This window comes from Esox lucius, chromosome 3 (assembly GCF_011004845.1).
Source record: "Esox lucius isolate fEsoLuc1 chromosome 3, fEsoLuc1.pri, whole genome shotgun sequence".
NCBI classification, from domain to species: Eukaryota; Metazoa; Chordata; class Actinopteri; order Esociformes; family Esocidae; genus Esox; species Esox lucius.
The window spans coordinates 3,762,961-3,835,049 of record NC_047571.1 but is presented as its reverse complement, the minus strand read 5'-3'; the positions used below and the strand labels follow the sequence as shown (position 1 = coordinate 3,835,049).

General features: G+C 41.1%; 1 protein-coding gene across 3 annotated transcripts; it reads right to left on the bottom strand.

Annotated features, from left to right (window-relative positions):
• Positions 1–28,153: 28,153 nt before the first annotated feature.
• Positions 28,154–60,084, bottom strand: ca8 (carbonic anhydrase VIII). Of its 3 annotated transcripts, XM_010883649.3 has the most exons (10): positions 59,709–60,084; positions 59,473–59,493; positions 57,602–57,793; positions 53,148–53,272; positions 52,156–52,251; positions 51,625–51,687; positions 50,644–50,692; positions 45,734–45,846; positions 31,296–31,482; positions 28,154–30,008 (listed from the first exon to the last, which is right to left on the bottom strand). In XM_010883649.3, exons 1-9 carry the CDS (start codon positions 59,779–59,781, stop codon positions 31,348–31,350), a joined length of 867 nt encoding a protein of 288 aa, XP_010881951.1. In that variant the 5' UTR covers positions 59,782–60,084; the 3' UTR covers positions 28,154–30,008; positions 31,296–31,347. The 3 variants fall into 3 exon arrangements, with proteins under 3 accessions (XP_010881951.1, XP_010881960.1, XP_019901177.1); XM_010883658.3 differs by lacking the exon at positions 59,473–59,493; XM_020045618.2 differs by lacking the exons at positions 28,154–30,008; positions 31,296–31,482 and adding an exon at positions 43,728–45,369.
• Positions 60,085–72,089: the final 12,005 nt, after the last annotated feature.

Here is a 72,089-nt window from a genome sequence, read left to right as displayed (position 1 = left end):
CAGGCAATACAAAGACAAATGAGTTAGCTAAAGCAGAAACCGACTGGCGCCAGGCTCCAGCCTAGCTGCTGTTGGTCAGAAAAAAATATGACAGCTCAGCCAAAATCGGACCTCTTACCTTTGTTTATCTTTCAGTTGTTTTTACATTGAAAACTGAGAGAGCCTTTTCACGTGAAATAATTTACATTATTTCATACAAGTCTGAGGTCTCTTATGTAACAAAGTCTGTCTGCGAGAGATAAGAGGTCTTTACACAAATGGATGGTTCTGTGCCCTCACTCACTCACAACCAAACCAAGATTCCAAATGGGTGGCTCAGTCTCACACCAACCAGGAAGTGAATTTTGGTTTTATCAACTCTTTTCCCATTTCAGTGTTTCACCAGAAGTAACCATCAATATCCATGGGTGTACTTGAGCAACATCCAGGGTTTTGAATGGGACATTGTGCTGCTTCCCCCTCCCCAGAGCGTGGGCTCAATAACGGGCCATTTTCTGGGTCCCTGCCCTCACACAATCACACATCAGCTCCAATCTGTCCCTACGATGCTCCGCTGCACCCCAGGAATGGCCCACACCACTCAGGCCTCAGTGGCTTCAGGCTAACTCTAGTTTACAGTATGGCAAAATACTTCTGTGCAAGGAATGGCAAGGCCAGTATCCACCTCATAGATACCTAGGGTATGTATCCAGTTAATCCACACACACCTTGCTTACACATACATAGACGACACACAAACAGACCAACTATGAACATTTTTGTTACATATAGATCCTAGTTGTGGCCAAACAATATTCCTAAATAGCTACATCTATTAGATGCCAGATATAGGTATGGTTCCAATTAGTTTGGATTAATTAATGTATCCAATAACCCACTCAAGAGATTTCTTGATCGCAATAATTACAGACATTTATTTTACCCACAAAATTCCAGCTGGTTGTCGCACAGTTCCATGGTTGGATAATGAAGGAGTTGTCTGTGTTCATGAGGATTAACATGACTGGAGGCACCTAGTGACTGACTAATCTACAAATCACATTACATCATAAATAACAACTCATTACCATTTACATATCAGACAGTCAGTCAAAATTTATCCATGACACATTGCGGTTTGGAGCCCCTCAAGCACCACCACTGATTGGTTTCCCAGTTATTCCAACAGAGTTTAAGATGGTAGTATGTAAACTAAAAACCAGCATTGGTCCAGTAAAACGTTAATAACAAAAAAGACATTGCAATGAAAACTCAAGTTCAAAATGGTTTTACGTGGTTCAAAAATATAGTCACCCATCTGTAGCAATTAGTGATTAGCAAAAAGTTTATAAAAAGGTAGCCCAGGAGGCCACAATTACAAATGAAAATATATATATTTTTTCATAACCAAAACCAAAAAACCTGAGTATGGATTGGCAATGAATACGTGTTGCTACATTATTATTTATGGCCTTGGTTAAGGCTTTGGTTACATTGGTGTAACGTTATGGCAATGTAATGGCAAGGTAGCATACCGTGGAAAGGGTCTTTACATAGTGTGTGGAGGCCTGCCCATCTGCTTGGGCTTCTGCTCCATTGTCCGAACCACTCGAGTCAAAAGGGTCACATTAGGAGGGACCTCAATAACACATTGAATGGAGACAGAACAATAGAAAAACCCATCATTGGGCAATGGCCAGTACATCTGTGTCAAACATCTCCTGCTATAGAGTTGCATCTTTTGGATGCTGTGAGAAAATGCTGAGGTGCTAGATTCAGGATTATGTGGTTAAGCTATACATTTTTACTTACGAGTTCCTCTTTTATTCTGAAAAGAACATGTGATTTTTCTAGGTCAAATATAGCTGCTTTATCTCAAAGTTAGCATATTTTATCTTTATATCTCATACTATCTTTGATGTACAGCATTTTCTTTGATGTCAAAATATCTGTTTCTTTCAAACATGAGTCTTTACAGGACTTTGGTGTAGTTGGTAATAATGTGGAACTATCTACTGTAAGTTTGAGAGTACCCATTCTCCTGACTGGCAGACAGTGACAGAGCAACTAGTAAAAAGTGAAATGCACCATACAATGATATCTGAATAGAAGCCATTTCACAGCTTCATCTGAACGTTTTGCATTCTCTTGAGGATGCATGAGTTACTTTTTTGGAGGAGTACTCTCTTTTCACCTCTGTCTCGCTTCTCTTTCACTTTTTCAGTGCTCTTGATCATAGAAGGGTGTTGCTTTTTCTATCCTCCCTCCTCTGCGAGAGTCATAGAAACGGAATAATAGAAATGTCAGACGAGATGTTCCGTCATCGCCGATATTCTCTCTCGGTCCGTGAAAGGCCACGCCTGATCAGACAGTTAGATGCCCTGTGGCCCGGAACATTCTCCCTGTCTGCCCCATTCCACCCCCTACCCCTACCCCTTTCCATATCTGTACCACAGTAGACCGCAGTAGGCTATCGCAAGATTGAATTAGAGTGCCCCCTGCTGTTTCTAAAAAAAACTGCAACTCAGATACATTCATAAAGACACCTGGCAGGTAGGAAAGTCCATTTTGCTGTGCACAAAAACAACAAATTCCATAGGAAAGTATCATTTGATATATAAATAGGAAATTTCAGCAGGATTTTTACAATCCCTAGACTACCAAGGGACACTTTTTGAGTTTGTGATCATACAAAGTTTTTATTTCAAAAAGCTTCAATGTGCCCTTTTGTTACCTATTCTATTTTCACAATACTCACTATACTGGGACACATTTACACTTTACGCCATTGCTACAGCCTTTCCCTATGAGGTACGTTATAATGTGCAGTCAGTTTTCTCAGACAAGTGCCATAAGACTGACAGTGGAGGGCGGTGCAAGACCTGTTTGGTCTCATCACATTCATACTGGATAACTATTGCTGTAAATAGTTTACTGATCATCATTTATGTTCAGTCGCTCATTTAATAACTGTATAGAATTTATGTCATATTATATGACTTAAATTTACTAATTAGGGCAGAAGTTAACCTTGTGATTACTGGACCAAGAACAGGAAAGTTGCAAGATTTAAACCCCAAACCAACAAGTTGGTGAAAAAACTACTAACCTAACTAATTTTACTCCTGGGATGATAATGTGTAAATTTGGATGGGTTGGTTTAAAAAGCGGAACTCACATTTCAGTTGGAGCTTGTGAGATAAGAGCTCCCGGTGGGAATTGGTTTTCTGTTAGATAGGTATGTGTGATAACCTCTTGTTGTTTTATGTGAATATCCACTAGGACCTGTGTAAAAAGTACATTCTGCTGTATATATAGCCTCAAGCTTTAGATGTGATGCCACTAACCACCGGTTATCTCACTGATCCGGTTTGGTTGCTTCCCGCAGGGCAATGCTGGGATACTTTTACAACAGGCCTAAATGTTGATTGGCTGTTGGCACGTTGAGCTTATGTCACATACATCATGTTGCCATAAATCTTTGGGGTTACTGAGCAACTCTCTGGTCTCCTGTGTGGAAACTGTAAAGTTGTGAAAATTCTTTGCAACGTCTGGTACACAGCTAAAATTACAACTTTAAGTAACTATTTCAGACAGTAGCCAACAGGTGATTTGAGCAGTGCCTAACAAGCACAACCAATAGAGCAAATCCTGTTGCATTTATTTATAGAAACACTATTTGATTTTAATTAAGTAGCCTATAGTAACCTTTTGTGTGGCCTACATTAAATGAAATATTTTTACATTAGAGCCTGACATTCATTATTTTGTACCTGTCCTGGAAAATAGTGACACAACACCTTAGAAAGTAAGCTACTAAGTTGCATTATAATTACTATACAGTGAAATAAACAATGTATGCTACTGTAGTAGCCATAAATAATGTAGTATCATTAAAATATAGAATATAAATTAAAAATGTTATAAAATGTACATATATGCAGAGAATAAATATAATTGATCAATATCGTGCTGGAACAGGGCATAAAACTAAACCAACCACTGCAAATGTCAAAGGATGGGAACTGTGCCAAATGGCCAATCAGCTTGCTTTAATTGGAACCAGCTACTTTTACTGGTAGCCTTGCAGCCAGGTGGAACTTAAGCAGACTCAGAAAACAAGCAGGGTGCATGATAGGAAATAAAGAAGAACACGAATACATTACAAAAAGATAGATGAAGTGATTCAGTGACGATAACTAAGAAGAACAGTGGCTTTAGAACAGTTATTTAACAACATTTTAGATAATAGTGAACAATAAATCAGGATTTTCTCCATATTGCGAATTGGAGCCACTTGAATCGTCCTTTTCCTTATGCTTCCTCCGTCTTTACATCGACGAAAGAAGGTAAATCACATAAGTATTATTTAAACTTATTTATAAAAGAAACATATGCATTAAATAATTTTCGGTGTGAAAAGTTGAACCAATATAACAAAGGTTATATGGGTATAACCTTGTTTAGAAGAAGCAGCATGGTTGTAATGTTCAGTCTACTGTACGGAATCGGTCAGGTTTTAATGTTTTGGGGGGTTTTCGTATTTTGGGGGTTTTGTTTCTTTCAAGACCAGATGTTTCAAGATGAACAACCCTGTTACACTCAGCGGTGTGATAGGACAGATTTGACAACATATACAGGTACTGGTCATAAAATTAGAATATCATCAAAAAGTTGATTTATTTCAGTAATTCCATTCAAAAAGTGAAACTTGTATAATGTATACATTCATTCCACACAGACTGATATATTTCAAGTGTTTATTTCTTTTAATTTTGATGATTATAACTGACAACTAATGAAAACCCCAAATTCAGTATCTCAGAAAATTTGAATATTGTGAAAAGGTTCAATATTGAAGACACCTGGTGCCACACTCTAATCAGCTAATTAACCCAAAACACCTGCAAAGGCCTTTAAATGGTGTCTCAGTCTAGTTCTGTAGGCAACACAGTCATGGGGAAGACCGCTGACTTTACAGCTGTCCAGAAGACGACCATTGACACCTTGCACAAGGAGGGCAAGACACAAAAGGTCATTGCTAAAGAGGCTGGCTGTTCACAGAGCTCTGTTTCCAAGCACATTAATAGAGAGGCGAAGGGAAGGAAAAGATGTGGTAGAAAAAAGTGTACAAGCAATAGGGATAACCGCACCCTGGAGAGGATTGTGAAACAAAACCCATTCAAAAATGTGGGGGAGATTCACAAAGAGTGGACTGCAGCTGGAGCCACTGCTTCAAGAACCACCACGCACAGACGTATGCAAGACTTGGGTTTCAGCTGTCGCATTCCTTGTGTCAAGCCACTCTTGACACAAGGCGTCTCGCCTGGGTTAAAGACAAAAAGGACTGGACTGTTGCTGAGTTAGGTTCTCTGATGAAAGTAAATTTTGCATTTCCTTTGGAAATCAAGGTCCCAGAGACTGGAGGAAGAGAGGAGAGGCACAGAATCCATGTTGCTTGAAGTCCAGTGTAAAGTTTCCACAGTCAGTGATGGTTTGGGGTGTCATGTCATCTGCTGGTGTTGGTCCACTGTGTTTTCTGAGGTCCAAGGTCAACGCAGCTGTCTTCCTGCTGCTGACCAACTTTATGGAGATGCAGATTTCATTTTCCAACAGGACACAGTGCCAAAGCTACCAGTACCTGGTATAAGCACCATGGTATCCCTGTTCTTAATTGGCCAGCAAACTCGCCTGACCTTAACCCTAAAGAAAATCTATGCGGTATTGTGAAGAAGAAGATGTGATACACCAGACCCAACAATGCAGAAGAGCTGAAGGCCACTATCAGAGCAACCTGGGCTCTCATAACACCTGAGCAGTGCCACAGACTGATCGACTCCATGCCATGCCGCATTGCTGCAGTAATTCAGGCAAAAGCAGCCCCAACTAAGTATTGAGTGCTGTACATGCTCATACTTTTCATGTTCATACTTTTCAGTTGGCCAACATTTCTAAAAATATATTTTTTTTATTTGTCTTAAGTAATATTCTAATTTTCCGAGATACTGAATTTGGGATTTTCATTAGTTGTCAGTTATAATCATCACAATTATAAGAAATCAAAATTTTAAATATATCAGTCTGTGTGTAATGAATGAATATAATATACAATTTTCACTTTTTGAATGGAATTACTGAAATAAATCAACTTTTTTATGATATTAAAATTTTATGACCAGCACCTATAAGTACAGAGAACAACAGAGTAGTGTCATAAATGTTCTGATACCATATTATGGCTTCCAGCTCTTTATACTCTCCCTGTCAGCGCCCAATATATTATCTCTAATGCTAGAAGATACATACAAAACAGGTCGTCATAATTAGGAAATAGGAAAACAAGATAGAACCCTATACTGCCATGGCAACCATAGTTCTGGGTCATAGTTAGCAGACCTCCTGATCTGAGCTACCCCTAGTTTCCTACAAAAAAGGAAGAATACAGAGGAGACACAGGCAGCTTTACCTTGGTGACAACTGAACAGGGTCGTCGATAAGATAGGGTTGAGGCCTGGCGCCTTGGTCGTGGCCTTAATCACTTCATTTATTACAGTTAATTTACAGAATAAAGGATAGAATAAGAATAGGGTAATAAATTGATCCTTAACATACTAAAAATCGAAACAGACCATGACATTGTCATATTTCCGAAAACAGTGTTAGCCAACATCAATGCTGTTCAGCGAGTGATACGTAAAGGGCAAACGGTGAAAAAGCCCAATCCACCCGACACACAGAAAAAGCCTCTCCAAACTACAAAAACAAACTGAGTTTGGAGACTCTCCATTACTCCCAGAGTGGAAGGATTGGATAACTAACCTGCTAAAGTCAATGCCAGAAGTGTTTTCCCAACATGACTTGGATTTTGGGCATATGGACAAAGTCAAGCACCGTATCAAACTCAATGACAAAACACTTCAAGCACAGAGCATGCCCCATACATCCTCATGACATTGATGAAGTACGACAACACCTTCAGGAACTCTTAGATTCAGGAGTTATAAGAGAATTTGAATCCCCATTCTCATCCCCCATAGTTGTGGTGAGAAAGAAAGATGGCTCTGTTAGAATATGTATCAATTACAGAAAGCTTTATCTAATTCACTAACCTCTGGTTATCCTCCACCTAGGAAAGGGGTAGGGAATCTGACAATAGTAACATGACCAACTACCACACTTGAGTTGAACTTGAGTTCTTGGCCCTAAAGTGGGCGGTAACAGAAATTTGCAGATTACCTATACAGTACAGACTTTACGGTCATAACTGACAGTAATACGTTAACATATCTTAACAACTGCAAAGCTTGATGCACAAGTTATAGGTGGCTCTCCGCCCTTTCCACATACACATTCCAGCTACAATACAGGACAGGCAAGCAATACCTTGATGACGATGCACTGTCCAGGCACCCGCGGGCTGCATGTAAAGACACAAAAAGAAAGTGAGGGGGTACGGCAATTCACATTTCACCACCTGCATGATGCTGAATTTCCAGAAACCCTTCACAGGGAGGTGGTGCAGGCAATTTGTGAATAACCTATGGTTACCAACGATGACAACAATGATACCAACTGAAGCCCCTAATCCTGCATAGGTACTAGTAGTGTTCCTTGCTCATCATTCATCTGCTGTTCCAGACAGCTTTCAGGAAGACCAAGGAAATTGATTTTCTGTTATCCCTTCTCTAACTGAGAGTGACATGAGAGAAAGGCAGAGGGCTGACCCAGTTATCGTGGTGATCATTCAGTTACAGGCTGGTCAATCACCATCTACCAGGCTCCGAGAGGAATTATCAGAACTCGCACTAGAGATACGTGAACTAAACCGACTGATGCTGCAGAATGGAGTCCTTTATCGTCGAAGTCAAGATGGTCCTAACCTCATCCATCAACTAGTGCCTCCTGCGGAGCTAATATCAGTGACACTACAGAGTCTCCACGATGATATGGGCCACATGGGAGTAGAGTGAACAGTGGATCTAGCAAGAGCCAAATTCTATTGTCCAAAAATGCTCCCAGCAGTTTAAGCTAAAATAAAGAGCAATGAACTAGTCAGCCAATAGAACTTGTCTGTATGGACTTTTCATCCTTGGAACCCAACCGTTCCAATACCAAAGAAAAATTAGTCTTAACACTAGAACCACCAAATGCCTACGCCAATTAGCGTTTGAGTTTATAACTAAAATAAAACTGCCATTTTAAAAGCTACACCCTCCTCCTTCCATGACTTTTCCTAAATAGACGTATATTACATTGTTCCACTGTCGGAATTCTAAACTGACAAACGGAAAACGATTTAGAGACTATTTACCCTGTTTTCCTACTTAATCCGCCAACAGCTCACACCACTTAGCGTTGGTAACCAAATGGCGCTAATCACCCCTCACTGAATGCCTGACATCAATGGATGAATGCGCAATACTCCCAGAAAGATGATCAGACTTTGGTTGAATTTTAATTATTTACCAATGGCTTAATTAGGCTATTATTGAAACATAATACAAACTATATAGGCTACTTATCACACTTTACCATTTTTCAATGGGAGACTCAGCTAATTGTGTAGGCTAATTCATGAAATGTACATCTACAAATGTATTATCCTAAAAAACTATTCACTAAACGAAATACCAATGATATTGTTTAGCAGTCACAACTCAATAATTCAAGAAAAATATTACAAGTTACTGGTTTTATTTTAGGAGAAAAACTAAATTGCTTACACATCCTATTGACTCTATGAATTTTCTCTGCTTATTTTACTGAAGATTAATTTCTTACAAATATATTACGCAAAACAGTTATTCACTAAACGAAATACCGAGGATATTGTATAGCAGTCACCAGTCACCAATTCAACAAAGGTATTAAAAGTTACTGATTTTATTTTAGGAGCAAGTGAAACTAAATCACACATCTAATCTTATTTCACATTATCTTAGATTTTTCTCTGCTTATTTTACTGAAGATTAAGAAATTGCATACATGTTTTTTACATACTTTTTCAGTTGTTACACTTACATGCCTACATCGGGAACCAAATCTAATGAATAGCAAGGGAATAGCAATAATGTCAATGGATGAATGGGCAATAACCCCCTCATCAAACCAGAAACACCTATTCATGTGACTGAAGTGTGATGATGAGGGTAGAAAGTGTATATAATCTGAACTCGGTGAGCAAATCTGACACAACTCTGACACATTTTACAGCGTTTAGTTCACAATGGCAACCCGACCATTTGACCCCCTGACAGCATCTCAGATGCTGCAAGATTTAGATGAGATTGTGTCAGATGAAGGACCAGAAATGGATCCCTGAATACAACGAGTTGGATGCTGGGTCTATTGAACTGCCACTCCCTGAGCCTCCTCGCAAAAAATAATATATAAACCAACCAGCAGCGTCCCCAAATACCACTGCGAGATAGGAGTCCGGAAGAGGCGGCACAATTTGGGTAAAATAAACAAATAAAAATACTATAGCCTTTGTTTAAAAAAATTATCTTTCTCTGTATTTTTTCATATGATGAAACCTTAAATTCAAAGATATTCTTGTATTTTTCAAATTCATTTACCATTTAAAACAAATTATAAAACTGTAATCCATTATTTTTTATACTTCTATATAGTTTGACTACTCAGTTGATGAACTGATGCTCTGGCTGGATAGTGATGCTGCAGAGGAGAATGTCCATGGTAATTGGGACGATTCGTATGCTAATGACGCCAAACGGCGTTTGGTTTTGGCGGTTATAGGGGGTAGAAAAGGCCTGGTGGTTCTAGTGTTATTAGATCATTTCACCAAATATGCAGTAGCTATGCCAGCTGCAAACCAAACAGCACGTGCTGTTGCAAGGAGCCTCTGGGAAAACTTTATACATACATTATGGCTTTCCAGAGTGGTTACATGGTGACCAAGGCCCTGACTTTGAGTCCAAGGCAATCAAGGAGTTGTGTGAATTCATGGGCATGAAGAAGGTCAGAAGAACCCCCAACCACCCTAGAGGAAACCTAGTAGAAAGGTTCAATCACACACTTTTTTAAATCTACAGAACACTAAGTACACAAGACAAGATGCAGACAAGATGCAAGATGCATTGTCCCTGGTCCATGCGTTATAATTGCACAAAGAATGAGGTGACCGTATTTTCTCCTTATGAATTAATGTTTGGGAAACAACCAAGGCTTCCGGTTGATCTTGCTTTTGGGTTACCTGTTTGTACTACCAAGAAATCTCATTCTCTGTATGTGCGTGACCTTACAAGTCGCCTGGATGAGTTATAAGATCACAACTTCCAATTCCCAGAAAAATCCTGATCGCAGTAACACTCTGTTCGACAAATGAGTGACATATAGGGTTCCCACTGGTCATGGAATTTCTGGAATATCATGGGATTTTAAAAAGTATATTCCAGACATGGAAAGTCGGGATTTTATAATTTTCTTTAGTCAGTCATGGAATATCAGGGAATTTTGTAGCATGTTTAAATTTTAGTTGCCATTTATCAAAATATATTTTCCATGCAGAATTCTTCTTTATCAGATTATTTCACACATTTCCTATATTGTGTATTGTTATGGTTAGGCTACTTAATTTTCCAGCAACCATTTATCCCCTTCCCGCTTGTCAACTGGCAATCACTTCAGTCAAGATATGTGGTCTCTTGTACCCGCTAACGAAGGAAAACATGACAGGAAAATGTAAATTTCAAGAGCTTTGGCTACATAATGATGACTTCAAAGACTGGGTGTTAAAAGTAGATGACAGAAAAGTCAAATGTAAAACTACTATCGATCTATCATATGTGAGAGGGAGCACTATGCAGCCACGCAAACATAAGCGTACTACCTGCATGAAGCCAACAGGGGCATCATCTCAATTGTGCATTACACAGATCAGCGATAAGATTATGACCATTTGCTTAATTTGCCACCAAAACAGCCCTGACCCGTAGAGGCATGGACTCTACTAGACCTCTGAAGGTGTGCTGTGGTATTTGGCACCAAGTCGTTAGAAACAGATCTTTTAAGTCCTATAAGTTGCGAGGTGGGGCCTCCATGGATCAGACTTTTGTCCAGCACATCCCACAGATGCTCGATTGGATTGAGATGTGGGGAATCTGGAGGCCAAGTCACCATGAACTCGTTGTGTTCCTCAAACCATTCCTGAACCATTTTTGCTTTGTGGCAGGGCAATGAAAGGGTGCAAGTGGTCTGCAAAAATTGTAAGGTAGGTGGTACGTGTCAAAATAACAACCACATGAATGTCAGAACCAAGGTTTCCCAGCAGAACATTGCCTAAAGCTTCACACTGCCTCCACCAGCTTGCACTTTTCCCATAGTGCATACTTGTGCCATGTGTTCTCCAGGTAAGCGACGCACATGCACCCGGCCATCCATGTGATGCAAAATAATACGTGATTCATCAGACCAGGCCACCTCCTTCCATTGCTCCGAGGTCCAGTTCTGATGCTCACATGCCCATTGTAGGCACATACTCAACACTGTGTGTTCTGACACCTTTCTATCAGTACCAGCAATAACCTTTTCAGCAATTTGAGTTACAGTAGCTCGTCTGTTGGATTGGACCACATGGACCAGCCTTCGCTCCCCACGTGCATCCCTGAGTCTTGGCTGCCAATTCACCCCGTCACCGGTTTACCACTTTTCCTTCCTTGGACCATTTTTGATAGGTACTGACCTCTGCAGACTGGGAACACCCCACAAGGGCAGCAGTTTTGGAGAAGCTTTCTCACAGTTGTCTGGCTATCACAATTTGGCCCTTGTCAAAGTCGCTCAGATGCGAACACTTGCCATTTTTCTTGCTTCTAACACATTAACTTTGAGGACAAAGCTGCATACTATATCCCACCCACTGATAGGTGCCATGATAACGAGATTATCAGTTATTCACTTCACCTTTCAGGGATCATAATGTTATGGCTGATCGTGTATGTTTAAGCAGTGAAAACTTTTTTTGTACTGAAAACTTCTGTAAACTAGTAAATTAAGCTCACAAATTGATAGGTTTAAAATACTGTGGGCTGGTTTTTGACTGCTCAGTGCTCTGCACAAATCTTGCTTTAGTCAGTGAAAGTCAGGGAAAAGTCAGGGAATTTGACAATTGACTTGGTGGGAACCCTGGACATACTCTTCCCTGGATTTAAGCGATAGAGTCCTTGTCTGCAAGCTAGCGGACAAGTGGGAGACTGTCTGTCTGTTATCTTCAAGCAAGCAGGTGATATACTGGTCTACACCATCAAGCCTGAAGGTAGAGATGGACCAGTATGCACATTACATTGAGACCTACTTCTTCCTTGTGGTTTTCTGCCGTCAACTTCAATTGACTAGCCCAAAGCCAAAACCTCTGGAAGGCCAAAACCCCAAGAGTATCCTGTCAATTAAAGAGATGAAGAGGATTCAAATTCTGAGGCTGTGCCTGTTTGGATATCTGTACCTCTTCAGAATATAGAACATAATGTCTATTCCAGTGCAAGATAGTCACGCGTTGAGAAACCCTCTTTTTGCTGTAAAGCAACAAAACTTATATGGTGTCACCTACTGCTGGTTCTCCTGCTTACCTGATACCAGCTGAACAAGCAGTTGAATTCCCTACAAAGACAAGTGAGGAAAACCTATCCACACAGACTGCGGAACATGTGAAGGATAGTTCCACTGAACAGTTACCTGAACAAGTCGCATTAACAGAACCAGATCTCGCATTAACAGAACCAGATCTACCAGACCTAGAGTGGATAAAGTCTACACACCCCTGTTAAAATACCAGGTTATTGTGATGTAAAAGAATGAGACAAAGATAAATCATGTCAGAAGTTTTTCCACTTTTAATGTGACCTATAACGTGAAAATTTCATTTAAAAAACAAACTGAAATCTTTGAAGGGGAAAAATAAAAAAAACTCACAATAACCTGGTTGCATAAGTGTGCACACCTTTAAACTTATACTTTGTTGAAGCACCTTTTGATTTTATTACAGCACTCAGTCTTTTTGGGTAGCAGTCAATTAGCATGGCACATCTTAACGTGGCAATATTTTCCCACTCTTTGCAAAAGCGCTCCAAATCTGTCAGATAGCGAGGACATCTCCTGTGCACAGCCCTCTTCAGATCACCCCACAGATGTTCAATTGGATTCAGGTCTGGGCTCTGGCTGGGCAATTCCAAAATGTTAATCTTCTGGTGAAGCCATCCTTTTGTGGATTTGGATGTGTGCTTTGGGTCATTGTTGTGCTGAAAGGTGAACTTCATCTAACGGACGCTTGAAAGGTTTTGTGCCAAAATTGCCTGGTATTTGGAACTGTTCATAATTCCCTCCACCCTGACTAAGGCCCCGGTTCCAGCTGAAGAAAAACAGCCCCAAAGCATGATGCTGCCACCACCATGCTTCACTGTGGGTATGGTGTTCTTTGGGTGATAAGCAGTGTTGTTTTTGCGCTAAACATACATTTTGGAATTATGGCCAAAAAGTTCATTTTACCACGTGCTTTTGGGAGACATTATGTTTGTTATTGCAAACTTCAGCTGGGCTTGGGTGTTTTTCTTTGTAAGAAAAGGCTTCCGTCTTGCCACCTTACCCCATAGCCCATTCATATGAAGAATACGGGAAATTGTTGTCACGTAGCACACAGCCAGTACTTGCCAGAAATTCCTGCAGTTACATTAATGTTGCTGTAGTCCTCTTGGAAGCCTCCCTGACCAGTTTTCTTCTTGTCTTTTCATAAATTTTGGAGGGACTTCCAGTTCTTGGTAATGTCTCTGTTTTTCTCCACTAGATGATGACTGTCTTCACTGTGTTTCATGGCATAGCTAATGCTTTGGGGAATTATTTACCCTTCTCCTGACTGATATCTTTCAACAATGAGATCCTTCTGATTATTTGGAAGCTCTCAGTGGACCATGGCTTTTGCTCTGAGATGCAACTAAGGCAATGTCAGGAAGATCCTACTAGAACAGCTGAACTTTATTTGTGATTAATCAGAGTCACTTTAAATGATGGCAGGTGTGCAATGACTTCTATTTAACATGAGTTTGAATGTGATTGATTAATTCTGAACACAGCCACATCCCCAGTTATAAGAGGGTGTGCTGACTTATGCAACCAGGATATTGTAATGTTTTTATTTTTCATTTTTCCCCCTCAATGATTTCAGTTTGTTTTTCAATTGAATTGTTTACATTATAGGTCACATTAAAAGTGGAAAAAGTTCTGACATGATTCATCTTTTGTCTCATTCTTTTCAGTTTCACTGAAAACTGGCATTTTAACAGGGGTGTGTAGACTTTTTATATCCACTGTACCTGATGATGCATTTCTCAAGGTACCAGAGATTTCCCCAGTTTGGCTAAATGGGTCTGGTGAAGAAGTCATTAGTGAGACTCATCAAAATGTCCTTGTTGAACAGCCCCAATCAATTACTGATGATGTAAAACAAACTCAGGGTATTGAAACTATTTCCATTGTTCTCTTAGGCACCCTAAGAGAACAAGCAGTCCCTTACTATCTGTGTTACATTGCTTCTTCTAAGGTTTAAGTGAAGCATTCTTTAAGTCTCTAGAAGGGTTTGATTATGATGCTGAGAAACAACCAGAAGATTGTTTCTGCAAGGTGTCATTTTGTAGATGAACAAGGGCACGCATACAGTCAAGAGGGGAGGGTGTAGCACCCATAAATATTGTATTATCATTAAAATATAGAATACAAAAGGATTATTAGGAACACCTGTTCAATTTCTCATTAATGCACTTATCTAATCAACCAATCACATGGCAGTTGCTTCAATGCATTTAGGGGTGTGGTCCTGGTCAAGACAATCTCCTGAACTCCAAACTGAATGTCAGAATGGGAAAGAAAGGTGATTTAAGCAATTTTGAGCGTGGCATGGTTGTTGGTGCCAGGCGGGCCGGTCTGAGTATTTCACAATCTGCTCAGTTACTGGGATTTTCACGCACAACCATTTCTAGGGTTTACAAAGAATGGTGTGAAAAGGGAAAAACATCAGAATGCGGCAGTCCTGTGGGCGAAAATGCCTTGTTGATGCTAGAGGTGAGAGGAGAATGGGCCGACTGATTCAAGCTGATAGAAGAGCAACTTTGATTGAAATAACCACTCGTTACAACCGAGGTATGCAGCAAAGCATTTTTGATGCCACAACACGCACAACCTTGAGGCGGATGGGCTACAACAGCAGAAGACCCCACCGGGTACCACTCATCTCCACTACAAATAGCAAAAATAGGCTACAATTTGCACGAGCTCACCAAAATTGGACAGTTGAAGACTGGAAGAATGTTGCCTGGTCTGATGAGTCTCGATTTCTGTTGAGACATTCAGATGGTAGAGTCAGAATTTGGCGTAAACAGAATGAGAACATGGATCCATCATGCCTTGTTACCACTGTGCAGGCTGGTGGTGGTGGTGTAATGGTGTAGGGGATGTTTTCTTGGCACACTTTAGGCCCCTTAGTGCCAATTGGGCATCGTTTAAATGCCACGGCCTACCTGAGCATTGTTTCTGACCATGTCCATCCCTTTATGACCACCATGTACCCATCCTCTGATGGCTACTTCCAGCAGGATAATGCACCATGTCACAAAGAGATCATTTCAAATCATTTCAAATTGGTTTCTTGAACATGACAATGAGTTCACTCTACTGAAATGGCCCCCACAGTCACCAGATCTTAACCCAATAGAGCATCTTTGGGATGTGGTGGAACGGGAGCTTCGTGTCCTGGATGTGCATCCCACAAATCTCCATCAACTGCAAGATGCTATCCTATCAATATGGGCCAACATTTCTAAAGGATGCTTTCAGCACCTTGTTGAATCAATGCCACGTAGAATTAAGGCAGTTCTGAAGGCGAAAGGGGGTCAAACACAGTATTAGTATGGTGTTCCTAATAATCCTTTAGGTGAGTTTACAGACTACATTGATACATTTTGTGTTGGAACAGGGCATAAAACTAACTGTTTCGCCAAATGGGCAATCAGCTTGCTTTATATGGAACCACCTACTTTTACTGGCGACACGAATAAATTACACAACAACAGATGAAGTGATTCAGTGACAGCAACTAAGAAGAACATTGGCTTTAGAACGGATATTAAACTATGGAATGCCATTTAAGTCAATATTTAATAAATAAATAAATATGGCTATGAAATAAATCCTGAAATAAAGAAATGAGGCAATAAATATATAAAAAGATTTTTATTTCAAAAAAAAATTCAAAGGACTGCTTATATTTATTTCAAGGGTCTTGTATTTCATAATGACACATTTCCATTTGGTATTTTCAAAGACTTGGGTTTGGCTGGGAAATGGATGAAAGATTAAAAACATGGAATGGAGTCGTTAGTGTTCACCAGGTCCACCACAGTTAGTAAAGTCCCCTTGGCTGTTCCCAGAGGTTAAGACCGATATGAGCATACAGGTAGGGAAAAATGCATTAGCAAATGAATGAAGTGGGAGTTAAAACAAGTGTTTATCTGAGGAGTACCTATTACAATTATCTCCAAATGTATACAGATGGCTCTAAGAACAAACAGGAGTGTGTGGGAATTGGTTTGTATTTTCCAAAGTTTGGAGTTATTTCCAAAAGGCTATCTGACCAACGGTCTGTATACGCAGCAGAAATAGTGGCAATAATTATCAGATTGCAGTGGGCTGAAGAGGTCAAACCGGATAGGTTGTTGGTGTGCACAGATTCAAGGGCCGTCATGGAAAGTATTCAGTCAACAACATCTTACTCATTGATCTTCATCATAATTTCAGACTTCAAAGAGGCGGTATAGATGTACAGTTCTGCTGGTTGCCAGCACACAAGGGGGTAAAAGGCAATGAGTATGCTGATAAGCTAGCAAAAAGTGCACTGGGCAAAGGAATAACGCTATCGGTCCCACTTGGGAAAGGAGAAAGGAAAACTGTAATTAAGAAGAAAGGATTGGGGTTTGGGCAGAAAAGATGGGAGGATGACTGAAGGGCAGGGGCTATCATAAAATACAAAAGGGAAGAAATAATCATAACGAGACCTCAGGCTGGACCACACAGGACTAAATGGCACCATGTTTGTACAGGGGAAAGGGGTAGTGACAATTGTGACAACTGTAGAGTTGAAGAAAATACAGAACACATGTTGTATTGTCCTAGGTATGAAGAGGAAAGAGAGAAGTTATGAAGTTAAAGAGGTGGGCAGAGAGTGGAATCTGTTAGTAATTCTGGGAACAGAGGGAGTGGGAGTCATCAGGGCGGCACTTTTTACTTAAAGTAATACTGGGCTAGCAGGTAAAATCTAAGAGCTGGTCAAATTAAATGGTGTTACACACTCTTGTATTGTAGGTGGCGGTATGCACCTAAAAGTTGATTGCGATCTACCATTAACCCCAGAGAAGAAGATGGTATGTTTAAATGAATGGGGCGTGGTTATCTCACTGTTTCAGACCAAAGCAACATTAGCACTGAATCATTGAATTTGAATATACGAGAAGGGAGAGAACATTTCTGGCAGATGGAAAGGACAGTAGGCTACAAAAGAAAACATTGATGTTGCTCATTGTTCGGATGTGTGCGATATCTGATTCCCAAAAAAGCTTCTCAAAATGTTTGGGAGAGGCTGCCAACCACCACGACTGGGTGGTGACGCTGTATGGACTCATCCAGGACAGCCTGGCTTGCACATCCATTTGATTCAGGTAAGAACTTAAGGTAAAGTTGCTTTGTAAAGTGAACATCATTACTTTTGTATTATATGTATGTTAGCTATCTAGATGTTTGTTGTATGTAACCTAAATTTACATGCCGACACTGTGGACACTAGTGATGGTGAAATGTTAGATACAGCATCTAGCTACAGTTCTAATGTAGCTACTACTTGTGTGTGTTGTTAGCAGATGTTTTTGCTAAATAACAGTACAGTAAACTCATGTTTGCTAAGTTAGTCTCATACCTAATCGTTAGTAATAACACATGCTACCACTAACTTGTATTTTGCTAGTTATTCAAGGTAAACAAGTGCGACAGGTCCATAGCTACCAATAAATCATGTATTTATTCAATTCTGTCCATACAGTAGTTTGCAATACTGATATAGCCTAAATTGACTAATTTGCCTTGATTTGTGCTTAGCCAATTGCTTGAATACTGACTAGTTTACAGATTACTCTGTTTATGTTCACCACTAAGATACATGTACCAGGATAAGTGAAGAAAAAGTGGTTCCCACTAACTGTCGATCATCCTGTAGCTGGTCTACAGGCACAGTTGGAGGTGCGACAGGCAATAATGTCCAGCAGAGCAGGTAGCCTAACCAACAACCCTTCTGTATATGGAATGGAGGCTGACCAAGCTTAGTTTACAGAATGTATGTACTGCTTTTATTATAAAGGTTGCCTTGTGGGAGAGCTCAGGATGTCAGACCGGACTCCAATTTCTCTTACTGCAGGTGTGTTTGTAAGGCAGAGGCAAAAAAGGGCATTGACTTGGACTCTCCTTTACCTATAACTGTAGAAAATATGATTAGTTGAATATTAATGAGAATGACAAACATGGCAAACTGAAGTACTGTCTATACTACTGTCTATAGAAGTTCTACGCATCCCACTGCTGGCTTTTGCCTCTGAAGCTCATGGCCCTTTTCCACTGCATGGTACCAGCTTGACCCGGCTCGCCTTTTTTGCTTTTCCACTGGCCAAAAGATGGGATAGTACCTGGTACCAGATACTTTTTATTTTTTTACCTGCTTCATCGTGATTCCAACTGAGCTGGGGCGATACCAAAAGGTGACGTAAAAACACCTGTTCCGGAGGCATCCGAAACAGATGCCCAAGCCACCTCAGCTGACCCCTCTCGATGTGGAGGAGCAGCGGCTCTACTCTGAGCTCCTCCCGGGTGACCAAGCTTCTCACCCTATCTCTAAGGGATCGCCCGGCCACCCTGCGGAGAAAGCTCATTTCGGCCGCCTGTATCCAGGATCTTTTCCTTTCGGTCATGACCCAAAGCTCGTGACCATAGGTGAGAGTAGGAAGGTAGATTGACTGGTAAATCGAGAGCTTCGCCTTGCAGCTCAGCTCTTTCTTCACCATGACAGACCGATACATCGACTGCATTACTGCAGAAGCTGCACCGATCCGTCTGTCAATCTCCCGTTCCATCCTTCCCTCACTCGTGAACAAGACCCCTAGATACTTAAACTCCTCCACTTGAGGCAGGCACTCTCCACCAACCTGAAGTGGGCAAGCCACCCTTTTCCAACTGAGGACCATGGCCTCGGATTTGGAGGTACTGATTTCCATCCCCACCGCTTCACACTCTGCTGCAAACCGTCCCAGTGCATGCTGAAGGTCCTGGTTAGAAGGGGCCAACACGACAACATCATCTGCAAAGAGCAGAGACAAAATAGTGTGGTCCCCAAACCTGACACCCTCCGGCCCCTGTCTGCGCCTAGAAATTCTGTCCATAAAAATTACGAACAGTACCGGCGACAAAGGGCAGCCCTGCCGGAGTCCAACATGCACTGGGAACAAGTCTGACTTACTGCCGGCAATGCGGACCAAGCTCCTGCTTCGGTTGTACAGGGACCTGACAGCCCTTAGCAAAGGACCCAGGACCCCATATTCCCCAAGCACCCTCCACAAGATGCCTCGAGGGACACAGTCGAATGCCTTCTCCAAATCCACAAAACACATGTGGATTGGTTGGGCAAACTCCCATGAACCCTCCAACACCCTGTAGAGGGTATAGAGCTGGAACACTGGATACTTCAGTGTTTCCTCTGGAAATGTATCTTGCTGTGGTGGGAATGTTGGTGAGCGGAACTGCCCTCCATCTAATCTCTTCCCTCCCCTCCATCGCTTTCCTTCCTCACTTCCTCTTCTGTTTTCTCCACCTCTCCTATCCTCTGTTCCACTATGGTCTACTCTTCCATGTACCTTGTTGGCACTCTACTTTCTGTATCATTCTGTCCCTCATTATCAAGACTATTGTCTCCCCTGCCTACTGAAATAATGCGTGCACTTCTTATGTAAACACAGAGCATAACCTTTAAGAGATGGTAATAATAATTTATTCTAATTAATAAGTTATTCAGATTCAAGTGTAATACATCAACTCTAAAGTTGCCTTACATTTGTCCCTGCTCCCCCATTCTCTTTTGTTGCAACGGCTTTAACTATTTACTCCTGAAGAAAATCGCATTCAAAACCGATACATTTATGTTGTATTTAATGTTGGATGAAAAATCATGGATAAGCATGGAAATGGTACTCTAACTATAATGCGAGTTCCTCTGATGACTGGCCTGATCCTTCCTTCTCCTTAATGCTGGCAAACACTCTGATATAATTTTGTAGCATGGAGAGAACGAGAGTTGTTTTGAACGCAATCAGGACGTCTGTTTTCCTTTTTCAACTCTTCTGCTTATGGCGTATTGGTAGCTCTGACTATGACAGTGCGATCTGCGTTTCTCAAATTGCATGCAGAAAATCGCTCAACACGCTACATACCATAAGAACGGTTTTGTACACTGACAAATTGTGCACATTGTCTAACAAAAAACGTTTAGATTTGTTTTTCTTTATGTGGCGCCATCACTGTTATACTTATTGCAATCACTTCATTTTTTGTCTTTCAGGTTCTGTTCTTAAAAACCCACGTTTGCCAGGAACTACCTAGTTCAAGGTTGAAAAGGTGGGGACAGCAGCTGGAGGGAGAGACCTGCGGAAGAAGAGGACGATTAATTTGTAGCCTATAATGCACAATTGTTGGGTTGTTTAGGCTTTGGTTATTTCTATGTTTGTTAAATTGTAAATTTTGTAAATAAAGTTCAAAACTTAGTCTTTATCTTGTCTCTTCACTTTACGTCAGCAGTAGATTTATTAAATGTCGCCAGTAGATCTATTAATCGTCGGCAGTAGCTCTATTGGCTGTAGAGCAATTAAATGGCGGCTGAACGTCGGCTTAGAAGCGGGAAGCGTCGTTCAAACGTCTACTTGACATCTTGCAGATGAGCAGCCGACGTCTATACTGCATTCTGCAGACGTGTGTATGTCGGGCCAACATCGGTAAGACGTATGTGTGGCATCTGGGTTGTTGTTCCTGTGTGTGTCGTGTTGGAGGTGGTGTCATGGCAGTTTTCGTGTGATGTCACTATGGGCGGGTATAGGGTACTATCTGCAGTGGAAAACCAACCGAGGTGAGCCATGTCACTGTAAGAGAAGGGGTGAGCCATGTCACTGTAAGAGATGCGATGTTTACCAGTGTGATGGCAAAATGTAATCCCATAACACAGTGGGGGGGCGCGGACAGTTTCCCAGGGGGGCGCGAGTAGGCTACAGGATGGGAGAAAAAATAAAATCAGAAAAAATAAAATTAACGAATATTCCCCCCCATGTTGAAATGCAAGTGGTTGGACTATTATAACACACAAATCATCCTCCTGGCGACTTCTGTGTCAAAAGCGACTAGCGACAAATCTAGTGACATGTATACAGCATATTTGTCATAATTTAAACAAGTCTCCTGAAGAGAAACGGTATCTCACTCTCCCCCGCCTCTGCCTGCTGTGCTGTGGACGTGTGTGTGTGTGTGTGTGTGTGAGAGACAGCCCTGTCAGCAAGGTTGTCAAGCCCGCAGGGCACTCTTTTGGAGTTTAACTCCGAAAAGACCAGTTAACCAAAGTTAACCACAGGTTCCCGTTGATCTTATGATGGACATGTGTTGTGATATAAACAAACGAACCATCAACGGCGAAATAAAAGCCTCTTATTAACAAGAGTGGTCTGAGAGACCTCCAGCTTACAGTGAGGTCTCTGTGCAGGACTGTCCAACCGACAAGCTAGTGACCGGGGCAGGCACTAGCTGGCTGTCAAATCACTTCATGGAGCTTCTCAACTTTGAAGCCTATTATCATTACTAGGCTATTGCTATACTTGGGAATTGGCACCAGACCTCTGATATGAATGTATTCTCTATTATTGTTATTATTACTAGGCCTAATAGTAGGCATATCATCTGCATTTTTTACAGAAGCTTGCAGGTAGGCGATGTTAATGTGAGACCTGAGCCTGCTTTGCCTTGCAAAGATCCTCAATTCTAGGCACAATGTCTGATAAACATAGCCTCAAATCATCCTCGATTTGTGCTGATTGCGGAATTTCGTTTTGAGTGCAGTCATTTTTGAGAATCCTGCCTAACACAAATATGTCGACGCGAAAGGGAGGAGAATCTTCAAGACGACGTCACAGAGTTGAGAGTATTCCTGCATCAATGCTGTCCAGAATGACGAAAGAGGGCAGGAGGTAAAGAGTTCCTTCAGTCTACTGTCACTGTCACTCTTCAGCTCAATCAGCTGTTCTTGCATATCAATTGACAGCTCGATTGCTGTGCACACAAATGGCTCTCGAACCCACACAAAAGAGCGATAATCCTCTTTAAAGTACGTCACAAATTGTTTTCTCATTGCTGACAGGCGCTCAGACGCTGACTGAAATAGAGAGGAAAAATTGTGTGACGTGCCTGCATCAGTGATAAAGTCTGCAAGGCTGGGGAACATGTCGCAGTTCCCTCGACTGATGCGGCCATGCCAGAGGTCAAGTTTTGCAGCCTTGCAAAGACAGGTTGAGGCCATTCAAGCGGTCAAATATATTGACCAAATAGGACAGAGACGCAAGCCACATAGTGTCATCCCGATGCTTCGCCAGATCTGATCTGATTTCTGTCAAAAAACACTTCACCTCCTCTTGCAGCTCATACAACCGTTGTAACACCCGCCACCTGGAGAGCCAGCAAACTTCAGTGTGCAGAAGCAGCTGTTCATGCCCTGACCCCATCTCCTGGCAGAGGACCCCAAACAAGCAAGAATTTAGCGGCCGTGATTTGATTAGATTTATAATTTTCAAGGATTGGTTCAGCACAGAGTCAAAGAGAACTGGCATTTTTTTTTGCAGCTAGTGCTTCGCGATGGACCATGCAATGTGTCCATTTCACAAGTGGAGCTACTTGCTGAACGCGAGCAGCTAGGCCACACTCATGGCCCGTCATTCCCCGTGCACCATCCGTGCATAAGCCAACGCATCAGTCCCAAGTCAAACCATTTTCACAGAGAAAAATATCAAGGACATTGAAGATGGCTTCTCCTGTAGTGTGCGACTGAAGAGGCCGGCAAAACAGGACATCCTCCTCAATCGCCTTGTCCCGCAGATACCTGTCATAGGTGAGGAGCTGTGCCTGCCCAGCAATATCAGTGGATTCGTCCAGCTGTGCAGAATAATGATCTCCTATCATTATTCTGCACATGTCTTGCGCGGCCGACAAAATGAGAGTCTCTGCAATTGTATGCGGCTTACCCAGTTTAGCTATTCTTTTGGAAACTACAGCAAAATCACTGTTGAATGAAATGAGTGCTGACAATCTTTCAAGCAGTAGATTAATACAACTTACCAGGAATGCACTGGGTGGACAGCCTGACAGAATTTCTGATGAAAAAGAAGACCAGCCTGACCCTCAACAACCAGTAAAAAATTTTATGTTCTAGTCAAAAAAAAAAAATCTTCAATATATGACAATCACATGAATGTCTGGACCTGTATAGCACACTCATTTTGGGGTCTTGATTTTTCCATAGAATCTAACATCAGCAACATTGTCAGACTGTAGCAGAACAATTAAATCTCCCCTGTTTGAATCCTACTTTGGTCTGAAATAAAATCTATGAAACACTAGTAATTAGTGTGAAATGTGGTATTTACATTAGTGACGAAGTTAAGATCTTAATGTTGTTTAATCTATATCACTTGAGTAATAGTATAGAATAGACTCTGTGCACCAGCGTAGTGAGGAACTTCCGCTTTTGTCTAGAAGTCGGTATTGCAGTTTCCGGTTTACTTACTAATACTCATCCGCATTAGTAAACACCTTAACTCACCACAAGATGAGTGATGCTGTTGTACGGAAAAAAAATATATTTAATGTACGTGACTCATTTAAGTTTCAAGGTACAAGTGGGGCATCATTTTAATCAGGAGAATGTCCTCTTTTTAATAAAATATGGCTTGCGCCATTCAATTAATTCAAACACTAGACTAGAAATATTCAGAAAAGGCGTTTTTTTATATACTTATATACTTGCGCCATTCAATGACTTCAAACGCTAGACTAGAAATAGTCAGAAAAGGCGATTTTTTTTTATATACTTCCACGTAATGCAGGTTTAAGTGCAATTAATACCATATAGAACCAGATGTTTACTTCCTATGCCAGTTGTTATTTTTCAGTTTCGTTGTGAAATGAGGTTACAGTAATAAAATAAAAGAGGAGACCTGTTTTGGTGCTTTTTTGAGGCTATGGAATTTTAAGCTTCATTCAGGTTAGAAGAGGCTGAACGAAAGTTTGTTTCAATTCACTTGCTATGGATACGCGCCAGCGTTCCAGCCCAGCCAGCGTTCTTTTGCCGTTTTTGAAGCTAGGGTGAATTTTTATGCGTTTTATTTTCCTGCCTAATACTACACTAAAAAGGAACACGTCGCTAACTAGCTTAGCCGATAGCCAGCCGGCACACCACAGTAAACTACTTACCCTCGTAGTTGTGCAGATAACTCAATACGTAGAGTTTGAATCCCTTGTTCCGCTTGCTTGTTGGAGCAGGGGACCAGGCATCAACAATTTGATGGACATCACTAATGCTTATTTTAGGCAGGTCTTGGAGACATCTACTAAAAACTGAAATTTTGGGCGACGCGGGTGATCGCCTTAAGTAAACCTGAAAATTATATGCCGACATCTGGCTAAAGCGGAAGTTCGTCCATATGCTTGTGCACAGAGCCTATTATAAACTGGGTTTTTCAAACACTAAAAGTTGATTAGCTGTAAGATCTGGTACAAGTTAGTAACAGGTTTATAATAGTAGTAACGCAGGACATTTCAGGTGTATGGCCGATATACAATGTAAAGAACTGTGCAAAAGTGCAAAATAAACTGACTCGGAGGACATGCCCTGAAAGTGGTCTGGCCCTCTGTTCCCTCAACAGGGTTTTTCCTGGCTCAGAATGGCTCTTTGAGGGGTGACTACTCATGACAGTAAGCATGATCGGTACACGTACAGTAAAGGCAATGAGTTACTTTATGACAGAAATCTATGCCTTCTCTTGATTTCTGATAAACAAAAATGTATTAATTTATTCAACCATTTGATTAACAAAACTGTCTATCGTGATTGAATAAATGAAACTGTGCGCGCCTGCCTGTGCGTGCGCGCGCCTGTGTACCTGTCGCGTTTCTGTGCTCCAGAACCACGGACCCATTGAACTTTGGGACTTATTGCAGTGCCCGGCACTCCGTTTAGTTTTCTTTATTTTGTTTAATAAAAGGGGGAAACCCTCAAGCTTATGCGCTTGCCTCCGTCTCCATATCTTCAACTGTGACAAGTTATTGTCACATATATTGATAGATACTTTATCTATGTCATTCACAAATGGCTAATTACCAGCAAGGTAGTAGATTAATGTAGCTGCCATGTACAAAAGTTGGTCAGGGGCTAATGACTTTCAAGTGGGGATGATTACTTTGTCATTAAAATTACGCTACAGTGAGGGAAAAACATATTTGATCCACTGCTGATTTTGTACGTTTGCCCACTGACAAAGAAATGATCAGTCTATAATTTGAATGGTAGGTTTATTTGAACAGTGAGAGACAGAATAACAACAACAAAAATCGAGTAAAACGCATGTCAAAATATTTATTGAATTGATTTGCATTTTGAGTGAAATAAGTATTTCATCCCCTCTAATTCAGAAAGATTTCTGGCTCCCAGGTGTCTTTTATACAGGTAACGAGCTGATATTAGGAGCACACTCTTAAAGAGAAAAAAAAAACCTGTCCACAGAAGCAATCAATCAGATTCCACCATGGCCAAGACCAAAGAGCTGTCATGCAGGAGTGGCCAGCAGTTACCACCTCCACCATGTCCATGCAACTGATCGTGTATGGTTCATGTAAAGGAGTTGGCAATAATAAATTACCCTCACAAAAAAAAACAGTAAGCCTCTACATCAGCAACAATAAGACCTCCTGTTTTCAGATTATACCTTCAAGGTTAAGGTCTGCTGTGTGTTGTTTGTATTGTGTAGGCTACATTTGCAAAATTACTATTTCAATAATACTTTACATAAGTTAAAGAATATTATAAGGTGGAGCACACTGCGAAATGGTTATTGTTTAAGAAAGTTAATCTAGAGAATATTATCTAATATTAAAAAAATCATATTTTGATGTTTTTGTTGTTTTTTGCTTGTGCTCATTAGCTTTGGAGAGGGATTGTATAGTAAATCTAACCATGCTATATTTTCCATCTTCCCACTGTAATGTAAAAGGGATACTTTTTGCGGGAAAAACTCAAGTCCCGGAGTATTGTATGAAATACTCAGTTTGTAAAATTAACAAACCATGTGAAATCATGGGAACTGTGTGCTACATCCTGCAAAACTATATTTTCTACTCTGTCTTTAACCCCCAATGCAACACATTGTACCGTAAATGGAATTCATATTGCCTCTACTTAGTAGAGTCTGGTAGGTGATTCATGAACAGATTTAGAACGTTACAACACATGGGTAGGCTATATGCCTTAGTCAACATATTTTTACAGTAAGAATAGGGTGGGTATTTTCCAAATAAATAAATCTGGAAAGGTATTTGTTTTATTGTAGCCACCTGTAATAGTCTTTTGATCATCAAAATTAAACAGTTCTAAGAAATAGTTTGCTCAATCATTGATGCTAATACATACTTAAGTGAACACACCTTTGAAAATGATCATGATTATCTTGTCTGACCCTCTCATTATCTTACAACAAGCAAAAGTGTCATGGTGTGGTGAGCAGCAGCGCCACCGTGCCATACATTTTTAGTTTCCCATCACTCACGAACACATCCCGGACTGTCACATGTTTTCAATCTTTCACACCAGGTCCCAATTTATATCGTTTGTATGTGTTTAAATGTTTCCCCTCTGCTCCCCACATTGTGGATCATTGATGTTGTCATGTTTGAATGTCTTGCCGTTCTATGTAGGTACTGTATATCCGTTGCTTGCATTCGTTTTGCTGCTTTAGTCAGCCCTTTTCTTTCGTTGTGTTTTTTGTGCTCGGTGTTTGTTTGTTTTATTAAAAGAAACCACACCGACTACCTCTGCCTGCACCTGGTTCCTTGCTCCGCAACACTACACCCATCGTTACAGAATGATCCACCAAAACTGGAACCAGCAGGCTAATACGGAGGAGGATAACCTGTGGAATCAGCGCTTCCTCGAGTGCATGCTCGGCACGTTTCTCTACCGAGACCCTTTACCATGGAGCGCGTTGAGCGTGTACTCTGGGAGGCGTGCAGACAACGGGGCATCACTGGCACTAAGGAGCTGCTGTCCCGGTAACCATTCTGTCTGCGGAGGGACATCTTCCCTTCGTCTGGGAGAGCCCAGCCGAAACGGGCAGCACCGCACTCGAGGGCGAGGTGCCCAACACCTGGTCTGCGGTCCTTTACAGAACCAGCTCTGCCTCCCTGGGCCTGTCCCGACGGCCGTTGCTTATAGCCGTTGCTTGCATTCCTTTTGCTGCTTTAGTCAGCCCTTTTCTTTCATTGTGTTTTTTGTGCTCAGTGTTTGTTTTATTAAAAGAAACCACACCGACTACCTCTGCCTGCACCTGGTTCCTTGCTCCGCAACACTACACCCATCGTTTCAAAAAGGTGAATTCATTAATATGCTCTGTGCAGGAGAAGACTGAATCTTCCATTCAGTTATATTTGCCATACAATTAGGCTACATTTATTACATTCTGAAGAATCCAAACAACTACCTAGTTACATTGTTTGGTGCTTCAGGTGTTGTACTGCTCTGATAGTGTCAGACATTTGAAGTAACCATATTTATTTGATGCAGAACATTTTATTATAATACTAATTGAGGGAAATGTCCTGAAAACTATTGGAATGTAACATGCAAGTAAATTCAGTTTGGCCAAACTGTGGCGGCATAATAGCTATAACACTCTGTTCTTCGTCACTGAGTGGACATTTGGTACACATGATCAGGGTTGTGATTTTACTTTGTGTAAATTGTTTCAAGTTGGCCTTATAGGAAAGGAATATAGGAAAGAAAAGGAACAAAACATAGATGTTTTATTGCTTGCAATAATTGATATAAACTGGGGAACAAATTGCAATCTGGCTAGTAGTAGCTTCAATGCTGAAACCTGCTAAATGCTGCTTGCAGCTTTGTTATTATAATTGCAACATAATACCTGTTGTATTCCATTGTTGTTAATATGTATTTACATAGCAGTTACATAGTAATAAGTGTCAACTTAAGAGTGTTAACCAAATCTTTTTTTGCAACTACACATTTGTACCAAAAAACTCCTGTACATTTCCCATTGAGTAATGCCACTAATTAAATGTATCCATCTTGAATTCTAGTGATCTTTTTTTAGAGGACATTATATGGTTTAAATAACACCAGTAACAAAGGTATTATATTTTATACTAAACATTTTTAAGTCTTCATTGTTTCTTTGCATGAAGTCATCTTGTTTTCATTACTGTCATCAAATCTAATCTAAAAATTACTCCGTACATGATCCAGATTATCTTAAAACATCTAAAAGCATCAGAACAAAATTCACAACTCTCATTCCTTCCTTTTCATAGAATCTGTTGTACTGCTTGATTTAACTTTCTTTTTTACAAGGCCAGTACTGTAGCCTAAACATCTAGTATCAATCTTACTGTCAGATAAGCCAAAATTTATGAACAGGAGCCAAAAATTTACAAAAGCAATGTACCCTAACAAATATTGGTCTACAGTAAGAGACATCTTAAATTATTGTCAGCAAACATGACCTGCACATCTACAATATATTATAATGAATTGCATTGTTTTTTGCAGTGGTTGATTTAGGCCAGAAAGGTCCAGAACATTCCAGTTCCTTTTATAGACCATTTTTAACACATGCATTTTCATGAACATAGTCCAATGTGTGATTTGTACATTCCTGCACTTATTCTATCCTAAGTCAAGCACTGTTTTTGTATATATTATATTCTGAGATACAGCTCTAAAAACATTACATGTACTGTATATTTCTTTACATTTCGGAAAGTCTTATGGCAGGTTCTTGTTCATAAGAGTAAATCTACTTATTAACTATAAACTTCATAACTTTGTCTCATTTAAATATTATATAATGTGGACAGTAATGAAGCATGCATATACTGTATACATGTAGCCAAACAAAGCAATAAACTATAGCCACACTACCAACCACTAAGAATGCCTATACAATCCGGGGTGGAATGTAATGGATTACATGTAATGTCTAAAAAGGAAACATACTCAGATTGTTTTACTCCGATTAAAGTTACTTCAGAAAAGCGCGGTGATACCTATCTGATTGACATGTAACTCAATATTGAGTAAAGAGGAGTTTTGGTTGTTTCCACCAGAGCTAGTCACAGAGACCATATGAGGAATGATGACATAAAAAATGCAATTTATGGATCCTTGTTCCCTTCGTCAAATCACTCTTACAGAGAAATTCCTTCCAAAGAAACTGAAAGTAATCAGATTACGTTACCGCATTTGTGAATTCCAAAAGTAACGCTATGGATAAACATTTTTGACAAGTAATAACTGTAACAGATTATTTTTTGAAAATGAACTACCCAACCATGCGGTTCCCCTATCCATTGATTCTTTCTCTCACAATAGTTGGCAAGTGTCTACACTGGAACAGAGTCAATAAGACTCTCCTTCTGGAGCGTGGATCCTTCTTGGCACAGCTGATAGCTTTGTTCCAGGTCACATGAAGCCAGTTGGTTGGTATTTCGGCGCTGCCTTCATCAACGCACAGAGTAAAATGGTCCCATTGTGAGCTCCGTCCGAGTTCAGGTGATCCAATGTAACATAACATCAAGCCTATTCAGATGTGCTGTTTCTTCCTCCGCCTTCTCTCATTTCACTATGAAAAGAAAAAAGAAGAATTTTGTAAAATAGTCCAGGCAGGAAAACTGAGCCATGAAAGGTAGAAGAGATGTTTAGGGTTGGAGTTTTTAAGGTCTTCTGCACTTAAATGCACAAACCTTTGCATTGTTTTCTGTGGCAGAGCCATGATGGTTACATTAGTGGCAATGTTACATTTACAACTCTTAGACGTGGCCAATTGGGGGGTGCCTGGACACAGCACCAATGCAATTAGAGCGGTAAAATGTGATGTAGTCTCATACATGTGGTGTCAGCATTCAGGGTACTCTATAAGCTCTTATAATGAACCAGGAAGGGTTTTATGATGTCATTTCAGTTATCGCCGAATTGTGCAATTTGAGTCACAGTCCCCTTCAGAACCCCCTTCCTTCATTACCACATCCTCTTATCCAGCCCCTCTCAGAGCTAGTCAGGCCATATCCCTTACAAAAGAGACAATACTCCACTATCTGCAACAGATACTATGACATTTGTATGTGCACTGTTGCCTTATAGCCGCTCACACATTGCTAAAAAAAACTTTTCCACTCAGTTAACCCGTTGTTGTAGTTTAACCTACTTTTGGCATAATGCAGTATGCCAAAAGGCCTAGTCATGTTTTTCTCTCAGGGCACTCGAGAGGGCACATACAAAGTAATTCACTCCTTTCAAAATGAGTGATTTGCAAGTAACCTAGGTGTTCCCCAATGCAAGCTCTAGAATAGATACTCTTCTACTCCTTGCCCAACACCACGGCCAGTAGTCCTAGATTAAAGAGAACTGGGTTAGCTCATTATTTCTATGAGTCTGACACTACACCAGTGTTTAGTCATGCCATTATTATTATAATATCTCTAGAAATGTCTGGTCTGTTTTCATTTAGCTATGACTTCCAGGGCATGAGAATATGAACCAGATTTGATACATAGTTATTTGTTGAGTTTGTGTTGTGGACAGTTAGTATCCATCAATTTAGTAGGCTGCTGAATGGGCAGGTAACTCCTAGGTAATGCAGGTATATAATCATTGCAACAAGAAACGCTCGATGTACATTGGCCAGACCACTGACCTGGAAGGCATATAAAATCACTGACAATGTTATTTACCTGGTAAGAAGGTTGGAAGGTAACTTGCGACAATTAATTTTTTTTGCCCGTTTACAATAAAAATGTTTTTGCTCTGGTGCAAATATGGCAACAAGTGTCATCTACATAAATATGGTAGTTTAAAAATTCTCTAAATAGGCTATTCAATCGCAATGAATTGTCTGACTTTTGACATTTACCTGTAAAACAACAAGTTATGATGGACTCTCCCCATGGAGGATGGATGGGGTGTCACTGGAAGGCAGCCCGGACTGTCCTGTCACTGAGGGGCTGAGTGGGGCGGAAGTTGTCCCCCAGCATACCATCGTTTCCCTCAGGTAACTCAGCTCCTTTTAAATGGGACCTCAGCCTCCTGAACTCCTCTATCTAGTAGATTGGGAAGAGTAGGAGAGAGGGAGACATAGAAGAGAAATAGAGGAAAACAGAATATAACACAGAAAAGTGTTGTTCTGCGTAGAGTTCATGGTGTGTAATAATGTTTTCATTTGCTTAGAGTTAGACTGGGGGCTAATTTCCTCCTTACAAGATCAATTAGTCTGGTTTTGTGTGTTCAGCAGTGAAATTACATTTCCCATTAAAATGTTTATTGTGCACTGGGTTAGGGTTAGACAGTAGGCTGATAGTTTAGCAAATAATATTAACATTAATATTAATTTAATTGAAATATGTTTTAGCATTATTCAAACTGTAAATTAAGTGGATAAAATGCTTTTTACATTTTAAATGTTCTTCATTTCAAAGTTTTCTCTGTGCCCAGAACAATGGAAATACTGAATAGTAACTGAAACTAGATGTACCAAAACTATACATTTTGTCATTTCTTGCAATAGTCCTCTTTGACTCATAAAACTGTGACCCCCACCTACATAGTTTTTCTTTTCTTTACCTTTGTCTAAAACCCTAAATGAATCATTATTTAGCTACCTCTTATATGTTCTTAAAGATCATGTTGGGTTGCTTCTCCAGTTGCACCTGCAATGATGTTGGAGGGCCAGTAAGGGTCCATCTTCTCACTGGTCTAATGATCTGTCTAAATGGTGTCATTAAAAACATTCCGGAAAAACAGAAGTCACAAAAACCTTGGTCATGCTAAAACTGTTAAAGCTTAAGGGACACTTGATCAGAAATAATTTGTTTTTGCTACATTTGATAATGACTTTCACAACTGAAGAGATTAGTTCGTTCAGCTTTTTCTACAAAAGGTCACAAATACTCATTTAAGACTTGGTCAGTGTCTGTAACACATGGGTGGTTTATGTTTAGCATGTTTTGTTTTGAGCTGCCCATTCCTGTTCAGGAAGGGTGGTTTATGTTTAGCATGTTTTGTTATGAGCTGCCTATTCCTGTTCAGGAAGAGCTACCATACTGTAGGTTTTCTCTCCAAATCTAATTTACTACATCTAATTCAAAGTAATTAGCTGAAAGAAACTGAAACGTTCTCTTTCGGTCAGTCACTTCGATGCCACAATGGGGACACGTTGGGGCACCTTGTTCCCTCCCTCAGAGAGCAAAGTTTATATAAATATGCCAAGATTACTCATAAATGGGTTGGAGAGATAATGTGCAGGACAGTAGATCTCCAGGAACTGGTTGGTCACCCCTGCTATAAAGAAATAATATTTAAATCAACATTCTCACAAATAAAGTGTAGCCAGTTCCAACAGAGAACCAACCAGATTCTTCGTAACTCATCGGCTACTGCTCTGGAATCCATGCTCATTATTGCAAAATGCATTAGTTATTTCCATACCCACCACCACCGTAGCCCTATTGTCTTTAGGTTTCATTTTTAAAGAAGGGCATTGTTAAATACTTACCATGTTATATTTTTATTAACATACTGATGATGACGCTAACTCCCAAAGAAACAGTACTTACTGTGAAGATCACAATAATTTAATAAATGTTTACACATTGTGTTACTGTTTTCCATCTGTATAATATATAATATATAAACTCTTGTCAAGATTGGACATACATTTTGATAGGAATATATACATAAAGCAACTGAGGAAAATTTGTAAGTTGCTTCTTTGGATATAGTCTCTCAAACTAGACAATCTTTGAATGGGTACAGTATATACATCTGTTGGCAGTATAGAAATCATGTGTATCAAAATTTGCACATGGGGGAATTATCGTAAATCAAACATGCCCAGGAAAGTGACGTCACCGCCTTTCCATTACCACTTGATTTTGTTTGAGCACACTACCCATCTGAAGTTTCGGTCCCACCTACACAAGCTCATGATTTGTATGTGAGAGTTGTTAATCTGAATAGAACACTCACCAGAACAAGTTTTTTTTCTCCATTTCCGAATGTGCTAGAAAAGTTAGCATTGTTGCCAGACCATGTGTTGTTACCTAAGTTCTGGCAATGCAAGACTACTTTGTATACCACAAATATTTTTGTTTGTGTAGATTCTTTGTTTTGTCACAACACAATGCCAGGGTCTCAAGTTTTGAGGCAGCGAATAATTGTAGATCTGACTTCCGCTGATGCCAGAGAATGTAATGTTTATTTAATATGTTTATGCAACCAAGCCCACCTAGCACCTCAACATATTGCTTCTTCACCAGGCATCATCTCATGTTGCAGCATGATAATGCACACAACCCCTGTTGTATGAATCAGTTCTCCTTTGGTCTGCATACTCACCAGACATATGATATTTTGCATGTTTGGGATACTCTGGATTGAAGATATCTGTGACCAACCAAGGTGATAACCTGTATTCCCAGTCATGTATAATCCAAAGATTACTTTATTTAAATGAGTAAAATCTTGTTTTTATTGGAGTTTATTATAGTTTGAAACTAGCTAACATTAGTTGGCTTGCAAATAGCATTATAACACTGTTTTTAACATTCTCAAATATAAAAGGGAAGAACATGTTTGTGCTGGTGCAAAAACATCTAACATTGTTAAAGCCTCATTGATTTGTAGGTCAGCTAACATTTCTAACTAACCACCTCTGGCAAACAACAGTTGGCTTGCTAAATGCCAGGTTTAGTACTTCTGGGTTTGAGTAAAAAAAAAGTATTACACAGTAATAAATACATTCACTTTCAATAAAAATGAGCTGTATCAGCATTTCCTAGAAGTATTATCACCTTGAATGGAGTTATTTCATTAGGGTCCACATTAGCTATTGCACATATCATCTACTCTTCCTAAGGTTTACATAAACAACACATGAACAGTTAGAGCACAAACATCATACTGATTGTTACATTATTAAGGTTTCAGCAGTTCACTGATGAAACACTATTGTTTTTGTTCCGATTTCAGAGGCCCATAGCTTGGTCCTTGGCCATTATGGTACCGATACACCTCATGGTGGTGCTGTAGCACTCAGTTGAAAATGGACAAATTGAAACCCATATCTCATGAACCGAATGTCGTAGAGACATGCAACCAAGTTCCAGATATGCCCCTTCTCATGCTGACTGAAAACGTATGTAGGGTCTTTCAAATCCACCCCTTGGATTTTCCTTCATTTTGAATTTGGTGAAAAAGTTAACATCTCCCCCGAGACAGCTGAACGGATTTGCCTGCCGTTTGGTGTGGAAGGACCTATGAATCATTATCGTTAAAAGTTATATAAGGAAAGTTGATATCTCAAACAATATGGCCGAAATCAGTGAATGATATTGAGGTGGGCGAATCTATGACTTAATAAGTATATTAAGTCTATCAGTCACTTCCTCTGCCCGGAAGGTTCAGAATTAATCAAGTACAGAAAGACCTTAAGGGGGTGCTATAGACATTGCCAGTGTTTTGCGTTATTTTGTTTTTAAAAAACACCACTTAAATGACATCTCCTCCCAGGCCGTTGAATGGATTGGCATGCCGTTTGTTATGAAGGGTCTTTGGACCATGGTCTTTAAAAGTTCACTTGTGGTAACACTTTCCATTACTTTGACACTAATTACTATATAACTGCGATGTAAATACATATTAACAACTGTTAACAATATAATACCACAGGTATTACATTGCAATTACAACAGAATACGGATTTATCAGTATAGGTTACTTGTGCAAAAACAGAAGGTTATTACAAACATCCTTTAGGATGCTATTCCAAGTGTGTAATTACACATTATTTTTGTTTTAGTAACTACACAGTGTCTTAATACACATATAAATAAAACATTGGAATTACACTTCTGCAGTCGGCTCTGTTGCATCACATGAATAGCTACACCAAAGATGTTGTCTCTGTAGCTAATCCTAATGGTAGCTGTCTCTCCTACATCTAGATGCTGACCCTCAAACATAGCCTGCAATCCAGATTGCACAGGTAAGAGTAATTCTACTTAGAGATATGCATAACATATTACACATCTCACCTAAAATTGGAGGTTTAAAAAATAGGACAGTAATCAGTAATGCGTCTTTAACCGACGAACACTGCTGGCTAACTTCCCATGCTTATTGCCTCGCTACAATGTTTTCTTTGAGCAATCAAATGTTATGAATGAACAATGTAATTATTGTCCGGTTTAAACTGTTTATTTTATACCTGAAATATGTAAAATAATTGTATGGGTTTGCTGTATTCAGTAGCTACACTGGAGGTCATTGTAAAACATTTAAGCCTCATGCAAATACAAATCATACAAATCAGTACAATCGTTGTCATATTATTTATCCTGTTTTACAGGTTTGTGAAGTGATAAACACTAATTCTTCATAATCAAGATTGATATAACATTGTTAGTAGTTGTTGACAATCTTTCAGCAGGTAGTTTGGGTGCACAAGCCTGTTTTGGCTATCTGAGAAGCTATCTAGAGATTGCTAACATAATCAACATCAAATGTGGGGTGCCCCAGTTCTGTATTTACAAAGGTTTTTTGCTTTTAGTTTTAGTTTTTCATAATTTGCTTACTCCTGGGTAAGTACATGTTAATTACAAATGTAACTACATGGTATTACACAGGTTTTAACATTGTTTCACTTTCTCATAAGTTCCTTATTCCTAGGTAGGTAAATATAGGCTCTGTGCGTAGTGAAAACATCTGCTTTTGTCTAGAAGTCTGCATTGCAGTTTCCGGTTTACTTACTAATACTCATCCGCATTAGTAAACACCTAAACTCACAACAAGATGAGTGATGCTGTTGTACGAAAAAAAAATATATATATAATGTACGTGACTCATTTAAGTTTCAAGGTACAAGTGGGGCATCATTTTAATCAGGAGAATGTCCTCTTTTTAATAATATATGGCTTGCACCATTTAATGACTTCAAACGCTAGACTAGAAATAGTCAGAAAAGGCGATTTTTTTTATATACTTCCACGTAACGCAGGTTTAAGCGCAATTAATACCATATAGAACCAGATGTTTACTTCCTATGCCAGTTGTTATTTTTCAGTTTCGTTGTGAAATGAGGTTACAGTAGTAAAATAAAAGAGGAGACCTGTTTTGGTGCTTTTTTGAGGCTATGGAATTTTAAGCTTAATTTAGGTTAGAAGAGGCTGAACGAAGGTTCGTTTCAATTCACTTGCTATGGGGGCGCACTAGCGTTCCAGCTCAGCCAGCGTTCTTTTGCCGTTTTGGAGGCTAGGGTGAGTTTTTATGCGTTCTATTGTCCTGCCTAATACTACACTAAAAAGGAACACGTCGCTAACTAGCTTAGCCGATAGCCGGCACACCACAGTAAATTACTTACCCTAGTAGTTGTGCAGATAACTCGATATGTAGAGTTTGAATCCCTTGTTCCAATTTCTTGTTGGAGCAGGGGACCAGGCATCAACAATTCGATGGACATCACTAATGCTTATTTTAGGCAGGTCTTGGAGACATCTACTAAAAACTGAAATTATGGGCGACGTGAGTGATTGCCTTAAGTAAACCGGAAACTGATATGCCGACATCTGGCTAAAGTGGAAGTTCGTCCATACGCTTGTGCACAGAGCCTATTACTTACAAATGTAACAACATGGTATTTACAAAGGATTTAGCCTTTAGTTTCACTTTCTCATAAGTTACTTATTCCTTTGTAGTTACATATTAATTACAAATGTTACTACATGGTATTACAAGGGTTTTAGCTTTTTGTTTCACTTTCTCATAAATTCCTAGGTAAATTCCTAGGTAAATATTAATTACAGATTACATTATTCTTACATAACATTTGACTGAAGAAAACAAGGCAATAAGCCTTGTCAGTTAAAGACACATTCCACCATTTTTCTTCTTTTCTCACCCTAATTATGAACCTCATTGTAGCCGAGATGTGTAATATGTTGTGCATATCTAAGCAATCTCTACGTAAAAATATTCTTACCTTTGATATCTGGATGGTAGGCTATGTTTGAGGGTCAGCATCTAGCTGTAGGAGAGTCAACACCTTAGATGTATTCATATGGTGCAACAGAGCCAACTGCTAAAGTATAATTACAATGTTTTATTTACATGTTTAACAAGACATTGTGTAATAACTAAAACTAAATTGTGTGTAATTACACACTTCGAATAGCATCCTACAGAAGGTTTTGTAATAACCTATACCGATAAATCAGGCGCTATAAATCATTTCTACTGTAATTACAATTGAATACCTGTGGTATTACATTGTTGCTAATTCAGTCATTAATACGTTTTTACATTGCAGTTACATAGTAATAAGTGTCAACTTAAAAGAAAGTGTTACTAAGAATGTTGTGAAAGTGTTACTAATAATCTGTGATTGAATTGGATATAGGTGTGGCTCTAATTTTATGGCTATAGGTTATAAATCCCAAATGGAATATCCCAAAAGTACACAGCTTCCTATACTGGTAAATACCTATGCCAGGAATTAACCATGAAAAGTATACATAGCTAGCTCTCATGGCGGCATTGTAAATATTACAGATGCTAAGAAATTAAATCCGCCATTTGACATGGAGACATGAAACTTTCTTGAGATGTTAATTGCTATATGAGGTGTTTTTGACACTAACATAATGGCGCTGTAGCAGCTTTAAATGTCACAGATGTTACGAAATGTAGAAATATTCTGCTATACAAGTTAGGGACATAATGTAATCCATGCCGTTTGGTGAAAAGGACTTTTTGACAATTCTCTTTAAATAATATAGATGGAAAAAGTATATCTCGAACAATATGTCTGTAATCAGCGAATGAAATGGAGGTTGGTGGGGCTCTGAATATATAAGGCCATAAAACCCCATGGGAATATCCAACAGCTATGAAACAAATCATGCCCATAAACATCTCTGCCATGAATGGACAGCAGAAGTCAAGCACAGAAAGACCTTATGGGGGTACTATAAACCTCACCAATGTTTTGTGTAATTTTGTAGTAAAAAAAACTCTCAAACAACATCTCCAAAACCGTTGAACGGATTGGCATGTCTTATACTGGGAAGGACCCTTGTCTATTAAAAAAGTTGATACCTCAAACGATGTGGCCGAAGCTATCTTTATAAGGCTATAAATACTACAAGGATTATCTAAGAAAGATGCTAATTGCTTTACAGATAAACCCCAAGGCGAGGAATGAACCCTGAAAAGTATGAACCGCTAGCTCTCATCGTGGCGCTATAAATGCCACTGAAATTCACCAAAAATCTTCACATGAATCTTTCGGGAGATGTTCATCATTAAATCAATCAATCAATCAAAATTTATTTATAAAGCGCTTTTTACAACAGCAGTTGTCACAAAGTGCTTTACAGAGACACCCGGCCTTAAACCCCAAGGAGCAAACAACAGTAGTGTTGAATTTCAGTGGCTAGGAAAAACTCCCTAAGAAGGTCGAATTTTAGGAAGAAACCTAGAGAGGACCCAGGCTCAGAGGGGTGACCAGTCCTCTTCTGGCTGTGCCGGGTGAGATATTAAGAGTCCAATTGGAATAATAAATAAATTTCTCCGGGCTAAATACAGAGTCTATTTGATTTTAGACTAGGTCAGAAGTATGACCAGGTGGACAAGGACAGGAACAGCAACGGTCCCCCCAAACCAGGTAATCCGCAGGTGTGGACCAGGACCTCATCTCCTTCTAAAATTTAAAATTGGAGGAAACTGAGAAAAGTTAGTAGTACATCCCTCATGTCCCCCAGCACAATAATATAGCAGCGTAACACCTTGGAAACTGAGACGGGGGGGTCCGGTGACACTGTGGCCCTACCCGGGGGAGGCCCCGGACAGGGCCCAACAGGCAGGAAATCAATCCAACCACATTGCCAGGCATCAACCAAAGGGACACCCACCAACCGCAACCCCCCTGAATGAGGGCTGAGTATTGCCAGCAGCGTACAGCCCAATTGCACAAGTGTGCAACAGAGAATCAACAACAAGCCAGTGACTCTTCCCCCGAAGGGCATTGGAGGGAGGGCATCCCAGTGGCGACGAGAGCCCACCTGGCAAGACAGCAAGGGTGGACAGTATCAAGCCTACTGGTCACCTTCACGCCCCCGGGCCAGGCTACACCTAATTATAAACCGTGCTGTAGAGATGAGTTTTTAGTAGACACTTGAAAGTTTGCACTGAGTTTGCATTTCTAACCTTAATTGGCAGATCATTCCACAGGAGTGGAGCTCTATGAGAAAAGGCCCTGCCGCCAATTGTTTGTTTAGAAATTCTAGGTACAATTAAAAGGCCTGCGTCTTGCGATCTAAGGTTACGTGTAGGTATATATGGCTGGATCATTTCAGCAAGGTAAGTAGGAGCAAGTCCATGTATTGATTTATAGGTTAAGAGTAAAACCTTAAAATCAGCCCTAACCCTAACAGGCAGCCAATGTAAGCATGCCAGGACAAAATTTTTTTGTTCTAGTTAGGATTCTAGCAGCTGTGTGCAGCACTAATTGAAGTTTATTTATTAATTTGTCTGGATAACCAGAGATAAGAGCATTGCAGTAATCTAATCTAGAAGTAACGAAAGCATGGATTAATTTTTCTGCATCAGTATTTGATAGGAAGTTTCTAATTTTTGCGATGTTTCGAAGATGAAAATAAGCAACTCTTGAGACATATTTTATATGTTCTTCAAAGGAGAGGTCAGGGTCAAGGGTAACGCCAAGGTTTTTTACAGTTTTTTGGGATACGACCATGCAGCCGTCGAGGTTCACAGTGAGATCTGCTAACAACGCTATTTGTTTTTTGGGTCCTAAAAGGAGCATTTCTGTTTTATTTGAGTTTAAGAGCAAGAAATTCTCTGTCATCCACTTCCTAATATCTGAAACGCATGCTTCCAAAATAGCTAATTTAGGGGCTTCTCCATGCTTCATTGAAATATATAACTGTGTGTCATCAGCATAACAGTGAAAGTTAATATTGTGATTTCGGATTACATCGCCCAGAGGGAGCATGTATAGTGAGAAAAGTAATGGGCCCAGAACCGAGCCTTGAGGAACTCCAAAGCATACCTTTGACTTGTCAGAGGATATGCCATCCACACTAACGAACTGATATCTTTCAGATAAATAAGATTTAAACCAGGCTAGAACATGTCCACGTAGCCCAATATTGGTTTCCAGTCTCTCTAAGAGAAGGGAGTGATCAATAGTGTCAAAAGCAGCACTAAGATCAAGAAGCAACAGGACGGATGCGGAACCTTTGTCTGAGGCCATTAGAAGGTCATTTGTTACCTTCACGAGTGCAGTCTCAGTACTATGATGGGATCTAAAACCAGACTGGAATATTTCATAAATGTTTTTTGTCTTTAGGAAGGCATTCAGTTGTTGGGAAACACATTTTTCTAAGATTTTTGAGAGGAACGGGAGGTTCGATATTGGCCTATAATTGTTTAATATGTCGGGATCTAGATTAGATTTTTTTAGAAGAGGCTTAATTTCCGCAATTTTTTGTGAGTTTGGTACGCATCCGGAGGAAAGGGAGCAATTTATTATGTTCAGCATTGGCTGACCTAGCACAGGAAATAACTCCTTAAGTAATTTTGTAGGAATCGGGTCTAGCTGAGAGTTTGTGGGTTTAGAACTCATTACAAATTTTGTAAATGTGTCGAGCGATACGGTATCAAAAAACTCAAGTGTCCCCATTGACACCTGATCAGGGAGGCTCCGGAAATTTTCCGGACAACCGAGATTTTTAGGACCATAACTATTTAGGGATTCAGTTATTTGTTTTCTAATGGTGACGATCTTTTCATCAAAGTAGTTCATGTATTCATTACAACTAAAGTGAAGACCCACTTCACATGCTAAGCTTTGCTTTTTTGTTAACTTTGCAACTGTATCAAAGAGAAATTTTGGATTGTTTTTGTTCGCCTCAATCAGGTTGGAGAAATAAGCTGATCGAGCAGACGTGAGTGATTTTCGGTATTGTACTGTACTGTCTATCCAGGCTAGTCTAAATACTTCCAACTTGGTGGAGCGCCACTTTCGCTCCAATTTTCTGGAGGCTTGCTTAAGTGCTCTAGTATTGTCGGTGTACCAAGGAGCAAGTTTCTTGTTGCGTATTTCTTTAGTTTTTAGTGGTGCAACTATGTCTAATGTATTTCGCAGTATTGAGTTTAGATCCTCGATTTGATCGTTTACAGATTTATTTACTCTGTCATTTAAGAGCGAACTAGTAAGAATATCAAGGAATTTATTTGTAATCCGAGAATTTATAGTACGGCTTTTGAAACTCATTGTTTGGGGGGCAAGTGAATTTCTTGTTTTAACGGTAAATGTAATAAGACAGTGATCCGATAATCCAGGATTTTGGGGGTAAATTATTAGATCTACAATATCTATTTCTCGTGACAGGACTAAATCTAAGGTATGATTGTGGCAATGTGTTGGACCTGAGACATGTTGGATGAAACCCATTGAGTCGATTATGGCTTGAAAGGCTTTTTGAAGAGGATCATGGGGGTTTTCCATATGGATATTGAAATCGCCCAAAATTAGAATACTATCTGCCATGACTACAAGGTTAGACAAGAATTCTGGAAACTCATTGAGGAACAATGTGTATGGCCCGGGGGGCCTATAAATAGTAGCTATGTAAAATGATTTATCGGCCTGGTTAACTTTCATGAGTAAAACTTCGAAAGAATGAAACTCTGTGATATGTTTGAGAGTAAGTTTATATTTACTGTCATAAATATTTGCGACACCCCCTCCTTTTCGGGATGCACGAGGGATATGATCACTAGTATAGCCAGGAGGAGAGGCCTCATTTAAGGCAGTGAATTCTTTAGGCTTTAGCCACGTTTCACATAAACCAATAGCATCTAGTTTATGATCAGAGATTAATTCATTTACTGCAACTGCCTTTGGAGCAAGAGATCTAATATTTAGGAGTCCCATTTTGAGATGCGAAGTGATACAATTATTTTTATTTTTGACCGAGGTGGAGGAAGGCTTTATCTTAATAAGGTTGTTTTTGTTAGCACTACCTTGTTTAACTTTTCTCAGCCTGGAACGAGTCACAGTGGCAATAGGTAAAGCTGTACTAACTACTCTGGCTATGCTATTGACAGACTCCACTATGCTAGCAGGCTGGCTAACAGCCTGCAGCCTGACCTGCACCCTATCTCATGTTAAAGCTATAGGAGTGAGACTCCTGTCAATGTTCCTAGACAAAAGAAGAGCACCACTCCAGCTAGGATGGAGTCCGTCGCTCCTCAGCAGATCAGGCCTGGCCCTATTTCTGGGAGAGTCCCAAAAAGAAGGCCAGTTATCTACAAACTCTACCTCCTGCGACGGGCAGAACTCCGTTTTCAGCCAGCGATTGAGTTGCGCAAGTCTGCTGTAGAGCTCGTCACCACCCCTAGCTGGGAGGGGGCCAGAGACAATTACTCGATGCCGACACATCTTTCTAGCTAATTTACACGCTGATGCTATGTTCTGCTTCGTAACCTCTGACTGTTTCATCCTAACATCGTTGGTGCCAACGTGGATAACAATATCTCTGTACTCTCTATACTTGCCAGTTTTAGACTTCGCTAGCACCAACCCCAGATTTGCGGCTACGTCGGTGGCTCTGCCCCCCGGTAAACAATGTACGATCGCCGGCTGATTCTTTAGTCTAATACTGCGTGTGATGGAATCGCCAATGACTAAAGTTTTCAGTTTTTCAAGTCCACCGGTAGAACATGCCTGCCGACCATTCCCCTCCGAAGACGGCTCGGGTCTTGACTCCGACTCCAGTGGGGAAAACCTGTTCAAAGTCTCAGTTGGTTTTAGCAACGATTCAGGTTTAACTGGTCGACGGCATTTCTTCCCAGTGACCAAGAGAAAGTTATTGCCCGGCTGCAGGAGCTGTGCCGGGGGGCTAACAAAACTATCGTTTCTACCTGGTGGCACTGACGCAGATTTTTCTATTTCTACACTAGCATAATCCTTGCCTGGCATTTGCGTCAGAAGCCGAGCCTCTAACTCTGCTATCTTTAACTTAAGACGAACATTCTCCTCCGTGTTGTTGCTACAACAATTACAGTGAAAAGGCATTGTAATGATACTTAGCCTCGGGTTTTCAGGGGTGAGTAGTTCTGTTAATTATGTCCAAAAAGAGTCCCGGTGTAGAAAAGTTGGGTAAGAGGTCAACAGATAAATATTGCGTTGGTAAAACTCTAAAATAGAATTTTGACCAATTAGTTTATATCGAGTAAATTCGAAAAAGTTTGGCAGGTAGCCAGGTAGGTAACAGCAGGCAGGGTACAGCACGTCAACAATCCCACAATGCAGTTCGTCTCAGGAAAAAGCCAGATCAGCATGTTTCCACGTTAGGTATCTGAGACACTCATTGTTGACTATTGATCAATGAACATTGACCAATGAACATGTGTGGAGGCGTGGTTTTGCACATTGATGAAAACCTCTCCTACAAAGATAATGGTGCTTTTGTGGTTTGCCACATTTGTAAGCTCACCATGCTCAGATTTTTTAAATAAAATCTTGAAAAGTGCATCTCCTCCCAAGGAACATATTTGCAATTTGCATTTTTTTTTGGCAATTCTGAATTTGTGTAAAATGCTACTTGTATATCATCAAATGACCAATGTTAAGTGTGATTACATTTGGTACACGTGATTAGGGTTGTGAGTTTAGTTTAAATAAAATATGTTTCCATTTGGCAACATGGGAATACTAGTGAAATGGAAAAACCCTTGTAATATTGTTTACAACTATGGAAATATTATTAATTGGTTTTGTCAATACAAGTATATTTTACTTTGTTTAGATGGTTCACTTGCGTTTCAGACCCATATCATCCACCTTCAATCTAAAATCAAATCTGGAAATGTTTCCTGTTTTGTAATAAACTAATTTACAGAATTACCAGTAACAGTTATTATAATAAAGTATTGTAATTTTCCACAATGCCATCTGCTTTATTTAACAGAGTCCCTGCAACGCTTGTCACCAATCTTTACTCTCCGGTTAATTGGCACTTGCTGCAAACACGACTCCTGGTACCAGCTTTTCTACAAGTGCCTCTTTAGCAAATCTCCCCTGTATGTCTCCTCTGCCATCTGACAACCCAAAAGAAAGCAGCACTCAAATGCCACTGTTTGGTATAGAGGTCAAGTCACTTTCTTGCAATTAGCTGTATCATTGCATGACAAGGGTCCAAAACCTGCTTGCATATTAGCCCAAGGCTCTCAATGTTGGTTTATCAAAATAAATATTCCCAATGTTGTTAATAGAGAAACATAATTGTCCATTTACCCTAAAGATATATCTTTGGAGGATCAGTAAGTATGTTCCAATAAAGGAATGTAGTGTTTGCCCAAAACAAAAAAGACAGATGGGTTCAGCAATAAAGGTTTTTATATGAAGCACAGCCAACGGAGCCTTGCCAGCAGCGGTGTGTCAGCTGTCTCTGTAGAGTCATTGACGAATGATTTCAGATGGGCACTTGATTAATCAGGCAATGGTGACAGCTCAGTTACTACCAATAGAACTAACTGTAAGCTATTTAAAATGTTCTGTCTTTTCTAGATGGTAACCATAAGGGAAAGCACATATTGTATTGAAAGCAGCATACAGAAGAACAAAATAAGTAATTCATTTAAATTTGTTTACAAATACAAATGAACGACTGGCCCCCGAGTGGCAAAGTGGTGTTAATGCCAAACTAAATCACAGTGGCCAAGTTCTGGTGTCTGCAACCCCCAAGAGTCCAGCATATATTGGCTCAGCACCACCCTGGGCGGGTGGATGGATGTTGGTTGGGGCTATGTTGTCCTGTCATGCTCTAGCGACTCCTTGTGGTATGTCAGATGCCTGAAAGCTCAGTTGTGACCATTGGCTGTGGCATGTGTTCTCCAGTGCATGTATCCTAGTAAAGAGGAGCGAGCAGTGTGATGAAAAGCTTAATGCTACAATCCTGGCAACCTCAACCTCTATGGAAGTGGTGCTGGGTTGACGCCTAATTTTGTGGAAAAACTATTTACAGTATAAAAACAAAACATAGTATAAGTGTTTATAGTTGCCATTGTCATTAATCTGTAAAGGGTCCTGTGTTACTCAAAGGGTAGAGCATGGAACATTGCCAGGTCCAATTCCCACAGCTAACTAATAAACAAATAATAGAAGATTATGAAAACGTATGCACTCCCAATAGTAATGTTGCAGTGGATTAAGGACCATGGGCAAGGCTGTAACCCAACATGGAAATCATGCTGTTGTTTGAGATGGTCTACCTGTATTTGTGAGATGGTAAGTGGGTAACGGTAAAGTATCCAGGTGACTTTCTCACTACATGGTGGTGTGGTCAGGGACCCTTCATACACCCAGTAATCTCTCAGAAGGGGGTCTGGTGGGAGAAACAAATGACATACACCATTGACGCAAACATTCATGCCTTCATTTATGTGCAGCGGGGCTATTCAGTTGCAGTCCTGTAGGGCCAAAACATGTCTACTTCCATTAAAGGACGGATTCAGACCCGGGACGCCAGCTGAGCGCAATTAACTATCATGAAAAAGTGAATCATCAAGACTTTTGGCCCTCCAGGACCAGAGTCCAATAGCCCTGATATACAACATTTCATTGCAGACATGGTACGGTAGCCTTGCTGTAATGCTCAAGTCAGTTGGTTTCGTCAACAAACGTCACTGGATTGCTTGTTTCATCATCAGTCATTTAAATCCACAATAAATAAAGCAAGCAAGGAAGTTTATTTACATAGCACAATTCATACATTGAAGCAATTCAATGTGCTTTACAAAGAAGGAAAAATGTTTTATATATATATATATATATATATACACTCACCTAAAGGATTATTAGGAACACCTGTTCAATTTCTAATTAATGCAATTATCTAATCAACCAATCACATGGCAGTTGCTTCAATGCATTTAGGGGTGTGGTCCTGGTCAAGACAATCTCCTGAACTCCAAACTGAATGTCAGAATGGGAAAGAAAGGTGATTTCAGCAATTTTGAGCGTGGCATGGTTGTTGGTGCCAGACGGGTTGGTCTGAGTATTTCACAATCTGCTCAGTTCCTGGGATTTTCACCCACAACCATTTCTAGGGTTTACAAAGAATGGTGTGAAAAGGGAAAAACATCCAGTATGCGGCAGTCCTGTGGGCGAAAATGCCTTGTTGATGCTAGAGGTCAGAGGAGAATGGGCCAACTGATTCAAGCTGATAGAAGAGCAACTTTGATTGAAATAACCACTCGTTACAACCGAGGTATGCAGCAAAGCATTTGTGAAGCCACAACACGCACAACCTTGAGGCGGATGGGCTACAACAGCAGAAGACCCCACCGGGTACCACTCATCTCCACTACAAATAGGAAAAGAGTCTACAATTTGCACGAGCTCACCAAAATTGGACAGTTGAAGACTGGAAGAATGTTGCCTGGTCTGATGAGTCTCGATTTCTGTTGCGACATTCAGATGGTAGAGTCAGAATTTTGCGTTTAACAGAATGAGAACATGGATCCATCATGCCTGGTTACCGCTGTGCAGGCTGGTGGTGGTGGTGTAATGGTGTGGGGGATGTTTTCTTGGCACACCTTAGGCCCCTTAGTGCCAATTGGGCATTGTTTAAAGGCTGCAGCCTACCTGAGCATTGTTTCTGACCATGTCCATCCCTTTATGACCACCATGTACCCATCCTCTGATGGCTACTTCCAGCAGGATAATGCACCATGTCACAAAGAGATCATTTCAAATTGCTTTCTTGAACATGACAATGAGTTCACTGTACTGAAATGGCCCCCACAGTCACCAGATCTCAACCCAATAGAGCATATTTGGGATGTGGTGGAACAGGAGCTTCGTGCCCTGGATGTGCATCCCACAAATCTCCTTCAACTGCAAGATGCTATCCTATCAATATGGGCCAACATTTCTAAAGAATGCTTTCAGCCCCTTGTTGAATCAATGCCACGTAGAATTAAGGCAGTTCTGAAGGCGAAAGGGGGTCAAACACAGTATTAGTATGGTGTTCCTAATAATCCTTTAGGGGAGTGTATATATATATATATTTATTTATTTATATATATATATAAATACAATAACATATAAACAAATACTCAAGTGAAAACATCAAAACAAACGAAAACATCATAATAATAAATACAATAAGAAAAATAAAGATTAAAAATGGGATAAAAACATAGGATGCTAAAAGGATAAACAGTGTGGTTAAGTTTAAGTGATCAGTCGTAGGCACGTGAAAAGAGAAATGTAACCTGGATTTAAAAATGTATACGGTTGAGGCATGTCTAATATCTTCTGGTAGTATTCTCCAGTTTTGTACAGCATAAGTGCTAAACGCAGCTTGTCCATGTTTAGTTTGGACTCTTGGCAATACTATCTGACCTGTGTTCATGGATCTAAGAGCCCTGCTTGATTTATATTCTTCACACATATCAGAAATGTATTTGGGTCCTAACCATTCAGAGATTTAGAAATAAAAGCACGACTTTGAAATCTATTCTGTAACTGACTGGAAGCCAATGCAAAGATTTAAGAACTGGAGTGATGTGCCCGGTTCTCTTGGTCCTGGTTAACATTCTAGCAGCAGCATTCTGAATGAGCTGCAGCTGTTTTACAGCCTTTTTCGGGAGTCCAGTTAAGAGGCCATTACAGTAGTCAACCCTACTAGAGATAAAAGGATGGATGAGCTTCTCTTGGTCTTTTTGGGACACCAAGCCTTTGATTCTGGCTATATTTTTTAGATGATAGAATGCTGTTTTGGTGACTGCTTTGATATGACTGTTAAATGTGAGGTCGGAGTCTATCAGAACACCAAGATTACACATTTGATCCCTGGTTTTAAGGGCCCGAGAATCCAGCTCTTTACTAATACTTGTTCTTTTGTTGCCAAACACAGTCATCTCAGTTTTATCTTGGTTTAATTGTAGACACTTTTGGTTCATCCAGGTATTTATGTGCTCTATACAGTGACACAGTGAGTCTATTTAGTTGTTGTCATACGGTTCGAGAGCCATATATATTTGAGTATCATCGGCATAGCTGTTGTAGTCAATGTTGTTGTTCTCTAGAATTTGGCCCAGAGGTAGCATATAGAGATTGAACAGAAGCCATCCGAGAACTGATCCCTGTGGAACTCTGCATGTCATAGCCACCCTAACAGATTCATGATTCTGGCCATCTAGATAAGATCTGAACCAATCAAGGACTGTCCCGGAGAGTCCTACCCAATTTTCCAGACTATCTATAGGTTCTTTTGGGTTGTCTATAGTGTCAAATGCTGCACTGAGATCTAATAGAACCAGAACTGTTATTTTATCACAATCAGTATTCTGCCGTATATCATTTAAAACTTTAATCAAGGTTGTTTCAGTACTGTGGTGAGGTCAGAAACCTGACTGAAATTTGTCTAAGAGACCGCTTGAAGTCACAAAATTGTAGAGTTTATTGAAGACAACCATCTCAATGATCTTTGCTTTAAAAGGGAGATTTGATACAGGCCTATAGTTGTTCATTATAGATGCATCCAGTGTTCTCTTTTTTAATAGGGCCTTAATGGCAGCTCTTTTTAGAGAATTTGGGAAAATGCCTGAGTGCAGAAAGCTATTAACTAATTGCTGTAGGTCCATTGTTATAGAGTTAATTTTTTTTTGAAAACTTTCTGATGGCAGTGTGTTGAGACAGCAAGTGGAAGCTTTAAGATGTCGAACCGTTTTTTCTAGGGATTTTTGATAAATTTTATTAAAATGTGACATGTCTTGGTGGTCATGGTGACGGTACAGAGTCCGTGTTAGACTGTGTAGTTCTGATGGTCCGTCTAATACTTATAATTTATTCACTAAAGAAACATGCAAATTCATTACATTTCATAGCGGACAGGAGTTCTGATGCTATCTTCTTTATTGAGTTTGTAAGCTTGTTGACCATGACAAATAGTGCGGGTATTGTTGATATTCTTGTTGATCATTCCCAAAAATGTTTGCTATCTGGCCCTGCGTAACTCATTGTTAAAGCTACCAAGGCTTTGTTTATAGATGTCATAGTGAATTTAAAGTTTGGAAGGGAATGGCATTCCAAGAGCGTGATGTATGTTGGCACCAAGCAGCTGGCATCCTATGATGTTTGGGTGAACCCCATCAGGTCTAAAGCAGTCTTCACAGTTCCAAAAAATATTGAAATTATCAAAAAACCTTATCCCGTGGTTAAGGCATGCCGATGTCAGCCACGTATTCAGCCCAAGGAGTCTGCTAAAAGATTAAATTCCTTTCCCCAAGGTTGGAATGGGGCCTGAGATGAAAACGTTGTTGAAAGTTGTTTATTTTCTCCAGTAGCATAGAAAAATACTTTTTCAGGATTTCAAAGCTAGTTTTCCTTTGTAGAATGTCAAAAGACCCAGCATGTTGCTTGGATGTGTAGAGAGAATAACTGGCAACATTTCTGTTAGCTGTCTGACCGATGTGTCAGCCATCGTTAGGATTTATGTTTTTGCCATTCTGATATGCTTGGTTATGTCGTCCCCAAACAAAGTAGTATCTGGCTTATCAGATGTGGAGTTAGCAATGCTTGTTCTTTACCTCGTCCTGTCAGTGGTTTTAGGGCTATTTCTTGGATTTTGATTAGCACTAATGCTACTGTTGTGGTTAGCTTCTATAGGTTCATTTACACACACTTCGTTCCGAGTCAGTGGTTCGTACCTGTTTTGCAGTGTGAGTTCTGGTGGTGGATTGAGGGTTGGTTCTGTCTTATTTGATTTCTTACTGGATTTGCCTATGCGGCACACGCTACTACAGAGTCAATGAATTGTTCACTCTCATGTATTTCAAGCTGTGTTATCGTCTCATTCAGCCATTCGCTCTGAAATTGCTCTGATCTGTTCACCAGTTTTGACTGCATTCTATCAAGTATAGGGAAACCTTTAGAGCTCTCTAACCTTTAGAGGCCTCTTTTTAAAAATGACTTAACATTTTAAAAATATGATTAAAACAAATATAGAACAAAAATGAAACAAAGTTAAACGATTTAAAGAAGATTAAAAGAAAAGAAAAAAGAAAGAAAAGAAAGAAAGAAAGAAGGGCTGGTAAAAGGCAGGAAGCAGGAGAGTTGCGTCATGTGACTAACAGGCATGAAAGCAGGAAGGTCTTCCAAATAAAGGACTTACCAGGAAGGAGTGTGTTGGGGTTAAAGCATGGTATTATCTTTGTCTTCCCCTATGAAGATAAATCAACGTAAAAATTCTTGTTGGTTTGCTTCATTTGTATTGGCCTCTCTATTTAACCTCTATGTTGGTCAAGACAGGCTTATAAGAAGTAATTCAAGTGTGACCACTTATTGACAGAGTGATCATCTATGCTAGAGGAGCTCTTCCTACCAGTTTTGCATGAGTTAACATTTCCCCAGTCTAAGGTTTCAGATCTCAAACCAATAACGCATCAGGTTTAATTGAATAATCTACACATGAATCAATTGCTGTTCCACTATTGCTGTGGATTGTGTGTAAACATCCTAATGTGGTTAATTAGTACATGATTTCCTCTTTCCCATAACCCCCTGTGTTGTTATCGCTGTGGTGTCTTATAACTCCACAAGTAAATGTTAAGAGTGCAAGTGAAGCCCTCCATGTTCTTCAAAGACAAATGTGTATTAGTATTTAGACCTTGTTATTGTACCACAAAGTACCAGTTGAAGAACCTTCCTCCTCAAAATTCCCCCTAAAAATTTTCTTCAAAATATTATTTGATTTATCATTAAAAATATGTTCTTCAAATAAATTAAATTGGTTCCCCTTGTGTTTTAGGTAAAGAGCCCCTAAAGGATCCTCAGTTAACTTTTTAGAATCTACTGTGTATCATGTGCATATTAAATGATGATCAAGTAAATTAGACTTGATAACCACAACATCAGAACAGATGTGGCAGTTACATCATCTGACCAGTAACTGAAAGGTTGCTAGGCCATATCCCTAAGGAAGCAACGTTAAATAAAACTGGGCCTGATGTTGAAATACTCTGCATGTCTCCATTTTGGAGGGGTTGAGGTAGAAGTAAATATTTTTCTTGGGCCCTATGACAGCTAACATTATTTTGTCCTTAATCCTTAAAAAAGATATCACTTTGCCAACCAAATGGACCCACCAACTTGCCTTGTATTGTAGGTCCTGCAGCACTTCTGTTATGGCCTTTAAGCCCAAATGTTCCTTCCCTATCTGAAGGAAACAAAGTCAAGGACAGTAAGTTAAATAAAGGTCAGGAAAAGACTCCTAACCTGCCAATGAAATGTTATGACGTTAACACTTGATACTACTGTAGTGTCAAATATCCTGCCAGGATGTGGTGGTGGTGGACAAAGCCTTCATAAACAGGAAGGCCTAGGTAATGTGTTCTCTCATTTTCTCATATATTAAGGACACAAAGAGACCCTCAAGCCAACTCACGTAAGTCATATATAATGTTGGTTATAGCAATGTGGGTTTCTCTGTTCAATTCAAGCAAACAAAATACAAAAAACAACAATGAATACAATTGAATAGCTGTTGTCTTAATGTCAAAGCTGATATGATCATCACGTGATATAAAATAAAGTAATGCCAAACAAATGTAATTAAGTCCTTAAACCAGGCTGACCATGAGAGGATTCAAATATGACTGTCAAGTGAAGCCAAAGCAATCTATACCTGTACAAACAGAGCGATGATGAGAACTCCATTCTTCTTCCCCAGGGCATCCTCCAGACTGTTAAACAGTGTTGAGTTCCAGTGTATCAGGTGGAGCTAAAGAAAAGCACATGTATCATATCATATTACATCATGTCAAGTTGATCACAAAAAAGATAAACTGAATTAGAAAGACAGACCAAACAAAGAAAAGAAAGAAGTAAGAAAGAAGCAAAGAATGAAAAAAACAAACCAAGAGAAAGTGAAAAAATGAAGGACATAAAAGAATGATAGACAGAGGAAAGAGGCAGAATACAGGGCCAAACACAGCAGGCGGATTGGGGTACATTTTATAGTTGTAAACACCACCAAACTCCTGTGATAGATCTTGAAGCAATAGAGAGACATTAAGCACCAAAACATTGACAAACATAGAAAATACAGCTCTGGAAAAAATTACGAAAAATATAAGGTGCAGTAGTTTCTTCATTTTTTTCAGAGCTGTAGTTCTTTTTGGTCAAAATTAAATCTTTAATAATATTTCCCACACGGGTTATATACTGTCAGTGATGTGTAACCATTTTAAACATAGTAATATGTATATAAAAGCTCCGGCCTGAAGTTACCTTGAAGATAACACATCTAAGTTTCTTAATCTGAATGTTGTGACAGTTGCCACCAACTCTGACAAACATCATGGTCATGGCCTTGAAGTGGACGGCATGCATGTTTGTGTGTGTGCGAGTGCATGGTTCTGTGTGTGTGTCTGCACAGAGAAACCCGCACAAGTTTAATAACCTATGGCATGGCCCATACATATATTTTTTTTCTATTTTAACCTTGGGGTTAAGGTTAAAGTTAGGGTTATAGTTACAATTACTGTTAAAATTAGGGTCAGTGGTTAGTTCAGGTCCCAAAAAAGTCCTCACGAGTATTGAAAACAATGGTGTGTGCGTACGGGTGTGCATGTCCGTTCTTGCTTGCCTGGGTGTGTGTTCAGCCAAGGCCCATACCTCCATAGGAAAGGCTTTAAAGTTAACTGTGTGTTCTGAGCCGCGCTGGTTCTCTTTGCCCCAGTGGAAGCGCACTTCATGCAGCTCAAATTCATGGTAACTTGGCAAGGGGCCGCCGGTAACCACTGCAGACAGGAAACAAAAAGCATCATGGGAGAGCAGACATAGACAAAACAGACCACATCGGATATCAGTTTGTACCATGTGTATTTTCCCATGCAAGACATTAACACATTTGTTCAGTTTCAGTGTTTAAGGCTAGTGTAATCACCTGTCTGGTCACTATACCCTATACAGTGCTCATAAGTTTGCATACCCTGGCAGAAATTGGGACATTTTGGCATTAATTTAGAAAATATGACTGATCATGCAAAAAAAAACTGTATTTTATTTAAGGATAGTAATCATTTTAAGCCATTTATTATCACATAGTTGTTTGGCTCCTTTTTTAATCATAATGATAACAGAAATCACCCAAATGGCCCTGATCAAAGGTTTACATACTCTTGATTTAATGTTTGGTGTTGTTACAGACACACAAGGTGACACACACAGGTGAAAATGGCAATTAAAGATGAATTTCTCACACCTGTGTCTTATTAAATTCCAATTAGTATCTGTGTATACATAGTCAATGAGTTTGTTAGCTCTCACATTGATGCACTAAGCAGGCTAGATACTGAGCCATGTGGAGCGAAAAAGAACTGTGTAAAGACCTGCGTAACAAGGTAATGGAACTTTATAAATATAGAAAAGGATATAAAAAGATATCCAAAACCTTGCAACTGCCAGTCAGTACTGTTTAATCACTTATTAAGAGGTGCAAAGTTCAGGGATCTCTTGATACCAAGCCATGGTCAGGTAGACTAAGAAAGATTTCAGCCAAAACTGCCAGAAGAATTGTTCGGGATACAAAGAAAAACGTATAGGTAACCTCACGAGAAATGAAATACAGGCTGCTCTGGAAAAAGACGATGTGGTTGTTTCAAGGAGCACAATATGACTATACTTGAACAAAAATGAGCTGCATGGTCGAATTGCCAGAAAGGAGCCTTTACTGCACCAATGCCACAAAAAAGCCTGGTTACAAAATGCCTGACAACACCTTGACATGGCTCACAGCCTCTGGCACACTGTAAATTCGAGTGACAAGACCAAAATAGAGCTTTATCGTCACAACCATAATCAATATGTTTGAAAAGTGAACAGAATACCATCCCCACTGTGAAGCATGGTGGTGGCTCACTGATGTTTTGGGGGGGTGTGAGCTCTAAAGGCACAGGGAATCTTGTAAAAACTGATGGCAAGATGAATGCAGCATGTTATCAAAAAATACTGGCAGACAATTTGCATTCTTCTGCACTAAAGCTGCGCATGGGACGCTCTTGGACATTCCAGCACAACAATGACCCTAAGCACAAGGCCAAGTTGACCCTCCAGTGGTTACAGCAGAAAAAGAGGAAGGTTCTGGAGTGGCCATCACAGTCTCCTGACCTAAATATCATTGAGCCACTCTGGGGAGATCTCAAACATGCGGTTCATGCAAGATGACCAAAGACTTTGCGTGACCTGGTGGCATTTTTGCCAAGACGAAAGGGGCAGCTATACCACCTGCAGGAATTCGGGGCCTCATAGACATCTATTACAAAAGACTGCATGCTGTCATTGATGCTGAAGGGGGCAATACACAGTATTAAGAACTAAGGGTATGTGGGTTTTGTTTTATGATTGGGCCATTCTGTTATGACCTACATTTGAATGTGAATCCCATAAGAAATAAAAGACGTGTTTTGCCTGCTCACTCATGTTTTCTTTACAAATAGTACATATATTACCAATTTTCCAAGGGTATGCAAACATTTGTGGTATATAGACAATATACCATGTCTAAGGGGTTACTTAGGTATGAAGCAATGTCTGGATAAATCCCCTTAGCCATGGTACACAACAGTATATGGCCAAAAGTATGTGGACACCACTTCCATATTAGCTGGTTGGACACCCCTTTCCTAAACCAAGGGCATTTATATGGAGTTGGCCCTTCCTCTGCAGCTATAACCACCAGATTCTGCTAACCAGGCTCGAGGGGCTGGGTGTTGAGGGAACTGCACTCTCCTGGCTAACTTCCTATCCCACTAACCAAACCCATTTCATTGCACTCAAAGGCCTAAACTCAGATTCAGCCTCAGTCACTCAAGGTGTCCCCCAGGGCACAGTACTTGGTCCCCCACTCTTCATCATCTACATCCCTCCCCTTGGTCAAATCCTCGGCTACTTCAACCTAAATTTCCACTGCTAGGCTGATGATACACAAATATATCTAGCCACCAAGTCTCTCACCAACCCACCACTGGCCCGTATTGAATCATTTCTGACTTCAATAAAAGCATGAATGAAGTACAACTTCCTCAAACTGAACAGTGACAAAACAGAACTTCTACTCATTGGAACCAAATCCACCCTCACAAAAACTGGCACTTTCTATCTCAGCATCGATGACACTGTTGTTTTTCCATCCCCCCACACACATAACCATGGCGTCATTCTGGACTCTACACTCTCCTTTGATCAGCACGTCAAACAGACTGTAAAACATTAATTCTTCCATCTACGCAACACTGCCAAACTCAGATCTTCCCTCTCCCGTCCTGCTGCTGAAATCCTAATACATGCATTCATAACCTCCTGTCTTGACTACTGTAGATTTGATGCCTACTCACCGGCATCAAATCTACATCCCTCCCTAAGCTCCAAATGGTTCAAAACTCTGCAGCCAGACTACTCACTCACACCAAATCCCGGCAGCATATCACCCCTATCCTCTGTGAGTTACACTGGCTTCTTATATCCCAATGCATCAACTTCAAGATCCTCCTATCGACATATAAAGCCCTAAACAATATCGCCCCTGCCTACCTCTCTGACCTTCTTCTTCAATATCAACCTACACACATACTCCGTTCCAGTACTGCAGGACGCCTCATAATCCCCAAGTCCAAGCTCAAAGGCTTTTGTGACAGGGCATTCTCAAGGGTTGCTCCTCGTCTCTGGAACTCTCTCTCTAAAACCATCTGTGATTCTGAGACTATCCCCATCTTCCAGCAATGCCTCAAGACTCATCTGTTCAAAATCGCCTACCGATAGCCATGCCAAATCCCACACTCTCAATCTTTGTTGTTTTCTCATAGTATTTATTTTGTTTCTGTTTGTTGTATGTCACTTCTGTACAGCATCTTTGGGTCCCAAAAAAGCGCTGCATAAATTAAATGCGTTATTATTATTATTACTATTATTATTATTATTATTATTATTATTATAACATTCGCCACTCTCCTGTGAAGGCTTTCCACAAGATAGGAATTTTTGGACAAGAAGGCTTGGCTCGCAATCGCCGTTCCAATTCATCCCAAAGGCATTCAATGGAGTGGAGGTCAGGGCTCTGTACAGGCCACTCAAATTCCTTCACACCAACCTCTTCCACACCAATCTGTCTTTATGGATGCCGCTTTACCCACAGGGGCACAGTTATGCAGGAACAGAAGAGGCCCTTCCTCAAACTGTTGCCACAAAGTTGGAAGCACCCAATTGACTAAGATTTCTTTGTATCCTGTAGCATTAAGATGACACTTCACTGGAACTAAGGGACCAAGCCCCAACCCTGAAACAGCCCCATTATTCAGACCATTATTCCTCCTCCACTAAACTTTACAGTGGGCACTATGCATTCCGGGAGGTATCGTCCGCCACACCCAGATTCATCCATCAGATTTCCAGAAAACACGTTTCCAAGGCTCCGGAGTCCAGTAGGGGCATGCTTTACACTACCCCAGCTGACGCTTGGCATTTCCCGACACACAGTTCTTGTGCAGAGGCAATTTGGAACTCTTCGGGGAGTGATGCAACATGTAGGCGACTTTTACTCACTACACGCTTCTGCACTCTGCTGCCTGTTCTGTGAGTTTGCGTGGTCTACCACTTCATGGCTGGGCTGTTGTTGCTCCTAGACGATTCTATTTCACAATTCTAGCCCTTACAGTTGACCAGAGCAGATCTAGTTGGGCAGCAATTTCACAAACTGGCTTGTGGCAAAGGTGACATCCTATGACAGTGCCACGTTTAAAGACACTGAACTGTTCAATATGACCCATTGTCCTGCAAGCGTTTGTCTATGCTGATTTCATTGCTATATGCTGGATTCTATTCACCTGTGAGCAATGGGTGTTGCTGAAATGCCTGAACTTAATAATTACTAGAGGGGTCCACATTTGGCCATATAGTGTATATTGGTCATATAGACACGAACCACCGAGATGCCTTTTTGCCGTAATAAACCAGTTACCATGTAAGATGTTTTGTTTTCACATTCGTTTTGTATGGTCTCATAGCCTTCAGCCAGTCAGCATTGAGGTTTTGAACAACCAATTCACAATATACATTCAGAAGTGTGTCTGCACCTGATTTGGACCTCAGCATGATTCGTACGGTGTGTCCATCATTAATGACTTCGCAGTCCCGACACACCACATAATTGGGCATGAGCCCAACATCCAGCAGCGAGGGGTCATAACAAGCCTCCCGGGAGTTTAGGTTGATAGGAGACTGGTACTCCCCATTCGCATCGGGGAACAACAAACCCCACTCTACACCTGTAGACAAACAGAAGTTAGACTTGAGCTCCAGTGAATGTTCGTGTTGGTGCGTAATGGACCTGAAGTAACAACCTCAGGCATGCACTGAGATCGTCCATGCTGAGACATCCATGCGGTTGGTGGTGAAGTATAAGAGGGTTATTAACAAAGGAGATGCAAATCAAGCCATTAAATACACAAGCAGCATAAACAAAGCGCGCAGTCTACCTGAGGACACACAAACATGTGCATGCACACGCACGCACGCGCACACAAATTCAGGCGCACACACTGAAACTAAACTGGGCTGAGAGTATGTTAGGCCCTTAATGCCACTGAGCTGAAACCTTTGGGAGTCTGTGCTTAGAATAACTCTCACAAAAGGGAAACAGAGCTGTTCCAATTCTTTTTTCGTCCAACCTCAGGCACTATCTTTCTCTCTTAACTCTTCATCTTCTCTGCCTCTGTCCATCATTCTGTCTATTACTAACAATCAAATGCTTCTCAGATTACTTCTCACACTTTTTCATACCCCTTCAATCAATCTTCCACATTCCTTTAAGACTATTCAAACATTCCAGTCATCAAAGCCCTTTTTGTACATTCTGTGAAAGAGCTGTTCTCTAGCTGTGTTGGGTCCTTGCTCTATTAACTGAATGGACTGCAGAGAGCCTCGACCAAATAAATCAGGTAAAATCTGTGGTCCAGTGTTCTGTCGCCTGAGCCAGTGCATATATACTGCTGTTGCATGGTCAAGAATTGGACACAATGCACTTTCTGCAAAAACCCTGTCTTTCACCACAGTCCAGTCAAATAAAGCAACAAAATGTAATTTTGTTTGATGGGGGGGTTCCAATGTATCAGGAAAACTCCCTCCTCCTACATCTTTTTTGACCCAACAAAAAACAGACAACACCTCTCCCTTCTATACCTGAACAAAACAGATTACACTCAATATAAAAAGTCTGACCACACGCACATGCATATAGTTCTGTAATTAATATGAAACTATTGACCAGGGAGTTGTGGAGGGAGCCCTTAGCACAAATACATATGGAAACAATGAGCCTTCTGAAGCAAAGCCAAGAGTTAGTGAATGGATGGGCTGTTGAATAGGTAGTTAGTGCTTACAAATAATTGTCTTTCAGAATATGGATGACGGTATTCCCTACCAACAAGATATTTCTCATTAACTTTTTAAACCAGCAACAACACAAATAGACAAAATGCTTACAAAATATTGATTCAAACTTGGACTTTTACTTTTAGCAGACATTCTTCTCCAGAGCAAAATTCAGGAGGAATTTAGAATTAAGTGCGTTGCTCAAAAGCATATCAAGAGATCAGGTATTCAAACCCGCAACCTTTCGGTTACTGGCCCAACACTCTAAGCACCAGGCACACTACTAAAAGCATACAGTAGTTGATGATTTCAATTTTTATTAAGCTTATTTGTTTCATAGTTGAACCTTTCATAGTCTTGAACCTTGACCTATCCCTCAAGAGGCATACTGAGACATTCAATGCACACAATAGTATTCTGGACTGGAGCCCCTTGAAAGCACGGTGGCTCAACCACAACTCTCTTAGAATACTAAATGATGGGTGTGACTCCAGAATCTCAAGTTCAGTTCTGTACAGCCGATTTTTACGATCAAGTTACCTACATAAGGAGTGCATTGATCCAGTGACCCTACCTTCTTTATGTTCTTTACCCACTGTATGTGGAAGAAAGAGAGAAAGATAGAGATATTGCTTTTTTTATGTTAACATCTGTGAAGAAAATGCTCTGTTCCCATATTAATTCATGCAACATATTCGGTGACAGAAGTGGGAAAGAATGAATTGTTAAAACCTTTTTTTTCTTCTGTTTTGTGATAAATAAATCAGTGGGTGAAAAACAGGTGCATGCTGAAGCCTTTAAACCACTTACCTTCTTGATATCCCCAGTTCAGATCATCCTTCCCAGGGTAGTAATCAGACTCGTCTATAGTGTTATCTGCCATGGCTGAGGCTGTATGGAACAAGAGTGGGTAAACCAAACTTCCTCTGTTTTAAGTCAAAGTCTTTGTCTTGTCACTTAGGAACAGTGACCGTCTGTCCCTGTTCTCAGAACAGTGCTGCACGGCAGTATAGGATGATAAGGAGGATCAGCTCCAAATTCTGTTGAAGGGGGTGCTCAGTCCATTGAATACAAGAGAGTGAGCCGCAAACGCTCTTTTTTTCTCTGTGGACGTCCTACTCCCTACCTCTCTCTGTCTCTCTGTCTGTAGTTGTCAAGCATGTAGCCTGGCTGCGGTGTGGTTTGACTCTCTCCTCAGATGCACTAGATCCGTGCCAGCTGAGTTTCACAACCCTCCTGCTACCAGAGATCCCGCCCAACACAAGCAGAGGAAGCTTGGATTGGCCCAGACTAACGCCTTTAAAAAACCTCTGCTGAAATGCCTCGTAGATAATTCACTGTTCTCTAGGACAGTGGTTCCCAACCAGGGGTACTAAGTCCTATAGGTGTACTTTGCTTACTTGAGAAGGCTCGTGAGACCATAAATTGCACTTGATGGGGTGCTTCAGGGGTGCTCTGAAAAGACAAAATCATCTTGGTGGTTTAGGGAAGTTGGGAACACTGCTCTAATACATAAGGAAAAGAATACTGTGTCTATGCATATGTTGGTTTCACTCAAGACCAAAATCCACAAAATTGTGCTGTTTGACATTTCATGAGAATATGCAATTTCTAAATTTGGTTAAGTTTAGTTTTTGGGACGTATGTTAGGAGGTGAGTTAAGGGGGTCGATGGTTACAGGAGTCTTTATACGGAATAATGTTATGAATTATTCCGTATAAACGAAAACATCACTGGCTATAACTTCAGCATCTAGATTATACTAAGACTGATATAAAACAGTTTACGGTTATATTGCAACTGTTTCTGTCATGGAAAAGTTAATCTTCAGTCTCAATTCTCATGACTATTCCTAGGAAGTTAGTAGATACAGTAAGCCTATTACTGGCTAATAAGTTGCCAGTGGCAAAAGCCATACAGTTCATAGACACTGTTTGTGGTGGAGGTAAACTTAATAAGAAACGTAAGTCAGTTTAACACAATGCTCAATGGTGTCTAGCGACTAATAAAACGCATAGTGCCGTGGCGAAGTTGTTATATAGTCCCTCGCACATGGATGACCTAAGTTCAAATCTAGTGAGAACAACCTCTTTTATGAATTTTTATTGCGGGCTGCAATAAAACTGTTTACGGTTATATTGCGACTATTTCTTGTGGATTTTCAAAGTACACACCCCAGGCATGCTTTTTGGGTCAGGATAGACAGAAACCTAGCTGGCTACAACATTCAGGGTAAGCCTTAACTAGAACTGTTCACGGTTATACAATATTGCAACTATTTCTGGTAGATTCCATGATTCTCTCGTCTTTTCACTTGATGAAAAAGGTATCGTCACCATTATTGATAGTTATTTTGTATCAATGTAATTCACAAATGAAAGAAATAAGGTTTGGCAGTGTAAAATTCAGCCTCGCTAGAAATTGCTCTTGTAATAAAGATACTTGTAATGCCTATTACTGGCTAATACGCTGTTAAAACGGCCAGTGGCAAATGCCATACAATTCATAGACACTTGTGGTGGAGGTCAAATTTGTAAAAAACATTAGTCAGTTTACTGTTGTTTAGCCAGTATGTCAGCCTGTAGTGCTGTAGTGTAGTGGTTGAACACTGTACCTCTTGTGCAGAAAACCCAGGTTCAAATCTGGTGAGAGCAACAGCATTTATTCATTTTAATTGTGGCCCGGCTGAACTAGGCTTGCCTAGTTCCTTATCTGTTTTTAAATATTATTATTTTTGTCCAGAAACAATATAAAAACGTTTGTATATTTGTGTGTTTTTGTTATCAGAAAGGAAGTTCACAATTTAGTTTATCTTGGACACAAGGCTAGATTTGAAGAAAACAGGGAGCGGTTGTGAAAACAATCAAGGGGACTGGGATGGATTTATAGAAGGGTCATGTGAATGTTTATATTTTGGGATGGCAGAGTAGCCTAGAGGTAAGAATGTCTGACCAGTAACCACAAGGTTTCTAAATTGAATCCCTGAGCTGGTTAGGTGAAAAATCGTTTGTTCTCATGGTTAACTCAATTGTTCCCAGGCTGTTGCTGAAAGTGAAAATGTGTTGTCAGTTATATTTACCTGGTAAAATAAGAATACATTTATTTTCCAGCTTTGTCTTGCCCATGGGAGTACCCCATTTATTACATTTGCACTATAGTATCCTGCCTCTAATGTTTACAAGACTGAATTTTAAACAATGGCAAGACATGTCTACTCCTCTTCCCTTTAAATTAGGTTTACAGTGTGGGGGAATTACTGCAAGCATCTAAAGTGAGTATGAGGACATTGCAAATCAATGCAAACATCCAGCAGGAAAGTTTAAATGGAATATCTTAAGCACTCAATTTTAAGGAAAGAATATTTTAAACATATTGCAGATGTTTTTTCATGTCACCTCAGGTCATTTATGCTTGTATTCATGCTGGTAGGACAGTAAATATACAGTACATTGTCATGGTGCGGTGAGCAGCAGCGCCACCGTGCCATGTTTTCACAAGTTCCCATATCTCACGAACACATCCCGGACTGTCACATGTTTCCAATCTTCCACACCAGGTCCCAATCTAGCTCGTTTGTATGTGTATATATGTTTCCCCTCTGCTCCCCACATTGTGGATCATTGTTGCTGTCACTGTCATTGTTGCTGTCTGTATGCTGGTGAGTGTTGTTTGTGCTACTGTTTGTATGTTAGTTGTTAAGTCGCATTGTTGCGCACTTTATTTTCATTCAGTAGAGTAGTTATTGTTTTCCGTTCGTGTTCGGTTTGTTGTTTGTTGTTTTAATAAACCAACGAACGTGATATCTGCCTGCGCCTGGTTCCCTCCGACACTACACCAAGACGAGTCGTTACAGAATGATCCACCAAACCTGGAACCAGCAGGCAGTCCCTCCAGAGAGGGTATATACCTGGAGGGGCGATTGGGGGTCTGACTCCCTCTCCTCAGATGACGACGAAGCGGTCTATGAGAGAGTGGAGGAGGATCCCCTTGGGGAGCAGTGTTGGGGGTTGCCCCAAGACGGGTTCGGGGTGCCGCTGTGGGGCATGGACCAGTATGGAGTGGTCTAGCCCCTCACCAAAGAGCAAGGGGAGCTGGTGAAGGGTCTCCTGCAGGACATGCAGGAGGCAGGAAGGACAGGACGCAGGCGAGGCCGGAGGAAGAAGAGGGCGAGGTGCCCAACGCTTGGTCCGAGGTCCCCCCAGGAAAATTTTAGGGGGGGGCTGAGTGGGTGCCCGGGGGAAGTCCCGACGGCGCCCCCTCTATGTCCGGTGCCTCCTCGACCCCGTGCAGGCTGGCCAGGCTGTAGGCTGGCAATTAGGCGCACACCGCTTCCTGCTCCGCGGCCTTCCGCCGCCCCTGTCCCTGCGCCACGGCGCCGATTGCCCCCTGCTGCTTTGGAGCAGCAGCCAGCGCCTCCTACCTGCCAGCAGCGGCAGTCAGCGCCCCCTGCTGCATTGGAGCAGCAGCCAGCGCCTCCTACCTGCCAGCAGCGGCAGTCAGCGCCCCCTGCTGCATTGGAGCAGCAGCCAGCGCCTCCTTCCTGCCAGTGGCAGCAGCCTGCACCGCCTGAGGCCGAGGAGGAGTGGCCTGCACCGCCTGAGGCCGAGGAGGAGTGGCCTGCACCGCCTGAGGCCGAGGAGGAGTGGCCTGCACCGCCTGAGGCCGAGGAGGAGTGGCCTGCACCGCCTGAGGCCGAGGAGGAGTGGCCTGCACCGCCTGAGCTTGCCGGGGTTTGGCTGCCACCGCCCCTTCCTGTCCCGGCCGCCCCGGCGCCCCTTCCTGTCCCGGCCGCCCCGGCGCCCCTTCCTGTCCCGGCCGCCCCGGCGCCCCTTCCTGTCCCGGCCGCCCCGGCGCCCCTTCCTGTCCCGGCCGCCCCGGCGCCCCTTCCTGTCCCGGCCGCCCCGGCGCCCCTTCCTGTCCCGGCCGCCCCGGCGCCCCTTCCTGTCCCGGCCGCCCCGGCGCCCCTTCCTGTCCCGGCCGCCCCGGCGCCCCTTCCTGTCCCGGCCGCCCCGGCGCCCCTTCCTGTCCCGGCCGCCCCGGCGCCCCTTCCTGTCCCGGCAGCCCCGGCCCCTCCTTCGGCTCTTCCGGCTACCGACCCACCGTCGGCTCTTCCGGCTACCGACCCACCGTCGGCTCTTCCGGCTACCGACCCACCGTCGGCTCTTCCGGCTACCGACCCACCGTCGGCTCTTCCGGCTACCGACCCTCCTACGGCTCTTCCGGCTACCGACCCTCCTACGGCTCTTCCGGCTACCGACCCTCCTTCGGCTCTTCCGGCTACCGACCCTCCTTCGGCTCTTCCGGCTACCGACCCTCCTTCGGCTCTTCCGGCTACCGACCCTCCTTCGGCTCTTCCGGGTACCGACCCTCCTTCGGCTCTTCCGGGTACCGACCCTCCTTCGGCTCTTCCGGCTACCGACCCTCCTTCGGCTCTTCCGGCTACCGACCCTCCTTCGGCTCTTCCGGCTACCGACCCTCCGTCGGCTCTCCCGGCCTCTGACCCTCCGCCGGCTACCGACCCTCCGTCGGCTCTCCCGGCCTCTGACCCTCCGCCGGCTACCGACCCTCCGTCGGCTCTCCCGGCCCCTGACCCTCCGCCGGCTCCTGATCTTCAGCCGGTTCTGCCTCCCCGGCCTGTCCCGACGGCTCCGCCTCCCTGGTTAGTCGCGGCTGTTCCGCCCCCTCGGCGGGTTTGTGCCGATGGGGGTACTGTGCTGCCCCGCCCCCCCTCCCTTGGGCTGGGGTTCGTCTTGGCCCGTCCGGTGGCCGGGCCTTTGGGGGGGGGGTACTGTCATGGTGCGGTGAGCAGCAGCGCCACCGTGCCATGTTTTCACAAGTTCCCATATCTCACGAACACATCCCGGACTGTCACATGTTTCCAATCTTCCACACCAGGTCCCAATCTAGCTCGTTTGTATGTGTATATATGTTTCCCCTCTGCTCCCCACATTGTGGATCATTGTTGCTGTCACTGTCATTGTTGCTGTCTGTATGCTGGTGAGTGTTGTTTGTGCTACTGTTTGTATGTTAGTTGTTAAGTCGCATTGTTGCGCACTTTATTTTCATTCAGTAGAGTAGTTATTGTTTTCCGTTCGTGTTCGGTTTGTTGTTTGTTGTTTTAATAAACCAACGAACGTGATATCTGCCTGCGCCTGGTTCCCTCCGACACTACACCAAGACGAGTCGTTACATACATAATGGACTCTTTAATGCAAAGATTAACAAATAATTTGAACATAGAAGGCTTAAGTAATATTGATGTATAATATTGGTAAAGAATATTGCACACATTCCTGTGGAAATTGTTGTCCTTTACTACTAGGGATTTTTGTTTCACTATCACAGGAAATGTGTGCAATATTTTATACAAATAATGTCATTGTCAGTAACTACAAAAAGGTTGGAGTTTACAGAGTACACCTAACCAGCATTGTTTGGGCAATATATGATATGCCTTACTGTCTGTGCCGAAGTGTAGAATTTGTCCAGAGGGCTTAAGACTGATTAACTGCCTAGCATTCGGTAATGAGAATCCACCTTGACCCTCGTTTCTAATTTTTTTAATTGAATAGATTGCATAACCTACTCTCTGTTATAATTTTCATAATGAGTTCATTTTGATCCCGAAGGACCAGACATGATGATAAAATAATTGGGTTTTAAATAGCAGGACTTTAACCCGGATAACTCTCTTCAGCTGCAAATTAACCGCAGATATACTCTGACGCTTTTCACAGAATGTTCTGTTTCATTCAACCTATGTTGCAAAACCCTAAATCCCTTTATAAAGCACAATTGTTACCATGTTGTCATGTAAAAATCCCTGCCATCCACTAACAAAAGTCAAATAATTGCAATTCTAACACTCTGTCGAGTGGAGGTATCAGGACACAGGCACAGAGGCTCAAGAACAAACATACTTTTTATTAGCATGACTCAGGAATATAACACGACACAAATGACACGTGACATCCATGCAGTGACAAACAAACACCAGGGCAGGAGGAACTTAAATAGGCACTTAACAAGTGGTTAACGAGACATGGGAAACCAATTACAAGGACGAGACTAAACATAGAAACAGGAAAACTAGAACTAAAACACACACGAAACAGAACAACTGGCACAGCACAGACCACGGCCAGCCGTTACAAACAGTACACAGTTGTCAAACAAGCCTAATTATTCAAAAAGCTATCAGAATGTTGGCATGAATAAAAAGGGCCACATTTTTGGAACAATACACACTACATGGCCAAAACATTGGGGACACCTGACAATCACACGTAAATGAGCTTGTTGGACAACCCATTCCAAAGCCATGGGCATTAATATGGAGTTGCCCCCCTTTGCAGCTATAACAGCCACCACTCTTCTGGGAAGGCTTTCCAAAAGGTTTTGGAGTGTCTCTGTGGGAATTTGTGCCCATTCAGCCAAAAGAGCATTCGTGAGATCAGGCAATGATGTTGGATGAGAAGGCTTGGCTCACAATCGTGGTTCCAGTTTATCCCAAACGTGTTCAGTGGGGTTGAGATCAAGGCTCTGTGCGGGCCACTCAAGTTCCTCCACACCAATCTGTCTTTATGGACGCCGCTTTGTGAACAGTGGCACAGTCATGCTGGAACAGGAAAATACCTTCCCCAAACTGCTGCCACAAAGTTGGAAGCACCCAATTGTCCAAAATGTCTTTATATCGTTTAGCAATAAGATTACCCTTCACTGGAACTAAGGGGACTAGCCCAAACCTTGAACCAGCCCCAGACCATTATTCCTCCTCCACCAAACTAGGCACTATGCATTCTGGTAGGAAGCGTTCTCCTGGCAGCCACCCGACCCAGATTCATCCATGAGACTGCCAGTGAGTGAAGTGTGATTCATCACTCCAGAGAACCTGTTTCCACTAAGCCACTAAGACAAGCACTCTGGAGCAGGGCTGTATGAGTTTGTCTGGTCTACCACTTCATGGGTGGGCTGTTGTTGCTCCTGGGTGTTTCCACTTCACAATTACATCACTTACAGTTGACCCGGGCAGATCTAGTAGGGCAGAAATTTTACAAACTGACTTGTGGCAAAGGTGTCACCCTATGATAGGGACACATTTAAAGTCGAAAGGTTGAGGTGGTTCGGGCATCTGGTAAGGATGCCCCCAGGACGTCTTCCTAGGGAGGTGTTCTAGGCACGTCCAGCTGGGAGGAGACCTCGGGGTAGGCCCAGGACTAGGTGGAGAGATTATATTTCGACACTGGCCTGGGAACGCCTCAGGATTCCCCAGTCAGAGCTGGCAAATGTGGCTCGGGAAAGGGAAGGTTGGGGTCCCCTGCTGGAGCTGCTTCCCCCGCGACCCGATACTGGATGAAAATGAGATGACATTTAAAGTCACTGAGCTCTTGGCCACCAGGATTGCACGCATCTCAGGAGGGATTTTGTCCCACTCCTCTTTGCAGATCTTCTCCAAGTCATTAAGGTTTCAAGGCTGACGTTTGGCAACTCGAACCTTCAGCTCCCTCCACAGATTTTCTATGGGATGAAGGTCTGGAGACTGGCTAGGCCACTCCAGGACCTTAATGTGCTTCTTCTTGAGCCACTCCTTTGTTGCCTTGGCCGTGTGTTTTGGGTCATTGTTATGCTGGAATACCCATCCACGACCCATTTTCAAAGCCTTGGCTGAGGGAAGGAGGTTTTCACCCAAGATTTGATGGTACATGGCCCCGTCCATCGTCCCTTTAAAGTGGTGAAGTTGTCCTGTCCCCTTAGCAGAAAAACACCCCAAAGCATAATGTTTCCACCTCCAAGTTTGACGGTGAGGATGGTGTTCTTGGAGTCATAGGCAGCATTCCTCTTCCTCCAAACACGGCGAGTTGAGTTGATCCCAAAGAGCTTGATTTTGGTCTCATCTGACCACAACACTCACCCAGTTCTCCTCTGAATCATTCAGATGGTCATTGGCAAACTTCAGACGGGCCTGTACATGTGCTTTCTTGAGCAGGGGGACCTTGCAGGCGCTCTAGGATTTCAGTCCTTCACGGCGTAGTGTGTTACCAATTTTTTTCTTGGTGACTATGGTCCCTGCTGCCTTGAGATCATTGACAAGATCCTCCTGTGTAGTTCTAGGCTGATTCCTCACCATTCTCATGAACATTGCAACTCCACGAGGTGAGATCTTGCATGGAGCCCCAGACTGAGGGAGATTGACAGTTATTTTGTGTTTCTTCCATTTGCAAATAATCACACCAACCGTTGTCACCTTCTCACCAAGCTGCTTGGCAATGGTCTTGTAGCCCATTCCAGCCTTGTAGGTCTACAATCCTGACCCTGACATAGTTGGACAGCTCTTTGGTCATGGTGGAGAATTTGGAACCTGATTGATTGGTTGCTTCTGTGGACAGGTGTCTTTTATATAGGTAACAAGCTGAGATTAGGAGCACTCCCTTTAAGACTCCTGGGAGCCAGAAATCTTTCTGATTGAGAGGGGATTAAATAATTATTTCACTCATTAAAATGCAAATCAATTTATAACATTTTTGACGTGTTTTTCTGGATTTTTGTTGTTGTTATTCTGTCTCTCACTGTTCAAATAAACCTACCATTAAAATGACATAATTTCTTTGTCAGTGGGCAAACGTACAAAATCATCAGGGGATAAAATATTTTTTTCCCTCACTGTATGTCCATTACATTAGCTTGTTGCTTCCTGTTAATGCATTAGAAAACAGTCCTACCAAACACTTAAACTTGTATACTTGTATATCCAATATCTTTCTGTTTCCTTTGTCTAAATAGGTTATAACAGTTGTAAACAGTAACAGTATAGTTAAAACATTACTAGTGCTTCCGTTCTGCTAGTCTAGAAAAATAACAATTCCACTTTTTTCCATAGTTGGTTTAACAACCAACAAACAACAAAACTACAAGAACAGAAGAACACAATTTCCTATTACTGTTCCATTTACTCAATATCAGTTAAGATAGTTTTCTTACCTTGAGGTATCACTCTCAAAGAGTAGTTCATAAATAATTCTCAGTTCATCATCTAACCAGATTTCAGTTGATATATAACATCTGATTGTTTTGTCTCGGAACTACAGTCAAATTCACCTTTGTTTCACATAAATGATCAAATACCTTATGGCAAATCAAAACATTTCACACCATCTTGAAACTCAGCTAACATAACTGTTATTTAGCCTAATTTCTCTACAAGATGAAACCCAGTGGGAATTTCTCCAAGCCTCTTATTTATTCTGTCACATCAAAGACACTCTGTTATCCTGTCATAAATCATGACCCCAACCCCCCCCCCCCTTATGTCCTGTGTCACCAAAGCTTGTCCTGAAACAGGGTGTGAGGGTCTTGATTAAAAGTGAGTGACTGAATCTTGTTCTATAAACATGTTATACTTTTACACAAGGAAATCAAGAATCCAGATACAATTTCCATATTTTTGTGCTCTTCACCTCCCATCTGTACTCTTAAAATAATAGTTACAATTTTCTTATAAAAATCTCAACTTTAAAGGATCTCAACCCAGTATCAATTTGGCTTTTGACCTATTTGCTGTTTGACAACTAACTGATGGTTGTAACCAGTCAAAACCAGAACAATGAACACAAAGTATTCAGTGTAGCCAAATTAGAATATACATATTGATAATGTCATTAGTAAACCTGTTTCTTTTCTAAAGAGATCAAATGTGTCTACGACCCAATTTATACACTCCACCCACAAATGTTTGTGAGTGAGTAGAACTCCAGGGGTCTGTGTCTCTCCAATGTAGACTAAATAAACTTCTCAACTTGGTTTTCTAGAATAGAACTTCAGAATTACTTTCCCAGTTTCAATTAAAATATAGCAAAACTTGGTTAACATGTAAGGAATAACAAAAATGTGCTCACCTTTTTACCCACTTATTCCATAATGCATGAGATTAATATGATTACTTCTAATCAAATATCAAACAAATAAACTGAACAGTCACATTCTCATAGTCACTATTCATCCCAAAAAATTAGTTCTTACTTTGTTAAACCAAATCAAAATGGTAAGATGTATTCTACTCGACCATAACCATTTTAGATTTTACATCAAACAGTTTCCAAAAACCCAAATTAGAAAAACACTGTGACTAGCTACTAAGGGCCATAAGAGATTTTCTGATATAACTATTTCTAATATAACTATGCAAACAGGAAAACTAAATTCTTCATGTAACTCTTTTAAGTACCAATTTAATTTGCTTTGAATTCTCAGTTCAAGTCTTTTTCATCATAGATAATAATTTCCTACATTCCTCCCTGCTTTCACGTCATAGTTAATGGAAAATGACACCATGCGCGAAAGAAGAACCATTACAGGACGGACATGAAAAAAGAAAACCAAATCGCAAACTGAATATTCATCAAAAACCAAATGATAAAAACACAGCATCCACAAACAAAATCAAAAACAATAAATGCGCAACACAATCGCTTGTGTGAGGGAATTATAAACCATATAACCCATCAACAAATGTGCCTTACACAGTGAAACAACCCTCAAATTTGCATATGAACCGTAACCAAAATTTGCATTATCACAGGCAATGGCCAAAGTACTTTGTGACAACACAAACATAATGTCTTGATTAACCTCCTAAAGTTTGGGGTATTTCTCCAACTTTGATGCATGTCTATATTATTCCAAATAGTGGCAGTCAGCCAAAACCAAAATGCATATTTCTAATTTTAAACAATGGGGGAGGACTTTAGGTCTCTAACCTCAATACAAGGTGGTTTGAAAACCATACATTTCAACATGAAAGCTATTGAGAGGAAAATATATTTTGCTTGCACTGTTTGATAATCCCAAAACTGAATATACTCATGTTGGGGAAATAACCACAGGTGAGACCAGCCTGAACACTCAAATGCAATCCTTAGTAATAAGCTACTTTTAGTGAATGGGAAAGGTTGGTAGAGGCCATCCCAGGGGGTCTGCCCCCTTTCCTGGAGCCCAGGACTTTACCCACTGCTGGTAGGCCATAAAGGCCAAATGGATCGTGAACGTACATTTTCACACAATAAAATCAGACATGGTCCTCAAACTATCTGTAGTAAGAGACATCATGCTTTCAACTTAGCTGATATTCTACGTTTACTGATGGTTCAGAGTTATTACCCATCTAATATCGGTGCGGTTTGTAAAAATGCGCTTGTCTTATCAACACAGTAAAAGTAGTGTGGAGAGAAAAAAAATCTCCTGAAAGTCGATGTTAACAGAAAACAGTTGTATTATGTCCCTAAAATCAAGGTACCATCAGTGAGTAATCCCAAAGACACCCAATCCAGACCTTTAAACACTGTCACATCAATCTACCCTATTTGTCAGTTTACCGTTTTATAATTTAAACTCCAATATAACGAGTATCAGGCGTCAGATTTCAAACACAAGTATTATCTCAGGTATCATTGGTAAACACAAACAAACAAAAACTAGTATTTAACGAAAGTCAATTCAACATTCAAAATAGGACATCTAATTTTATCATGGGGAACAAACGTGCTTTGGCTATTTTACCATCTGATGCAGGCTGTGGCCATTTCGGATGCAATTACAGTCTCCATGGGAAACAGCGTGCTTTCTTAATGTTAAGGGCATAGCCCCATTTGTTGTCAACAGAAAGAACTGCAACAAAATTGTTATTTTTATTTCACGAAGATTACTTCCATAATTTATTATCTATGAATATAGCATCTTCCTAAATTGCATATAATTTGTGTTATGATTTTATTTCATGTTCATTGGTCCCTGCCTTGCTGCTTCAGACTGCGTTCTGCCGATTCGAGTTCGCAGTAGAAGGCCATAGGCTAAGCGTGAATGTCGGGCTAAACCCTCTCTCACAATGCAATGTACACTGTATGCTCAGAATGTTAGTGTGATCGATGCAGATCACACAAATTTGATGCCAATTGGGGCTGACAGCCGGTAGCCCCACTACAGCGTAATTTCGTATTTCAGATCTGATTGGCTGTCTGTCTGTCTGGCACCAACATTAGCCTGCAAGAAGAGGGAGGAGGGTAGATTGTCTTACCTAGCTTGCTAGCTTCACAAACGCCAGATAACTTGAGAAAATGAATAAAATGGATTTCAAACCCTTAATTTGGAGGAGAAACTTGAAGTAAAGTGACTTGGTGCCCATCAGCCACGGGATATTGT

Coding starts and splice junctions, on each gene's coding strand:
- ca8 (XM_010883649.3), bottom strand. CDS start 59,781: ATGGCAGATAACACTATAGACGAGTCTGATTACTACCCTGGGAAGGAT. Junction 57,794..59,472: donor GGGTAAAGAACATAAAGAAG/GTAGGGTCACTG, acceptor GTTTGTCTACAG/GTGTAGAGTGGGGTTTGTTG. Junction 31,483..45,733: donor TTACCATCTCACAAATACAG/GTAGACCATCTC, acceptor CCAATCTACTAG/ATAGAGGAGTTCAGGAGGCT.